The sequence below is a fragment of the Symphodus melops genome (genome assembly GCF_947650265.1).
Source record: "Symphodus melops genome assembly, chromosome: 5".
Classification (NCBI taxonomy): domain Eukaryota; kingdom Metazoa; phylum Chordata; class Actinopteri; order Labriformes; family Labridae; genus Symphodus; species Symphodus melops.
Window position 1 is genome coordinate 3,642,242 of NC_136695.1, and position 62,427 is coordinate 3,704,668.

The 62,427-nt window shown below is 44.7% G+C and overlaps 4 protein-coding genes and 2 long non-coding RNA genes across 6 annotated transcripts in view; 3 read left to right on the forward strand and 3 right to left on the reverse strand.

Annotated features, from left to right (window-relative positions):
• The window catches only part of dyrk1b (dual-specificity tyrosine-(Y)-phosphorylation regulated kinase 1B), a 20,205-nt gene extending 17,164 nt beyond the window's left edge, over window positions 1-3,041 (reverse strand). Inside the window, 1 exon segment of the mRNA XM_079344279.1 lies at window positions 726-3,041. Within this exon segment, the coding sequence (XP_079200405.1) occupies window positions 726-831 (106 nt within the window). The 5' untranslated portion in view covers window positions 832-3,041.
• Window positions 3,042-18,985: 15,944 nt separating this feature from the next.
• Window positions 18,986-28,718, reverse strand: fbl (fibrillarin). Its single transcript, XM_079344746.1, has 10 exons — window positions 28,688-28,718; window positions 27,074-27,250; window positions 25,669-25,797; window positions 25,443-25,586; window positions 25,079-25,173; window positions 24,451-24,621; window positions 24,166-24,298; window positions 23,778-23,890; window positions 22,331-22,476; window positions 18,986-19,719 (listed from the first exon to the last, which is right to left on the reverse strand). Exons 1-10 carry the CDS (start codon window positions 28,689-28,691, stop codon window positions 19,695-19,697), a joined length of 1,137 nt encoding a protein of 378 aa, XP_079200872.1. The 5' UTR covers window positions 28,692-28,718; the 3' UTR covers window positions 18,986-19,694.
• On the forward strand, window positions 19,726-21,031 carry LOC306824574. The gene is made up of 2 exons (XR_013779158.1): window positions 19,726-20,747; window positions 20,783-21,031. It is a non-coding gene; the product is annotated as an uncharacterized lncRNA (long non-coding RNA).
• LOC306824566 (phosphatidylinositol-3-phosphatase SAC1-B) lies at window positions 27,944-41,893 on the forward strand. Its single transcript, XM_079344744.1, has 20 exons — window positions 27,944-28,053; window positions 29,301-29,398; window positions 30,796-30,870; window positions 30,957-31,084; window positions 31,282-31,431; window positions 32,635-32,694; window positions 33,223-33,256; window positions 33,485-33,586; window positions 35,103-35,188; window positions 35,294-35,380; window positions 35,600-35,668; window positions 36,920-36,999; window positions 37,099-37,197; window positions 37,302-37,440; window positions 38,164-38,233; window positions 38,374-38,446; window positions 38,673-38,766; window positions 39,383-39,475; window positions 39,560-39,617; window positions 40,020-41,893. The coding sequence occupies exons 1-20, from the start codon at window positions 28,025-28,027 to the stop codon at window positions 40,154-40,156; spliced, it is 1,761 nt and encodes a 586-aa protein (XP_079200870.1). The 5' UTR covers window positions 27,944-28,024; the 3' UTR covers window positions 40,157-41,893.
• A 10,779-nt stretch (window positions 41,894-52,672) lies between these two features.
• Window positions 52,673-56,319, reverse strand: lyplal1 (lysophospholipase like 1). Its single transcript, XM_079343405.1, has 5 exons — window positions 56,187-56,319; window positions 55,888-55,987; window positions 55,574-55,743; window positions 53,031-53,146; window positions 52,673-52,944 (listed from the first exon to the last, which is right to left on the reverse strand). The coding sequence occupies exons 1-5, from the start codon at window positions 56,269-56,271 to the stop codon at window positions 52,702-52,704; spliced, it is 714 nt and encodes a 237-aa protein (XP_079199531.1). The 5' UTR covers window positions 56,272-56,319; the 3' UTR covers window positions 52,673-52,701.
• On the forward strand, window positions 55,918-56,288 carry LOC306823676. The gene is made up of 2 exons (XR_013779035.1): window positions 55,918-56,009; window positions 56,160-56,288. It is a non-coding gene; the product is annotated as an uncharacterized lncRNA (long non-coding RNA).
• Window positions 56,320-62,427: the final 6,108 nt, after the last annotated feature.

Sequence of the window (62,427 nt, forward strand, 5' to 3'; positions counted from 1 at the left end):
GAACGAGCTGAGCTAAAGTTGTTAGCCGCGGCCGAGCTCATCCCTTCCTGATGTGCTGTGTCCGTCTTTAGAGGGTTACCTTTAATAAAACTTCACTTTTAATGTTTTTTTCCCAGATTCCCAGCTCTGCTTTTGTCAGAAAAGTGTGGGAAAACGTCGCTCATTTCTGACCTCCTGTGTCCAACCGACGAGCCTTTTGAGAAACACGTCAAACTGTGTGTTCAGTGTTTTTCTGTTTTTTAATAACCAGGTGAGTTTGTTTTTTTCTCAGCTGAAACCTCAAGAACGAAAACTGAACCAAGCGTCGCCTAAACACTGAGCTAATGTCGTTAGCAGCAGCTGAGCTAACGTCCTTCTGAATGGTTTCTGATGTTTGACTTTATTCAGAGCTTTTAACAGCTCAATCAAATCTTTACTAAAGTTAATAACCATAACAAATGTAGGATAAACTTTTCTAACAAATAAACAAGCCTCCCTGGTTTCTTTCATCTTCTCTCGTTATCAGGATACTCGTCAAACTTTCTCTTCAAAATCCAAACGCACCAACAAGAGTTAAAAACGTCGACATGAGTGCGTTCACGCCGTCATCACACACGTTCATCTGTGCCCCAAACAAACCTCTGACAACACGCATTGACCAGCATGCTGGCAGACTCAAACACACACCTGTGGCTGCACGGTGAGGAAAGTGAGAGGTGTGTGTGTGTGTGTGTGTGTGTACTGACTCTTATTCTTGCGCAGCAGGGCTGTGCTGATCCACGGTTCTGTTTGGACCATCCTGCACGCAGGCACAGGCTTGTCCTCCACGGATGACGACGACGTGATCACCATGGAAACGCTTGGCAATGGTTCGATCCAGCAGGGAAAACGGTGTCAGTCAGAGCTGCTGTGACAGGCGTGTGTGTGTGTGCGCGTGTGCAGGTGTGTGTGTGTTCAGGTAACTGTCATCAGACGCACGTTTTCGTTTCCCAGAGTCCAACACTTCAGTACATCCAACTCAATCAACGAATCTTGTTATGGTGGGAAACCAAACCGACCAATCAAAAGGCACCGTCTTCTCTGGCTTGTTTTTTTTTTGTTGTTGTTTTTTTTGTGACTGTGGTTTCTAAGGCAACCAACCGGTGTACAGGCAGCTCGACTCTCTGAAGTAAAAATATAAAGGATGTAATCTCTGCTTTGTGTGGAGTTACACTATAGATATAGATCTCTACATATATATTCTGTTCTCTGGGGCTTATACAATATTTGGTTAATCAGGTTTTTAGCTTTTTGTTACGTTGGCAGTTTCATGCATTCTTTCTGTGCTGGAGACGCTCCAGATCGCTGGTGGCGGATATTAAACTAGTAAAAATTAAACCTTCGCTGACACGATACGTTAACTAGTGGCACTCTACTTGCTTATTATTCTAGTTGCACTTTGTCCAGAGCAAGTTCAACAGCGCTTTGTGGCTCTTCAAACATCTTAATCCAGGACGGGGTCTTGTGGTTCCAGTGCGGCCTGAACCAGAGGAACACAGTACGAGTACGACTCCCGGTTCACTCAGATCCAGAACTTCCGAGAGCGCGACGAGTTCATCCAAATGTTTGTTATTTCACACTTCTTTAACCAGGTGCAAGTCCAGTCTTTCGCTAACCAGGCTCGCCCAGCATGCTGCCAGGTGGGCTGAGCGAGGTGGAGTGACAGAGGGGGGAGGTGGAGGGGAGTTGGGTTTCCAGCTGTCTGCTTTTACCCCATCCCTTCTGCTAAATATAGCTCCAATTACTGGTGCTTTCTGGGGGGAGGGGGGGTTAGAGGAGGGGGGGGGGGACTCTTTAGTGGACAGAGCAGGGGCAATGTGGAGTGATGTTATCACTCAGATTAATCCAGTGACACACACACACACACACACACAAACACGGGCCTCCACTGGCAATGTCACAGAGCCTGAACAGCCGGAGATCCACGCAGACTCAGCTCCCCTTCACCCGCCCACAGCAGGAGGTGGCTGGCCTCTGCCAGGGTGAAAAGGAGCCCCTTTAAAGAGCCAGATCACCACACCGTAAATCCCCCATACACTGTGCAGAGTCACCGTGACACAAACACCTGTAAACACACAGTGATCAGAGCAGCTCCACAGACAGGAGAGGATATATCCACACCCACAGGTGATCAACAGGAACAAAGTGACAGATAAGACGGGTACCCCTGTACAGGGAGCTGAAGTTTTAGATCCAGTATCTGAGGAGGAGGAGGAGGGGAGGGGGGGGGGGTTACATGCAGAGGGTTTCCCCGGGCTGAAGACGACCGCCGGCCTGCATTGTATTGTACTTTCCCAAACTCTCTCCGGTCCGCTTGTTTACCAAACAAAAAATCCAGGAGGAAGTAATCTCACCAAAGTCCAATCAAAAACATCGTCTGAAGTGCACGGAAACCAAAACTGGTGTCGAAGTAAAGAAACCAGATCCACAGAAGTTCCTGAGCTCGCTGCTGCTGTCAGACGCCTTTTGACCGCTTCCCTGACGCGCCTCTTCTTCCGCTCTGCAAACTCTTTGTATCCTTCCTTTTTCTCTCGTCCTTTCTTTAAACCACGGGGGAGATTTTTTTCGTTTCTTTCTTTCTTTTTTTTTTTTTTTTTTAAAGTCCTTCAAGATGGAAACCTTCACAAGGGCGATTTCAGCTCATGTTTCTCTCCCGTTTCCCTCTCCGTGCTTCTCCCGTCAGACGGAATCTGTGCTGCGCTCCCACACCGCTCCCCCACCCTGACGCACGGACCGTACCAACTCAGAGAGGGGGAGGGGGAGGGGGGTTGGTCTGGCGCAGACTCACTCACAATTACAGAAACCAGGGCAGATACACGTACAGGGCCAAAACATGACAATAGAGAAATGTCTCATTAAGACGACCTGAAGAGGCGGGCTAATTTTACTAAACTTTTCCCACGATTAGCGTTAGATGGCCGGACAGTAGCCTTCCCTTTGACCGCGGTAGTCTGGTCCGAGCAGACCTCTCCTGCCTGTCCATTTATAGTAACAGCAGGATATATATACTGGAACTTTATATACACACATGCACACACAACCTTTACTTAAACTCTTAATACAAGTTTGTAGATATAATTTAGTTTGTTAGATACTTATTAAAACCAAATAATAAGACAGTCATGGTGGGAAAAAGTCTGAAAGTTTAAGTCTCAAACTTGTTTTAACAAGTTTTCCAAAATACTCTATTTTCTAAAGGTGTGCAAAAAAATTAAAGGTATGATTGGAGGGAAATTAGATTCTTAAAAGTGCACAGACACAGAGGTATGTTGGTATTAATGTAATGTTTGGGGGGGGCGGCTTGTGTTGAGTTGAGAAATGTCATGATAAATGTGCATGTTTCTCATTAATACATTTGTCTTGACTCAAATAAAAGTATTATAATAACAGCTGAACAGTAATTTAAGACAGAAAGTGTTATTATATCCAGTGGAAAGGTTGACAGACAACAGGCTGAGAGATAGATTATGAAACCTTTGAAAGTGACTCATGTAATTAAAAAATAAACTATAACATGAAGACACCTAATATAAGTTATGTGTAACATATTAAAGCTGTTTTTGTTCATTCAGTGTGTGTTCCTGTAAACGCTGCCTCCTCCTCCTCCTCTACCCTCACTCAGCAGGCTCCCCTCTACGGGCTCTGTTGCTACCCGACGCTACGGCAGCTGCAACGCCATTGGCTGCTTCAAGTCCCTCCCTCGGCTCTCATTGGATAGCGGACGCGCATGTGGGCGGAGCTTTCGGCTTAGTTTTCCCAGTGTCTCTTCAAACGGCGCGAGGCAGGAATGACGCGGAAATAGTTTGAAGATGTCAGGTAGAAATGGAAAGAGAGGGAGGAGGAGGAGGAGGAGGAGGAGGGGGAGGAGAGAGAGGGGGCAAAAAGGCCTCCATGAGCACATGGTCACTGAGTGACTCCCTGCAGCCGAGATGTGTGTGACTTCTCCTCCTCAGCCTGAGCTAAAAGTTGTTTCTGTTGCTATCCGAGCATTCCGGCTAAATCAGGCACAATGCTGCCTGGGAACAGCTCAGCACACAAACAGTGTCATGAACCAGCTGACGGCTTCTTAAAGGAAGATTCACCCTCAAATACACTCTGCACCCCACTTCACTTTGGAGCCCTGTGTCATGTGTCCTCTCAGCCTCTGAGCTCTGTACATTAATAATAACAATAATGCATTTGTTTTATGTGGCGCTTTTCTAAATACCCAAAGATGCTTTGACAAAAAAAAAAACAAGAAACAAAACATAAACTATTAATGTAAAAAAAAATGCTGAAAAGTCCCCTAAAGCAAAAAAAAAAAAAAAAAGCAACACCAACAATGTTGGCCTCTCTAAAGTCTGTCATTAACACGTCACTATGCTGAAATGTTCGTTTGCTAAATGTAAGTCAAAGTTGTGCACATATTGGCTCCTTGTATTTTACATTTAAACCAAGTTATCTACTCCAGATACAGAACCTTGGTTCAGAGCTCTGCACTCCCACACGGTGAAAAAAAAGCTGACCAGTCGCAGCTAAAATAAGACATCACGGCCTAATAACACACTATAATTATAGAGCGTGCATTAAAATGATCTTTCTTCGAGATGAACGGGGAGGTGGAGGAAGAAGCGTGTTACGGTGGCGATGCAGCACGGGAGCGCTGCTATGCTAACATGGTAATCAGATGCAGATGTGTCACTACAGGTGACGTGCTTCAAAGGTGGCCTAATGGCCCGCTCGGGGTGAGTGGGTCCGTCTGGGCTGAGGGGGGAGATCCTCAGGTAGATTTTGCAGAGGGGTGGGGGGGAACGATGGTTTGTATCCTGAACCACACACAAAGACACGATCGAGAGCGAGGACTTTTATTCCTCTAAAATCATATCTCCTGTCCATCTTATTCAAAAACAATCACGGTTTTTTCTGTAGGTATCTTTTCACTGTACAAATTACTATTATGTTTATATTCAATCACAATGTTCCTTTTTATTGTGTGACACCTCGTCAAGCCTTAAAAAATGTAAAATCTTGCTGACACAGTAAGTGAGACTAAATGGTGGAAAAACGTGATAATAAGCAACAAAATGTGGTAAGAAATATCACAAACAAAGGAAACAAACTGGATACACTAAACGTGTTTCAAGGGACATAGAACGACCTAAGAGATGCACTCCTAACGAGTTGCAGATATCAGAAAATAAATATATGTTCCAACTAAATCAGTGCAGACTTTGCATGTGAAGACAGCAGGGCATCAAACCCTGTGCCATTTTTTTTTAAATTTCATGGCGTACTTTTGTGCACAGGCAGGCATGCAACGCTGGATGCTGAAAGGAGGCCGGGCACACAGATGAAGAGAAAGACAAGAAAACTGAGCCCTTCTACACTCCCAGTCCTGTTCATACTGTGTGCATAGATGTGTTTGTACTGGGCAGAAAACATTTCTACTCTCATCATGCAACGCAAAACCCCTCACTTATCTCTGCTCCACAATTAAGACCGATGAGCAACAGGTGAGAGAATGTGTGTGTGTGTGTGTGTGTGTTTACGTATGCTGGGAATGACAGGGCATTCATATGATGCAAACACACAACCTCTCCCAACTCCTTTTAAGTAGGTTTCTTCTTTAAAGAGATTGTAAAAATAGAAACACCATAAAGAAACTGAGGGTGACAATTATACAGTTCATATTTTATTTAGCAAATACTTTGTACTTATTAAAACACATTTAGCCTACATGTTGACTCAATCTAATACAAAAAATAACATTTTGACAACATAAAACAATAAACATCTGACACAACTCGCAGGATTATTTAAAAAGGGACACGTTTTAAGATGTAATTTAAAGTTATATTTACATTAACATGTTAAACCAAGGGTTCAATTTGCAGTTCTAGATAAAATCTCGCTCTTTTTGCATATGAAACAGATTTGTTTGTAAACAGAAATAGAGATAATTATTTCCCTTTCTTTTGCATTTTATTTGTCACCTCAAATATTATTTGGCACTTTTATAGTGTTGTTATTATATATCTTTAATTTTCTTTGTGTGGAAAATAGCCCACATTGATGGCTTGTTTAACCTCATTATGCCTTTGTTAGGCAGTGATGCAGCATATTGCACTGGTAGGAAGAAAAGCAGCTTCAGAAATTAGACGCAGCCGCTTCCTGCCGCGCGCGCGCTCTCTCTCTCTCCCTCTCTCTCTCTCTCTCTCCCTCTGTGTTGTTGACGCTAAAGAGACGCACTGCTCCGGCTTTATTACTGAACATGTGAGTAAAGGTTAGTAATAATAATGTTAATAATTCCCTTCTCTGAGCTACGAGGAGGCTTTCACTAAATCACGTTCAGCTGTACTAAACGACCAGACAGCGGAGATTACAACAGCAGCGCGAGGAGGCAAGCAGACTCTGAGACTCACGTGCCTTGCAGCAAAATTCCACCCGGCAACTATACGCTGTACCATGGCAACAGCCCTGCCATTGGTCCCCGGTGCGTTTTCAAATGACCAATGGGATGGCCAGCCGCGGGTGATGCTTGTTGCTAGGTAAACATGATGCAGAGGAAAGATAGAGGAGCAGAATTACCATGCTGCTACTGCAGGGTGCTTTTCAGAGAGGAGTGGAGGAGCTCTTCACACTCGGAGATACCCTTCTCACTTGGCGGTGCCAGAGAGACAAAAAAAAGCGAAACGAAGCAGGAATGACACAGGCAAAGAGGAACAACGTGGAATAAACCGGGGCTGTTAAATACAGCAACATCGCCTTTTAATGCACCGTCAAAGAAATAAAGTAGTCTCAACATTAAAAAAAAACAAAAAAACAGTGTTATTAGGCACTCATGAAACTCAGTTTAAACTACTACAAATACCCTACCTCTTACCTATCAATTTATAGTTAAAAATAAAAACATTAATTCAAATTAATACACAAAAAATGCCATCAATGGAGCAAAATAATTCACTAATTAAATAGATTGTATCAGTGAGCAGCTTTGACAATAATGTAAGTATGACATTACTGCCCTGTATGTATGTAATGTTGATTCAGTTAATTTAAAGTCGCTGTCTGTCTTTAGATAATAACATTATTCTGGATTTAAAGACCACAATCATTTAAGTATCTAATCTGCAGCCGAGGTCACAGTTTCTCAGCTTGAACTGCCCGTGACCTCATTTCACGATCCTACATTTCCCATGACTCCTGCAATGAATTGTCAAGTTGTCGTATTAATTTGTGTATGCCGGATATTAAAAATGCAATTCCTAGATGTTGGTTGTCTAAATTATATATATGTGTGTGTGTTTGGTGTGGCCCCACTGACACTTCCTGTGTCACATGTAACACACACACACACATACACTGAATAATCATACAGGGTCACACACTGAACAGCCTCAGTGATCGATGAGAATCAGAGACTCCAAATTGATCCGAGCGAATGTGTTTCCATCTGCAGGAGCAGCGAGGAGCAAACTGGGAGGACTGGGACCAGTGCTACAACCAGTACACCCAGAACACAGGGACTGAAAGGCTGCACACGGTATTTACTCCTGAGTAGCATTTTTATTTAACAAATTTCGATATGTTTCAAGAAAAAAACCCAATTTGTTGCTGTTTTGATATCAAATGTTTGATTCTTTGTCAGTGTAATTTCATCAGTGCGTTCCCTCTTTCTCTCAGCTTTATTTGTCCCGTTACTTTTTGATACTGTAGATGAGCGTTTCTCAACTCGTGGGTCTGGACCCAAAAATGGGTTGCGAATCAGCTTTCAGTGTGTTACGATTGTGTCAAGTCTATTTGGCACTTTTCAAAAGTGTGTCCTGTTGCATTTCTTTGTTCTGTCACTTTGTTATCGCCTTCACAAAGTCTCATTAAATAAATCTGATCGGTGAAAAATATGTGGGTCAAGATTTCTGATGAAGGAGTTTGTGGGGGAGCTCAGTCTAGACCAGTTGAGATCCACTGCTACAGATCATTTAAAAACCGAGATATCATTTTAAAGCGTGGCGTTTAAAAGTATCGCCGTATTCGTGCGTTTGTAAACTTTCCTTGAATAGAAGTCAAAAAGCTTCAGCAGCAGTCTACACTCAAAGTTGTCAAAACGTGAATTATTGACATGCTTCATCACAAAATGTCTTTTTTTACTTTTAAGTAAAAAATGTTTGAGTGTGAAACTTTGTCTTATAATGGGCGTATGCTAACGTCTTCTTTTCGCCACTTTTTTTTTGGATAATATTGATGAAATACAAATAGATGTTTGTTTGTTTTTGCTAAATGTGTAATGAAGACATTGTGTGCGGGAGTTTGTACGCAAGCTTTGGTGGATTCATTTCTCTCCCAAGAACTTGCCTTTTAAATATTAAGTTAATTAAAATCCTCAGACTATTCTAAACTTTAAACGTACAATATGTAGAATTTAATTTAAGGCCGCTGCACGAGGAAGCGTGAGCTGCTACTGAAAGCTACCATACTCTTGCTGTGTGCGCCGCTGTGATAAAAACGTCTCATTAATTATACTCAGACTGTAAACTGTTCTCTTCTTCAGGTCCGTTCGTCTTGACTACGGTCAACAAAGTTTGTTTTCATCAGAGGAGGGGGGAGGGGGGGTGGTGATTCCCCGCTAGCCTAAACGTCCTCTTTTGTTTTTTTTTATTGAGCGCCCCCTGGTGGCTGAATCTACATACTGTGCGTTTACAGCATTAAAATAATTAAGTGCGTCTAGTTTTAAAATGTTGTATCGACAGTATGATCGAATGAAAATGTCGACGACGTCACCCAATAGCATAACTTGATTCTTAATAAAAAGTTAACATGTTCAATCGTTTTAAAATCACCTTCATTTTCTGCAATAATATCCACTAAGTGATTTTCTTTTCTACATATAAAACCTGGTCTCTGTTACGAGATATTTTGGCGTCTGAAGGACGTTCGGTGAATGGGCAGACAGTGACTCGTCGCAGCAGTGAAACAGTCTGTAACGGCTGCTTTTAAAATCTTTGAAGCATCAAAGTCCAAAAAAAGTTTTCTTTTTTTTTTTGTTTCTGTCACTGACGGGCTCAGATTGTGATTTTAAGAGTGTGACGACATTAAAGACAGGATCCCTACAGAGATGCTGTTACATCTCTCTCTCTGAGACTCCATTGACAAAAACAGGTATTTTACCTCACAGGCCGCTGGTCTGCTGCTGCCTTCATGTGTCTATGTGTTCATGAGATTTTTGAAAAAACCTGTTTGGATTCAAGACATCAACGTAACGAATCATGATGCAGGTAAGACTGTGAAGACAAACATTTTTAAAAAGCTGGATTTTTCATGTTTCAGATACAACCTCTGGAGAATCTCAAAGTGTGACGGCATCGTCGTCGCTCATGATCAATAAAGATAAATCTTTATAATTTAAATGAATTCAACGTCTCAAAACATAAAATAAAACTCTAAGAAAGCACGCAAAAAAAAAGCATTTTCACCTTTTGTCTATTTGTGAGAATAGTGTTTGGATGAGTCTGCCCGAGTGTGTCGGAGCGCGCTCGTATCAAAGTGCAGCTCGTCTTTAAGCCTTCCCTATGGCGTGACACATCGGACTAAAGACTTAGACCACGTTTTTTTTCAGTTTAAAGTCTATACTGGATGAAGTGGGGCTGACACTCACTATACCAGGGTTTAAAACGATGCTACTCAAATCATATCGATGCCTCAAAATCCAAGAAAAACTAAAACGACATTGATAACGTTGGACACTACGGCAACAAGACTGAAAGTCCTGGACGCTCACCCTCGTGTTGGACAACAAGTATGGAATTAAAGTTTCAGATTCTGGTCTTCTTACAACTTTTCTATGGAGGTGTGTCTCAACTTCAAAACATCAACAAACAGCTACCAAACCAATTCAACGTCAGGGCATGATGGGAAAAAACCCCCCCAGTTCATCTCAGACCAATAACATGTCACATTCATTACAGCTGTAACCCGATGCTAACGTTAGCTTCTTCCCTCTTTTAGCTAAAGTGTTCATTCGGGTCAGTCTCCACCGCTCCATATGAGTCTATGCAGCTTTTGGTACGGCTGTAGTCAGGACCGGAATAACACACACACACAAAAACACACCGCGTGCATACATTTATATATATACAGGCTCTGTTGCCAGGCGAGACATAGTCAAGTTCAGTGTGAGACCCAGAAATAGAGTCCCAGTAAGGACAGGTGGAGGGGCCTCTTCCTCCGCGCACACACACACACACACACACACACACACACACACAGAGCGGCCGGTCACGTGACCGACAAGGCTGACTGTGTGTGGAGTTTTTTTAGGTTCAGGATGTCTGAACTTTCTGAAACATGTTTATGAGACAAGAAACAGATATGAACATCAATATAGAGTGTCAGAGCATGAATCATCAGAGTGTGTGTGTGTGTGTGTGTGTGTGTGTTTATGAGGTTATGTCATTGGTCACATTCAGGGACTAATAATAGACTGAACACACTTGTTGACTGGAGACATTTTGTCTAATTTTGTATGAATTACTGCTCAGTATCACGGCTCTTAATTGAGCGTAGCTTCAGATTAAGGGTGCAGTTATCTTGTCTTTATGCGTCGTCGTTCATTTTCATCAGTTAATGACAGTTACCGAAAGTTCGTCTTTTCAGAGACAATTAACCACGAGAGGGAACGGCGTGTTCACAAAAAGGTCCTGTGTTGTTCGTTTGGACGTCTGAGTGGTGCGACCATAGATTGAGAGTTCACGTGAACGACGACTGAGTGACGTCATTTGTCAGTTAAAAAAAGAAAGAAAGAAAAAGCGCCGTTTGAAGACTGCCCACGGCTTCTCCATTCATGACGTCTCGTCTCGGACTAACTTTCAGTCAACCTGACAAACTGACCTTCAGTCAGGTCATCCATGCACCTCATCGTGAATAAGGAATAATATAATATAATGAATCATTTATCCTTCATGAAATCAAAACGGTTTGACTTGGTTAGCAGAGATCACGACAGCTCAAATGTTTCTTCTGTCAGTCGTTGTTACTCGTGTTTCACGTCAAACTGAGTAAGGTCGTTTCTTTAATATTTTTAGATAACATGTTTAATAACAACTCGATCTCTCAGTTTAATGACTGAATCAAAAAGTCCTCTTCCACCCCGAGCCAAACACAGAGACCACCATCACAATTTAAGCTATGACCCCGTATTTGCTGCTTTGGACCCGACTGGCAAACACCACAAACTCCATCACAGCGTTCGTTAAAAAGTTACTAAAATAAGAGAAGACGGCGTCGCGGCTGTAGCGGGGAATCATGGGAGTTCTCTCTGCACCAGGAGTGAAAGCTACGAATCACGCGTCCAAGTGCAGCAACAGTATAGCAGCTTTCAGCAGCAGCTCCTGCTTCCTCGGTGTTTCCACAGCAACAATAAACCTTTCGTCTGTCACAGCGACACGCCAAGAGACATAATTACAACTATAAAAATGCAGACTTCTCTGGCTTTGCTGTTTGAATTATTTGAGGTAAGTAGCCAACAAATAAAGAAAATCATCATCATGAAAAGCATCTTTCCAATCAAAAAAAAACTAAGACCCTAAACTGTGTGTCTCAGGTGTTTGAGGGTCTGACTAATACCTGGAACGATCATTAACGTCCAATAATGCTCTGAGGTTCTCGGAGGTGCAGCGCCATCTGAGACGCTGAGCCGCTGTAAGATAAATGTTGGACATAAATTCCACCATACATGAAGACAGTGTGACGGGAGGTTCATGTAATGTACTGTTGTGAAGGTGCGTGGGAACCATCCTATCAATGAATGGACATACTGTAGTTCTCTGTTTGACAGGTTGGAAACGTGTGAACAGCAGGGTCTGAAGTTTCTCTCTAACAGGTCGCTCAACGTTTCTACACTCTGTTTATCGTCTTAAATCTATGTAGAGTAAGTATGATAGTAACGTTTGGGTGAAGAGGATTTTTCTAGAAGGGTTACCTGGGATTGAATCTTTTAAGTGCTATCCAAGTCAAAATCAAACATTATGGATATATGTTCCCAAACGACAGCAACAAAAACAAAAGTCCTAGGTCAACCAAGATTTGGTCATTTGGAGTGGAGCAAACAAACGTTATTTTACCGCCTGAAACTTGAGATCCACATTTGACTTTCACTCAGCAGCTACAGGTTTTGAAAATGTCAGAGACCACACACACATCGTCTTTGTCCTAGATAAAACTATTTTGTTCCAACAGTATGACGTGTGGAGGACAATAAAACACCAACAGGTTCCTCTCATCAACAACCGGAGAAAAACTGGAATCTCTAGCAGTGAAATGCAACTTTATAAAAAACAAACATGGTGGACGACGAGCAGAAAGGATTTGGGATGGTTTGGAGACTATTTAAATTGCAAATTCACACGTAAAGTTTAACGCTGGCTTAAGATGTGAAGACGGGCTGTTCACCTGCACCGTCACTGAAACAGACAAGATTTGTTCACATGAAACTTTTTTTGTTCTTTCACCACAAAGGTTTACACTGTTCTCAGGTGAAGCGAGCTTGTGAGGAGGCGAGGTTGCCCGTGCGTCTCTCTGAGCTGCATGGACGCAGGACAGGTGTGTGATCGTCCAGGTGTCCGTCTGTGCAGAGGAGGAAGGACCAGGATGTAGAAGGCAGCAGAAACTCGGGGATGAGGAAGATTTAACGATCACGATGACGGTCGGATCTCGCGGCGGGAATCACGGTGTGACTCGTGATGCAATACAGCGACACCTGTCTGTAAGAAGCCTCATTCGATACATTGGCGATGTATTGGCGATAAACTAGAGACACAGGAAGTCAAAATTGCGAGGGGAATCTTCAAAGACTGCGATATTTGGCACCAAGATGACGATATATTTCCACATCAGTCATCGTCCTACTCTTAATAAGAAGGTCCAACATTAAAGACACAAACAGTAAACGGAGTCATGATGAGACACAGAGCAGCGGCGTCCTCCAGCTCCTCCAGGTGAAGCTACCTGTGGCTTCGGATCAGGCCGCTTGTGCACACCGCTTAAAACAGACGTATTATTTTATGAATAAGCCGGTCCTGATCCACCCGTTCGCTGGAGAAACGACGACTCTCAGCTTTAAGTTTTGGTCGATTGCGAGCGAGCATCCCCGTCCTCCGCTAAATAAAACCACGTGGGCACCGTGAGCCAGCCGTCACGAAAGAAGAACCCACTAAAGAAAGTGAACAGCTACACAATGCAATGTCATCCCTAAGTTTACCTAGCAACAGATGATGAAGCCTTTTATCAGCACCGCCTGGTTTTGAGAGGGCATTTTTGCAGAGAGCCTCGGTGCAGAGTTTATCTCATGTGCTCAACAGGAGCTTTCTCACATTCAAATAAACATTTATGAACAGAACAAATTCCCTTCATTGACTCAATAATTTTTTTAATGAATGAATGAAAATGTTTTTTTCTGCAGCACACATTCAGATAAAGGTTTTTAGTAAGTGGCACAGGTGGGTCTTCAGTCTAAGCGATTGCTCGAGCCTGGTGACGTACGAACGCTCTCAGTTTGTGCTCGTCACGTCAGATGAGCCAAAGAAAACATGAAGGACGAGGAAGATGTTCACATACAAAGGTTAAAGAGTTTTTTAAGGAAGAAAAAAAACAATCCCATGTCAAATTTTGCAGATTATTTTTTTTTTAAACCCTCTTGAATGCATTTTTCAACACACTCAATAAAGGCGACGTTTTCAGAGAGCCTCAATCACACTCTTCTTTAATCACTTTAAATGCAACCTGACGTGATTTCTCTTTTTATCAGAGTTTTCAATCCTTTTTGAAAAGTCAAACGGAGGAGACTGAATAAGACGTGATTAAAAACAAACTCAAGCAGCTTTGTTTGTACATCAATGTTTGTCGGGGAAACCATGATCATGATGTAAGGTTTCAGTCTTTAGACCAATCAGAGGGCAGTATGAGGCGTTCACCCTTTCACACACTGGAGGTTTATAGATCTGGGGTTCAGTAGCCAATGAATACTAGGTATGTAATTTTTTTTTTTTTTTTTTTAAATCATACGGAGTGATAACCACTTAAAGAGAATCTGGAATTTTTGAGCACCGATGTCGTTGACGTCTCCCCGTCAGATAATCGTGGTATGGAGACTTGGGTCATGAAGACGTCTTGACGATCGATCACCAGTCCTCTTAACATCAGTGTTGGTGAAAGAGAAGAGCACAGTTAACGTTGGTCAGGTGACGTCCGACTCGGGTCGTTGTGTCTTGTGTCGTGATAAGGTGCTCGAGCAGTACACTTGAACGTCCCCTTTAAGCACAACTACGGTAAAAACACAATGAAGCCAATGTGGAAGAGCAACATCCTGCAGTTCCTCGAGTGTCCACTTGAGGCTCCAGGAACAACAACAGGAAGTCACAAACACCACCGGCAAAAAAAATGGATTTTAGCGCATACGAAAAATGTTTTACATCACGGTACAAAAAACGATGAGGTCTGATTGGTCATCGTCATCACTGGCACACACTGTATGTGAAACGAATTTTTAGAAACGGCTCCATTTTGATTTTGAAAACACAACGTGTTATCCATAGTGAGGTGCGTAGCTGACATGATTGACAGGTGGGCGTGACGCTAAAAACCCGCCTGAGCTCTTAACCTGTCGTTAGGTTGACTGAAAGTTAGAGTGAGACAGCATTTCCAGCATGGTGGCTGCTGCCGATGAGCCTCCAGCGCCCCCTGCAGGCACACATGGGTGACGTCACTCAGACTTCAAATGTTCATATTGGGACAGGAGCGAGTATCAGATAAAGAACAAAGCGTGACACTGGAGTTCTTGGTTGTTTGATCAGATCCGAGGTTGATCAGCTGTTGAGCTGTCAATCAGGGAACGAGCCTTAAATCGGCTGTTTGTATTTTAAACTTCGATACAAAACGGAAATCGATACCATTTCAAAAATCAACACTTCTGTGTAATTTAGACGGCGTTCACTCGTAACACCAACATCGTGTATAAAGACCCACTTTTAAAACCCTCACGAGCGACCCAGTTCAACCAGCCTGTGATTTTAAAGGACCACCGCTCTCTCTCTCTCTCTCGCTCGCTCTCTCACTGTCGGCAGCTTTGGGTTTTAACAATGAGTAAATACCATTCATCAGTAAAATGACGGTGTACCACCAGTAGTGCACAATCATTCATGACTGAAGAATATTTTTGTGCCGTTACTTTTTAAACTTTCTGAGCAGATGGTCTCTTTGTATACTACAGAACACACATTTCTTACCTTTGCAATATGTCTTTCTTTTTTGCAAAGCTCATGTTTCACTCTGCAATAAAAAAAATTATCTGTTGTTTTTCTTTTCATTGTGTCTTTATTGGAGAGACAGGACAGTGAAAGTCAGAAATCAGGGACAGAGAGAGAGAGCGGGGAATGACATGGGGGGAGAGGAGCCATAAGGCGGACTCGGACCCGAGTCGCCCTCCTGGAGGACTTACCCTCCATACATTGGGTGTACGCACTAAGCACTGGGCTGAATATCTTGAAATAAACACGGCCCCTCTTCTCTTGCTGATGAAGGCCTGTTTGTCTGTGCACTTTGAGGTGAAGCCTTTCTTATGACAATAAAAGCATGCCGTTCTATTTTGAAACATGTGGTATCAAAAAGGATCCACGTTGACAACGTAAAGCTTCTTCATGCAGTCCTGAACATGTGCGAGGGGTCTGACACTCTCCCAGTGCTCCCAGTCTGACATCCAGCTCCCAAGATTTAACTCCATCTTACAATCTCTTCACGAGTGATTGGAGCTGAGGATCATGCACGTTGTGGTGTGATCCTTAGCAGTGCTGCAAAGCTGCAGCTGGTGAATGTAATCACAGACAGCTCGCATGCACGGGTGGTGGCGGTGGTGATGGCGAGCGGTTGTGGCTCACTGACGGCGATATGGAAAGGGTCAAATCCTCTGACTGGTCACAGGTGCTTTTCACACTTCCACCTGCAGGTGTCTGACAGCCTTTAAGATGAACATGATGACCAGCCAGCACGCACACACACACACACACACACACACACACACACTGTTTAAGACACATCAAAGCAGATTCAGTCGCAGGTTTATTCGTTATCACCGACTGCTCTCGTTTACATCTTCAATAAACACAAGCAGCACGATGAAACAGCAACTATTCCACTGGCTCCTCTCAGCGAGCTGCACATCCTCGCACACACACTTTAACCTCAGGATACATTTGCCTCATCTAAAAGCTTCTCTTTTAGCCAATAAGTGGCCATAATGAAATCTAACGTTAAGTAAATGACGAGACAACCGAGCACACGAGCGAGCATTATCTGCAGAGAGAGATCACTAATAATGTAATACAGATTTTTTTTTTAAAAAGAGTATTTTGTGGAGAAATTTCCATTTTGAGTCCATCGCAAGAAAGACAGCGAGCTGAACTTCGGCGAGGTGTGACAAATCACAATCTGTGACAGATCTCCTCGCCAGGCCCCGATCCTCTCCTGCTCAAAGTGGACCACATAAGACCCCGCAGAGACAGACAGACAGAGAGGAGATGTCAAGTCATGGTTCCTCCCATCTGTTCATCATCAGCACCGGTCTCTTCTATGTCCTGTTCCCTCCCCAGGCAGGGGGGTGGGGTGGGGGGAGACATCTCCCGGCAGCAGAGCGCCTGTGTCCCTGGACTTCAGGGCAGGGTAGGGGCTGCTGCTGCTGCTGCTGCTGCTGCTGCTGCTGCTGCTGCGGTGGCTAAGCCAGCTGCTAGCGTTAGCTGCCACAGCAGATGAAATGCTGCAGATGTGCAGAGGACAGTCGGGGGTTGCTGGCTGCCTGCTTTCACACATATAAAGGCATCATATCAAAATAAAGCCTGGCTTCCTGATGTGTACCTGAGGATTCTCATCAACACGTTTTTATCATGTAGCAGCACTCCCATCCATCCATCCATCCATCCAGCTCCCTCCGGTCTCAGATGCAGACCAGGATGGGAGGGATGGATGGAGCCCGGCTGCTGAAACTTGCCCAGATACACACACACCGATGGCATCAATCATGAGCCCGGTTTATGGGCAGCTAAGCTGTGAGACAGGGCTCAAGTCACAGAGAGAAGCAGGAGGTACAGGGGCGGATCACGGCTCACCTGGAGGACATTACATGAAACATTAAGAGTCCATCATCATCATCATCATCATGATGATGCATGCATGCACGGATCTGCTACTGCTACTGTACATGCGACAACCTCACTGCACGATGCATTGTCCAGCAGGGACGGTAACACACCTTTTTTTTCACACCGAGACCAGGCTGCTCCTGTCCCCGGAGGAGCGGGGTGGGGGGGTGGGGGGGACACGGGGCCGGGGGGTGGGGAGACAGGAGGCCGGGGGCCGGGCGGTGAACGCAGGCTACCCGGCACCTCTCTCTCTCTCTCACACCTCATCCAAACAACCACACATGAATTAAAAAAAGACAGCTCGGAACTTACCTCAGGCGGTGTGTCGAACCGAGTCCCGCGGAGCAGCCATGTTCGGAACCCCCGTCTCCCTCCGTCCACACGAACCGAGCCCCCTCCCCCGGGTCAGCCGCCCCTCTTTCCACAGCACTAAATCCAGATACCGTGGTTTAAGGATTGATTAAAAAAATCCCGGTGAGAATATCCGGAACCTTTCGGAGTTGGTGTGGAGAGAGGGAGGGGGGGTTCGTCGATCGACCGGTGCAGCGCAGTTAGCCGAGCCGGAGGAGAGGAGGGGGCAGCCGGCCGCCTCAACCGTCGCGGACCCCTCAAGCTCGGTCCTCTTTTCCCCCCCTCAAAAAAACTTAAATCGATATTTATTGTCAGATACACACGAGTGCATCCAACAGACACAAAAAAGAAGACACCGGGCTTAACAGATTAAAACGCCCGTCAGTTTTTTTTTTTTAAATTAATTTAAAAGGCAAGAAGAAGCTAACATTAGCTAGCTAGCAATTAGCTAGCATGCTAGCCGTCTAATAAAACACTGCCATCGGGATCTGCAGGAAGACAGTCCGCTCTCTGCAGCCTGCTCGGCGGGTGACGGCCTGCCGGAGGGCCCCGCTGGACTATAGAGGCAGACGCTTTTTTGGGAGCCAAAAAAACCTAGGTGTAATAATTTAGCAGGCACAGCTACAGCTAGCTGCGTGCTGGCCAGCCCCTCCGTGATGGTAACATCGGTCAAAGGAGAGGGGCTGCATTGAGAGCGCGCTCCCGACGCCAGGCGAGCACGGCCCCGCGCGTTCCACAGACGTTTCCCACAAAATGGCTGCCAAAACAAATCCACATCTGAACAGTCACACAGCAAGCTTCATCTTAAGTGGACTTTAAAGGTGCCATATGTGGATTTTTTGGTAGTGATAGTTAAATAAACTTACATAAACTGGGAAACTGGAGGTAAAAGAGCAACCAGGAGAGTCAGTGTTTCACTTTAAGAGCAGTATTTAAATCTTCAAACAGTTACAGGGACCACAATTTCCTCTGAGGACAGAGTTTACAGTTAAAAACATTTAACAAATAATCTGTACATTTCTTTAACTACAGAGCACTAATAGGATTAGTTACTAATTAGGAATTAGAAAAAATACTTCAGGAGCGAAGTGAATAAGTTAACCGTTTAAAAAGACGTGGAAATGATCCATCTTCACAGATTAAAAGGTGCACTGTACTTCATAACTTTTTACACAAAATATCGTCAGAGGAAGATTGGATCCCCATAAACACTGATGATAAATTGCTAGACGAAAGGTCAAGGTAGGACCAGTAAAACCGTAACTCTCCTGGTATTTTTGGCTACAAAACTTTCAGGGAACTACATTTTTCCTTTACATTAAGTTTGTGCATTTAGTTAAAGAAATAAAGCAAAAACATTATTTCACCAGCAAATCTACGTAGTGCACCTTTAACCTAAATTATCACCTATGGAAATGTATGTAAACACTTGAGGTCAAAGACTGTAACCAATCATAAACAAGAATAATACACATTTTATTAAAACAAAGTTTTCCATCATGTCAAAAAAACAAACTTGTTTTTATGAATAAACTGTAATGGCGTACAACCATTTCTCTTCATAGAACAAAAAAAAAGTTCTAGTATCGCACTACTAGTCAAGTGGAAAAAGTCACCAGGATTATATTTGTCTGTACACGCACACCAAGGGTCACGATAACCACCTCGCCACCAATCGTCTGCTTTAAGGCTTCCTTACCTACACTGTGGGTTTCATTATACAGACAGTATTAATACAGACATGTACAAACGCTCTGACTCATAACGTGATGTGTGGAAACTATTAATACAGGATCAGAGAAAGCTGATTAAACTATCTAATTTCTTTCAAACTATAAACAAGGTTTTAAAAACGGCAACACAGAGAAGCTGCACATGTTGAAATGAAAATGGCGTGACTGAAGGAGAAATAAAGTGTTTGTCTCGTTTGTTTGAAACACTCCACTGTGTGTTTAAAATGATCCTCCAGCTGCGTGGTTCACAGGAGACGCAGCCAGAGAGAGAGGACGATGTTCCAGCAGCTGGTCGGCCTCGTGTCTCTCTGCAGAGACTATACAGAGGTGGAGCGGGACAGACAGGTGGAAGGCGTGCACAGATACAGACAGGACAAAAAGCAGGCCGAGGTTTGAAGGCGGTTATCCCGTCTCCTTGAACCGTCTGCTCGCCTCATTTCTTCGTCTTGGGTGGAGGTCTGTGGAGAGACAGACGGACATGTTTAACACAGTGAACAGAGCATGTTAGATTGAGATCTGGGAGAGTCGACATGTCGGGGTCCACCCGTCACCATGGTCTCTGATCTGGACCACACAAACCCAGTCAGTCACGGAGCAGAAGCACCGTGACCTCACATGTTTATCTATCGGATTAATTCTTCATGTTTTCAGACACTCAAAGTATAGCGACCTTATTTAGAAACGACAGAGCAAAGACCTACAGGATCACTACAACTCAGGCCTTCACGTCGTCGTATTTTGTCTCCTGCAGAGGAAAATAAAACTCAGTCGATACCTTATAAAGTATCGACTGTCCACCGTATGTTAAACCGACTTTAGATACATGCAAGGTTTCAGCTCGGAGCAGAACGTACAGGTGCAGCTCATCAGACTGATATCAGCCGGTGATTTCCTCGCCACAGACCGGGGGAAGATACTAACACCGCCGCACGTTAAATGTGCGACATCTGAGCGACTCGTCGTCCTCGTGTCAGCATGTGGTGACCAGTGAATCGCTTCTATCCTGCGTGGAACTTTTCATAGCGTTCACGCTCTCAGTTACCTCCTCCGTGTTTTGAAACAACTTATACTAAGATATAAGACAGATGCTAAATGTGACGAGGACACTTTGAGGTAGAAAACCCAGAGAGGAGGAGAGGGTGGAGTTTAAAGGCGTTTGACGCTCAACCGTCCCATTAAAGAGTTAAATTAAGAAAAACAGTTCCAACCTACGTGACTGGAGTGATCCGGTCATTTTAAAGAGATGGAAAATAATCACGCCTTCATCACGTCTCAGAATACAACTTGACTGCTGCAGGAGCTGGCCCGTTTGTTTTGGTCATTTAAAACAAAGAATTACTCTTTCATTTGTGTTGGTGTGAAAAAAGGCATCGATATTCAAGTTTAAAATCCTGTAGGTCAATAAAACAAAACTGAGGAGAAACATTTTGTGGAGCAGAAGAGCAGATTAACAGTGAGATGTATAATTACATTGTTTAGTTCACTCGTTAACTGAACTTTTCAAACTGAGTTTTGAAGAAGTCCCATCTGTTTTTACGACTGCTTTAACAATCTCAGCAGATTTATTGGACTGCATGTCTAAAATCACACCAGCTGTTTCAGGATCAACGGGAGAAAACAAACTGAGTTCCTCTTGTCATCACATCCTGAACATGTTCTCATACTTCACACATGCAGCTGGAAACTTCAGGAGTTTTGTGCAACCGAGGAAGACTAAACTCTAACTGTCCACCAGATGGAGCTGTTTCACACGGGTGATACTTAAAATAATTTAAAAAAAAGCTCCTTTCCAACCAAATAACTAATCTTGTGTTTTATCCAGCTCTAAAAGCTGTGGACAGAATCAAACTATTCCCACATTAAATACAGGTTTAAAAACCAGCAGCAGCAGAAACCCACGAGGTCGGGACAGGACAGTGAACAGAGACTAATCAGAGGGGCCGATTATATTAAAGTACAGGGAGCAACAATTACTGATGTGATTGTTGTGAACTGACAGTCGAACAAGAGCTGTGAGAAAGGTTACAAACTCGTTTCTGTTACCCTCGGATCAACCGAGAGAAATAACGTCTGAGGATAAATGTACAACATGAAGAAGAGGGTTCAGATCTGTTCAAGGTCTTTGTTCTGTTCGTGAACGTCACACTTTAAACTGGTCGGGTGAGGAACTGACATTTTTCAAACCAAGTCGACAGATAACATCTCACGAGGTTTGGAGTCTGGACCCCCTGCCGGGCTCACAGATCTGAAGAGGTCAATAAGAAGCTTCCACCAGATTAAAGAACCATTTAATTAACACAATCAAATCCACTTTATACTCGAGGTAATCAGTCTGAGGGACAAAACTTCACCTACAAGACAACCCGGCACATATTTTATTTAGGTCACGTTTACCAACCCTCGAATCACTCACAGCTAACAGTTATGAATAGTTTCTAGTTTTGACATTTCTGGGAACTTTTTTAACAATCCGTTTCTTTAAAAATCAGAAACTCAGATGACTTTTTTAAAGGTTTATTTTTGGTCTTTTTGTGCGTTTATTAAAGAGATCGTGGACAGTCAGATATCCGGGGAGACTGACTCGGTTAAACGAGTCACAGGTCAGATTCCAACAAACTTCACTTCAGCAAGTCGCACAGAAGAAAAGATTTCTGGGTCCTTATAATCCGGTTTGATGTGTGCAACAAAGAAGTGATCAAAATGTTTCTTCACACGTGACGTTGTGTGATGTGTTTCCAGGGAATATTTGAGTTTAAATATGAGCAGAGTGCCGTTTCCTACTTTGTCAAATGTCATCAAGATTAGCCTCTGTCGGTCAGCTTTAGCGCCACTTGGGGGGGTCAGACCTTCACTGTTTGCACGCTCGAGAGGACGGTCCGCCACCCAAAACGTAAACCCTCCTAACAGAGTCTGCAACAACGCTGTCAAAATGAACAAGTGCAGCACGGTTTTTTATTTCACCGTGGAAGACATCTATACGTTCAAGTTCTGCGTCACCGCTCGTTAAAACGTGCACGCTGTTGAAAGGAATAAAATGGCAGCCGGTGCTGGTTAGTGAGGTTGGTTTACCTGTAGATGCCGACCACCACGGCGTGGTCTCTCTCGTAGGGCTCCAGTGTGAGCTGCTCCTGTGGCTTCATGTTCTCAGAGCTCATCTTCTTCACCTCCGCGGCAAACACCGCCTCCGGGGCCGCCGTAGAGTCTATACAGTTAGCCTGCAAGGACACCAATACAGTTAGCCTGCAAGGACACCAATACAGTTAGCCTGCAAGGACACCAATACAGTTAGGCCTACAAGGACACCAATACAGTTAGCCTACAAGGACACCAATACAGTTAGGCCTACAAGGACACCAATACAGTTAGCCTACAAGGACACCAATACAGTTAGGCCTACAAGGACACCAATACAGTTAGGCCTACAAGGACACCAATACAGTTAGGCCTACAAGGACACCAATACAGTTAGCCTGCAAGGACACCAATACAGTTAGCCTACAAGGACACCAATACAGTTAGGCCTACAAGGACACCAATACAGTTAGGCCTACAAGGACACCAATACAGTTAGGCCTACAAGGACACCAATACAGTTAGGCCTACAAGGACACCAATACAGTTAGCCTGCAGGGACACCAATACAGTTAGGCCTGCAAGGACACCAATACAGTTAGCCTGCAAGGACACCAATACAGTTAGCCTGCAGGGACATCAATACAGTTAGCCTACAAGGACACCAATACAGTTAGCCTGCAAGGACACCAATACAGTTAGCCTGCAAGGACACCAATACAGTTAGCCTGCAAGGACACCAATACAGTTAGCCTACAAGGACACCAATACAGTTAGCCTGCAAGGACACCAATACAGTTAGCCTGCAAGGACACCAATACAGTTAGCCTGCAAGGACACCAATACAGTTAGGCCTGCAAGGACAATACAGTTAGCCTGCAAGGACAATACAGTTAGGCCTACAAGGACACCAATACAGTTAGGCCTGCAAGGACAATATAGTTAGCCTGCAGGGACACCAATACAGTTAGCCTGCAAGGACACCAATACAGTTAGCCTGCAAGGACAATAATACAGTTAGCCTGCAAGGACACCAATACAGTTAGCCTGCAAGGACACCAATACAGTTAGCCTGCAAGGACACCAATACAGTTAGCCTGCAAGGACACCAATACAGTTAGCCTGCAAGGACACCAATACAGTTAGCCTACAAGGACACCAATACAGTTAGCCTGCAAGGACACCAATACAGTTAGCCTGCAAGGACACCAATACAGTTAGCCTGCAAGGACACCAATACAGTTAGCCTGCAAGGACACCAATACAGTTAGGCCTACAAGGACACCAATACAGTTAGCCTGCAAGGACACCAATACAGTTAGCCTGCAAGGACACCAATACAGTTAGCCTACAGGGTGCAGCTGGCTTAAACCATACGTAATGAATCACATGATAACTGAGGTTAGTATTTATAAATCAGTGTTGGTGTGCGTCCTTGTCGTACCTTGATGGAGATGACGAAGTGTCCTCCGTTCTTCAGGAAGTTGTGAGCGTTCAAAGCAACGATTCTGGTCTGATCAGGCTGAGCAACATCAGCAAAGATCACGTCTACCATACCTGCACACACAAACACCTGTTTACACACTTGTGATGCACTTGGTAAAGAGCTTTTCTAGAAGCAGACGTTTCTGGACCGTAACCAGTTTTAATGTTTTTAAGTGTGCAGAAAAATGCTGTTAGTGGACACAGGCCCGATACATAATAGATCTATAATTGAATATTTATTAACTTCAAATGCAGGTTGAACTAGACTCTTCCTTTACTTGTTAGCTCAGGCGAGTATCAAAGTGGTTAAAAGTCAGTTGCACGACGTCTCTCTCAGGACTACTTACCAACCAGCATGCGGTATTTGTGTGGGTGTCTGGCATCTTCGATGATGGGAATGATGTTTGTGCGCTTCTTTGCCACATTTAGGAGATCACGACCTGATCGATGAGAAAACTCCACAGCATACACCAGACCTTCCTGTAACACACACACACACAAACAGTCCAAATCAAATCATCAGGACGGATCATTTCATTCTTTATGGATCAAAGCGTCAGCACCGACTTCGGATGCTCTGAGCTTCATTATCTGACATTTGGCTGGATGCTCTGAGCGCGTGCAGTACTGACCGGTCCAACGATGTCCGACACATGGGACACTGTGGTTCCTGAAGCAGCTCCCAGGTACATGACCTTTGTCCCCGGCTTGATGTGGATCTGGTCGACTCCTCCCAAGATGGCGGCTGCCAGCTTAGATCTGAATGGATTCCACGCTCTGTACTCCGTCTTCACTTCTCCTTCCTAAGAGACGGAAAAGACAAAATATTCAACAACGACGAGAGAGCGGGAGAACACAGGACCTGATGCAGAAACCTGTGAGAACAAGGACCTGAAAACCTTTTTTACAAGAACGTTTTCATAAAAATGCTCTTAGATCTTGTTTTCTGCTCAGGTTCTTAACTCTGCCTGATTTTAATTGTTTGACACTTGCTATTGTTTTAATGGTTTTATGGTAGACCTACTGTTAGCACCTTGAGATTTTCTCTTGAATGTAAGGTGCACCACAAGTAAAATTTATCATTATAGCAAAGAGAAATATTCTTTGAGGGACACTTTGGTATTTTTGAAGAGAGCTTGTATGAGGTAATCGTAGATACCGAGTGTATTAACCACTTTGGCCCCTCTGTTGAGACACTGCAGGTGTGCATGAACAGAAGCTAAGGCCGACACATTTTAACAAGACAACATCACTCTTTACCTCCACACTGATCCTCTTCTCTCCGTACACAGAATCTCCCACCACCATGTTCTTTGTCACCAGAGCGTCCTCCTTTCCTCTGCAGATAAACACACCTGAAACACACACACACACACACACACACACACAGTCAGTTACAAGTATACACTCAACATCAGTAAGTTAAAAGGACAATGAACTACTTTACACCTAAACTAGACAGGAAATCAGTTTAAGTCCACATGAAACAGAACTTCACGGGTATCTAATGGTCATCAAGCATTTCCAATGGAAGCAGGTTTGGACCAATCGCAAGATATATGATAGAAAAATAAACTTTTTTTAAGAAATGCTGAATGAAAACATAAAAAAAAGGAATAAAAACCTTCATGTCTGTGAGGCTCCACCATGACCTTCCTCCCTGCTCCAAAGCCTCCTCTTCCTCCCCTCCCTCTTGGACCTCCTCTTCCTCTGCCGCCGCCTCCCCTGCCTCGAAATCCTCCCCCATCTGGAGACCTGAACGACCCTCCTGAAAAAACAAAGACAAACGTTAGTAAGGCGGTCAGGTCTGTCTTATTAAACTGATGAATGTCTTAAAAATCAGGTCTCACCTCTTCCTCCTCTGAATCCTCCTCGACCCCGGTCACCGAATCCTCCTCTGTCACCGAATCCTCCTCGACCGCCGCCTCCTCTCCCTCCTCTGTCACCGAATCCTCCTCTTCCTCCACGAGGACTGAACCCTGAAACACAAACAGAACTCATCAGCATCTTACAAGACACTTTTTAAAACTCATTTTCCAAACCTGCTTTTATGTGATCTCTCCTTTTAAGATGTCTATTCATTTCTCCTTTCCCTCATTAATTTGATTGCGTTTACTTTCCAGCCCCCTGTCGTCTCATGTCGACCCACCCTCCCTCGGTTTCATTTCCTTTTAGCTCTCTCCTAGTTCACTTCAAACTAATCATTGTCTTTAACTGCATGTTGTATCTCTTATATTTTATCTGCTCATCAGTCTGTTAACCCCTGTCCCTTATTCCTCTATATGTTGATCTGTAAAGCACTTTGTAAACACTTTTTAAAAGGAGCTATATAAATAATAATTATTGATATTTCTGAACATTGCACCTCTGTTATTTTGTAAAGCTGTTGCTCCTGTGTTGACCAAACAATGAGATTCAACTTTAGGTTTCTGGGCTGAATGTTATGTTTTAAGGGGATTTAAGTGGGAGGAGCCTGAACCCTCTCACGAGGACAGATTCTCTACATGACAAGTTTTGATGTATAGTCCTCTCTTTACCCAACATGTGAACTACTTAGTGCGTAACTTATTTTACTTCATTGTTTGGTCACATATGATAATGTAATGTTCACAACAATAACATCTAAACTCACCGTATTTGACATGTTGACTAAATGACCAATCATGTAAAATGAGCCTCTATATGCATCTTTTATTACTTTTCTATGAAAAACCAAGTGTTAATCTATTTGTTAGGGAGTATTAGCCTTGCTCTTCCTGTATCGCCAGAACTGTTTATCTAACGGGCTGAACGCTGAGCTAACTACATGCTAACATGCTAACATGAACCACGTGGCAGGACGTAAAAACAAAAATACACCGATTAGACCAACATCTCCGAGGTGCCAGGTAAAATTAAAAGATAACTCAGTGTAACATTGACATCAGGTTCTGCTGGAGGAGTGCACGTGGTGAGCAGAAGAAGCTGCACACACGTGTTTGGTCTGCGCCGCGTGTGGATGCTATATCGTCTCGTGTAGCCTCAGCATTTATCACACTAACACATTTACATGATATAACAAGGTAACCTCGAGTATATTCAAAGCACACAGTGTTAACATGATGTGTAACTTTAAGAAGTTTGAAACCAGGTTACCTGTGCAGCATGGCGGCGTAGGCCAGCACGCGCTTTAACTCCACGCGCGCACACTCACGTAACACGTTAACAAAATAAACACGCACATTCAAACACTAAACACCGTTATATTTACTGTACCTGGTCTCATTTTGTCTCCTGTGTAAATTAAACTCGTGAGTCTCTTCTTTTTCCTTCTTCGGCGTGCGTCTCTCTGAGCGGACAGGCGCAGACTGAGCCCACGTGCAGCGTTCAGCTCTTCTTCGTTTTCTCTCGAGCGGCTGTATATTTCACACAGAGTGGGGGAAACGCCGCCACCTGCTGGACAGGAGTTTAAACGTGCTTTTTTAATAAACGAGAACGCGGAGATGTTTTACCCAGGTCGACACATTTGCTCTCACACACAATACGAAAGTATGATCTGTGGAAACACAGAAACAACCCACACTGAGTGAACCAGTCTCTCCTTTGTGTCTTCTTCAGGTCCTACAGTCCGTCCTCATCATAAACACTGAGGACTGTGCAAATTCTAGAGTCTTTTGGGGCCCTGCAACCAGTTTTCTTTTTTTTTTCTTTTTTTAAACTTTACAAAAAATGCCTGTCATGCCTAGAATTATTTAACTCAATTGTATTTTTTGTAATTGTAACATTTCTTACAAGAGCACAAAATGCAGCAAATATCATCATCATATTTTACAGAGCAGGACCATCCAGTCAATACCAGCACGCACAAATACAGAAATTAAATGACAGTGTCCTTAAAGTGCACTTAATGAGGTCTGAACTGAAGAAAAAGATGATAATAATAGTAATAAAAAAAGATAAATAATGAATTAAATATATAAGGGTGAGTCATGCGTCAGTTTTCTAAAAAAAAAAATGGAAGGGGTTTCAGAATATCGTATCCTGATTGTGCTATTTTACTTTTACATAATGTTAAGCACTTGAGACACAGCTTAAATTCATTTAAAAAAGTAAAAAGTGATGTGTTAAAGTGGCAACAGCGCCCTCTAGCGTCACAAGTCTGAACACGGAACCCGGAAGTAGCCGGCGTGTCACTGACACGTCACTGAGGTCAGACGGCAGGAAAAGATGGCGAGCACCTACGAGAGTTTTAACTTGTAAGTCTGTCTTGTTGAATATACGTTTGTGTTGTGACGTGACGTTATGTTATTCTCACGCGCGTGTTTACAATGAAATGAGTGTGTGCGGGGGGAGCTCGTGCTAACATGCTAACGTTTAAAAAGCTAATAACGGTTGGGTTTTTTTTCACGCTGCATCGAGTCACGGTAACCAAAGCTAACGTAACACCTCTCAGCACATTCAGATCATGATTCATCCTTTAAAACAAGCTGCACGTGTGAAGCTGCAGACGTTGTTTATTAGGTGTCAGTGTTTTTATATTTGTAAACAAACTGTCGGGATGTAAACAAACAATGAGAAATGATTCAGTTCTGTTTTTAATCACCATGAATTTAAACTGAAACGTTGCCGAGGTGTTTTTTTTTTGTTTTTTTTTGGCAGTTTGTACAATAACGCCTCCTCTTTGTAAACCGAAGATGAATCACTCTGATCCCAAGTCAAATATCACGATTGATCGAACATTTTACCATCCATTATACGATTATGATTGATCATAAGCGTGTTACGATTCATTTAACCCACGATGAGACTGTAGTTTATGGATCTCCCTCAATAAGTAGCTCGCCAAGAAAATCCCAAATATAAGAAAATAAAGCATAAAAGGAAACTCACTCATAACAGACTGTATCTACTTACTCTCGATCTATCTAACCAGATTACAATGAAATCCGTTAAGTGTATAACATTAATATGCCATGTAAAAACAAAAATAAGGGGAGTAGAAGTAGTTTGCGACTTGGTTATTTATTTAAAACTAGCTCTCATCCTAAAAAAGCTTAAAGACTTCTGATCTAAACTAATAATACGTAAAACAGATTCCTTAAGGAGGTGATAATCTGCTTGTTTGTCTCATGAAGAGGAGGTGATTGGAGCTTCTCTTTAAACACTGCATCATGTTGGTTGTGTCGTCCGTGTCGTTCTTCTTGTTACATCTGCACACAGTTTTTGTCTTCTCCTTTCATTTTTTCTGTCTTGAAATCAAAATGTTTCCTCACATCTGATTTAAAAGACGGTGGTTTGTCCGCAGCTTATAAATCTTTTCTCTACAGCTGCTCAACATATTATTCATTCAAAAGTGTGACTGAAGATTAGTTGTTTTTCACAGCTTTGGTATTTCTGATACAATCGAGTGAGAACGCTTGAAGCATTTTGACAACCTGACGGCTGAGGTGTTTCTTTCTGGGCGATCAAACTCTCTCTCTCTCTCTGGTTTCTTTCTCTGCAGGCGCACCACGCCCGAGAAGTTCTACATCGAGGCTTGTGATGACGGCTGTGACGACGTCCTGGCCATCGACAGAGTGTCGACCGAGATGATCCTCACAGGTAAAAGCTCAGGACAGGTGCACAGCTGCTCATCAGTGCATCACGGAGCTGAGAGGATCTCTTCACCTGCGTCGTTCTGTTTCATGAACAAAGTGCACGCAGCATCTCTCAGAGGACACCCGGACCGTTTTAAACGCTCCGTCTCCTTCAGCTCGCTCGCTGCGTGTCTGAGTGTCAGGGAGGGGAGGAGTTACAGTGAACACACAGGACAGGAATTCGTGGTCAGATGTGCTAATTATCCTCTCCTCTCTCCGGGCCGTCTGCTTCCAGGATTTACAGGCCTCTGTGCTGGTTTCTTATTCCCTCAGAGCAAACGTTCCTGACACCATTTCAGCTATTCTTATCCCCAAAGCAGTGATTCTCAACCTCAGGTTTGCGTGATCGTTCACGGGGCTCCGCACAGGGTCGTGGATATGAAATAAAAGCGTTTATTAATAATTACAGAAGAGATATTTGACGGGGTGTGTTTCTATACAGCGTCGTTTCTCTCTCTTTCAACAACGATCTGATTGATGTTTAAAGAGAGAGCACACAGGATGTGACCGAGCACTGAAACCATGAAGCTTCTTACAGCCAACATTTAAACATGGTTATTATTGAAAATGGTCCCAAAGACAAATCATTAACCCTCTAAATCCTGAAACAGCTGATATTTAGGAACTGAGATGTTTTGCAGAGCTTTTTTTTTTTGCCACATAGTGAAGTTTTTTTATATCACATTTAATAAATCAGGTGTTTTTGTCAATGATCTCAGAGGAACTGTTGTGTAGAAAATACCCAACATGTATGTTAAGATGGCTTTTCAGTCACCTGAATTTCCCTCGGGATCAATAAAGTATCTATATATCTATCTATCTATCTATCTATCTAATGAAATGAATTAAATCATGAAAATAGTGTGTTGGTATTGTGGCAGGCTTGATGTAGATTACATTACAAAAATGTAAAACAGCAAATAAATGAGAGAGTCGGACGTGAGTGTGCAGCTGGCAGTCTGTTAGTGAGAACACATGACAGACGTCTGCTGGCTCCTCTTAGAGACGGTCAGCGAGACGTACTCTGTCCACGCGTCCTTCGTCTCGCCCGAGGTCGGGTGGCGGCGGTCAACTCAGAGTCCCTTCTGGACAGAGACGTTTTGCAGCAGACGAGTAGTGGGCGCTGGACAAGAAAATACACGAGACAGAAGGAAGACGAGGTCTGCACGACTCAGTAAACATTTGATGGAAGCGATGACCTCGTGTGTGATGTTTGAGGCGCTGCAGCCCGTCATCACACATCGCCATCAAGCGTATTTGAGCTCACGTTCAAAGTCATCATTTCCTAACGTCCTGATTGGTTGCAGCTCTGGTTCAGACGACTCTCTAACGCTTTGGTCATTTCTCCGCTCTGGTCCTCAGCGAGGAGGGACGTCCCCGCCTCCGCCGACAGCCGGCCGATCAGTGGACTGATGGGGACGATCCGCCTGGTGGCAGGTACGTACTGCACGCTTGTGTTCCAGGTGAAGAGGAGAGTCCTGCTCCTGATTCTCCCTCTTGACCCCGCCTGGTCTCTGTGTCAGGTATGTACCTGGTGGTCATCACCAAGAAGAAGAAGGTGGGAGACCTGCTGGGACACGCCGTGTGGAAAGCTCAGGAGTTCGACATCATCTCCTACAAGAAGACGATATTACACCTGACAGATAACCAGGTAACAGCTGAGTTTCTGCGACGAGGTCCTTAAAGGTCACCTCTAAGGTCACGTCTGAGTCCATCCGTCAACTGGAAACTTTGAAGGACACGAATGAAAATAAAATCTGTCCAAAGGTTCCTTTGACATTTGTGATACAGCCAGCATTAAAACAACATGGAGTTGGAGCTGATGTGTCTCTGGGTTTTGATTTTCAGATGCAGGACAACAAGACGTTCCTGTCCATGATCAACCACGTGCTGCACACAGACGGCTTCTACTTTGCGACGGACTACGACCTGACGCACACGCTGCAGCGACTGGCCAACACCAGCCCCGAGTTCCAGGAGATGAGCCTCCTGGAGAGGGTGCGTTAACCCCCGTCACATGCAGCCACGCAGGGTTGTTTGTTTGTGTCCCCCGGTCTAGGGGAACCTGGACACAACATAAAAGTGGCCCCCACTCTTCCCACTCCCAACAAGAACCAGCAGCCCAGGCCACTTTAGTTAACCCACAGCTTGTTTATTTTCAAAGGAGAGAAAAATGTTCCCTCAAACTTACCGATCAAAAATAATTGGAAAATCAAAAACAATACTTCCCCTAACATCGACTAAAACAAAACGGGAGAAAACTCTTTAAACAAAAGTAGGGCTTCTCTCACGCTGGAGTTAAGAGGAAAAATAACACGTTCACAATTTACAACATCTTTCAACGTGTCTGGCCGAGTTGGAAATGGCAAGAGCAGAGAGGGGTGAGCAGGATGAATCCACGGCCTTTTATTCAGCTCCTCCAATCAGGAGACAGGAGGAGGAACAAATACAGCACAACACACAGGACCATAACAGTGGTCTCCAAAAAAAGAAAAAGGTTTCAACTGTCTTCCTGCCTGAAGATTTGAACATTTGGTTCCCAGCGTGCACGATCTGTGCAGGTGTAGCGCTCGTTTAGGGTGGTCCCGTGTCAAGGACCCCGGCCCTGGTCCAAAGTCTGTGAACACAAACGTTCTGTACTGGTACGTAGTCCTCGGGTACTGTGCCTGAGTCCGCTTGGAGAGGTGGTCTCGGGTACGCTCTGCTTCTTGATTCTTAACGTCTTCAGCGCGGGACGTGTGATCGTCCTCTGAGCGGCACGATATGAGGAGGGTCGTCGATGGCGTCTCAGAGATAACAAACATTCACAGTTATCAGGAGGAGGGACACGGCTCGCCGCTGGTTGCCATGGTTGCATTTTTACTTAGTTTTCTGTTATATTTCCGGTCTTCATCAGACATGAGGTTTAAGGACAGACTGGGAATGTTGGGAGGAGATGCTGGTCCACATGCAGCAAAGGGCCCAGGTCGGATTCAAACCCACATTGGACCTAAGTCTCTGTACATGGCGTGTGGAACATACCCGCTAGGCCCTCCGATGCCTCAGAGTCTCATTTTAGTCAGACTGCGCGTGGTCGGTGATGTCTCAGTACGTCTTACTGGGATCTCACCAGTATCTACCCACTTTGAAAGGTTCAGTCCAGAATATTCCAGCTGTTCTTCCTGTCTGTGTTCTCACCTGTGCTCTCGTCCTTGTCTGCAGGCAGATCAGCGGTTCGTGTGGAACGGTCACCTGTTGAGAGAGTTCATGACTCAGCCCGAGGTCAGTCTGCGTCACTATTTCCACGTCTCACTCAAATGTGTCCATGACGTGTTGAATTTCTCCGCTGGAAGGCTGCAACATGATCAAAGGGGGCGGGACTTCCCATAGCTACTCTGTCAACGTCACTGGCGTGGCGGAGGAACTAATCTGACTCGTTAAAGCAAAGAAAAAAACAGACCGTACACTCAGCCGACTTGTTACCTAGCAACAGTCAGCGTGAGGGAATAGAAATATAGGTTTGACCATTTCACAGACGCAGGCGTCATAAGAAGAAGATAAAATGTTCTCATCATGTCCTGGTGTTTTTGAAGAGAGTGATGTCACAGCTGTTCGTGGTTAACCACACGGTCTCTCTCTGGGATGATGTCACACACTTAGAAGAGTGTGAGTGTGTCAGTGACAGAGGACGCACTTCGATCCGTCCAGGATGGTGTTGCAGCTCCGGAGGCATTCAGACAGTTTCTGTAGCTGAAAAACGTTTATTTCTAATCAACCTCTTCATGTTCTTCTTCCTCTCTCCTCTTACAGCTGCACAAGTTTGTGTTTCCTGTGATCCACGGCTGTATCCTTCATCACGTGTCAAACAGTCTAAGTGAACCATCACGGTAGCGTAGCCTGAGAAATGTCTGAGCACGTTAAATCTACACGTGCCGTGTTTTATGAGCGAGCCGTCTGATGACAAACAGTTTCATCAGAGCGAACGGTTTTCTTGTCCCCGTGAGAGCAGACCGTGTCGGGCTCGCTCCTTTTCATCACTCGCGTTGGTTTCCTGAACACGGCTGCCGCTCAGTCATCGCTCTGAGGTCGAGCTGCATCAACGGGAAAGTGTTCGAGTGGAGCATCATCTCCAGGAGGAGCTGCTTCCGAGCCGGAGTCAGATACTACGTCAGAGGTGAGCCCGGCCTTCTTTAATGTGTCCCTTTTTCAATAATGAATAAAGACGAGAATGTCGAGATAGGAACAATCCAACGTTACATCGCCATCGGGTCTGATGTTGACGTATCAGATGTCGATCAGATGGTTGGGCGCTTTAATCATTCTCAGTCTCACTTTGAAGACGTTCAGACTGGACTGTAAGAGGTGTCCACAAATCGTCTCCATGACGACGTTCAGACTGGGCTGTAAGAAGTGTCCACAAATCGTCTCCATGACGACGTTCAGACTGGACTGTAAGAGGTGTCCACAAATCGTCTCCATGACGACGTTCAGACTGGGCTGTAAGAAGTGTCCACAAATCGTCTCCATGACGACGTTCAGACTGGGCTGTAAGAAGTGTCCACAAATCGTCTCCATGACGACGTTCAGACTGGACTGTAAGAAGTGTCCACAAATCGTCTCCATGACGACGTTCAGACTGGGCTGTAAGAAGTGTCCACAAATCGTCTCCATGACGACGTTCAGACTGGACTGTAAGAAGTGTCCACGAATCGTCTCCATGACGACGTTCGGACTGGACTGTAAGAAGTGTCCACAAATCGTCTCCATGACGACATTCAGACTGGACTGTAAGAAGTGTCCACGAATCGTCTCCATGACGACGTTCGGACTGGACTGTAAGAAGTGTCCACGAATCGTCTCCATGACGACGTTCAGACGAAGAGGAACAGCTCCTTCTATAAGAGCAAGTTGATTTTTTTAATATTGATTCGGGGTGGTCAGTGCTCGTGCCCCCCTGCACAGAGGCGGTGGTCCAAGCCGGGCAGCCCGGGTTTGAATCCGACCTGTGGCTCCTGTCCTGCACGTCACTCCCCGCTCTCTCTCTCTCTCTCTCTCTCTCTCTCTCTCCTTCGATACAAACTGTCCCGTCTCTCCAATAAGGGAACAAAACGCCCAAAAATAACTCTTTAAAAAAAAAAGATTTAATTTGAAAAACATACAGATGCTGCTGCTTCCTGTTTGTATATGCAGCCAACACTGTGCTGAGTTTACGACAGATTCCTGTTGTAATACCGACAACACCACGTTTAGTTCTGATCTAAAAATATCTGAATCAGTATCAGAACTTAAAGTGGATTGGTGCATCTCTGGGAAAAAAAGTGCTTGAACCTCGTTACAATGTCCCGACACGAGCGCACACGCCGGTCGATGTTTCCTGCTGTTCTTCTAAACGACAGAAAGATGGAGATCTTGTGCCACTAAAACCTCCATCTGCTATCTCCACACACTTCATCCACTCAGAATGATCATGCATGTTGTAACATGACCATCTGTCCTTTCAAAATAAAATTGGAATTTTGCATTCAGGAAGTTTTTCCTGTTTTAAGTCGTTCCAGAGGCTGACTTCTGTGAAGCGCTACGCCCCCTAGTGGACACAAAGAAGAAGTATTTCATTGTTTCTGCATCCTGGTCTCTAACTGAAGTGTCTCCTGTGTGTGTGTGTGTGTGTGTGTGCGTGTGCGTGTGCGTAGGCATCGACACAGAGGGTCACGCCGCTAACTACGTGGAAACAGAGCAGGTGGTGCAGTTCAACAGCGCCAAGGCTTCGTATGTTCAGGTGAGACAGAAGCCGCGAGGCCGCAGGTTCAGCTTGTGTGTGTGTGTGTGTTCTTTGGATGTGAAGCTTTGACGTCACGTCATGTTGATGTTCTCTCCTCCACAGACCAGAGGCTCCATCCCCTTCTTCTGGTCCCAGAGACCAAACCTCAAGTACAAACCAAAACCACAGATCAGCAAAACTGTCAACCACGTGAGTTCACCGCACGCCCACGCCGCGCCGCGCTTCATGTATGATTCCAAACAGTCAACATTACCGATACTGATTCTCCCTTTAGGGGGGTCGTGGAGGTCTGGAGCATGTTTACATTCCCTCTATTAAAACATGTGGATGTGGTTTGGTCACTGTTCAGTTTGAACTCTGTAAAATGTGTGTGTGTGTGTGTGTGTCTTCTTCTGTTCTCCGCTGCAGCTGGACGGCTTCCAGAGACACTTTGACTCTCAGATTATTCTCTACGGAAGACAAGTCATCCTCAACCTGGTGAGATCCAAACCCGCCTCACGTAGAGATCAGACCCAGAACCCCCCCCCCCCTTTTGGTTCCTGGATGACTGTTTCGGAGCATCGAGCGAAGCTTACTTGATCGTCGCCATGTTTGCGTTCAGACACCGTGTTTAGACGAGGGAAGAGCTGAAGGAGGCGAGCGGGGGTTTGGATTACTGATTTTGACGAGCTAAAAAAAAAAAAAAAAAGAGTCCTTTGTAATTAAAAGGACTTCCTCCTCTGAGATTCTCTAAGTGCAACCAAACAGTAAACCAAACATACATCAGGTTCATTATATGGTAGCTTCCCCTGCTTTAGCACCTGTGTCCATTAAAACAGTTCAGTGTCAGCTAGAGTTCGTCTCTGCACGTGCAGCTCTCTCAGTTTAAACACCGCCTCACATGTCCATGTCTCCCTCCTTGACCAATTAAAATCAAAACCATTTTTCAGATTTATTTTTAGGCTAGAGAGAGAGAGAGAGAGAGAGAGAGAGAGGTGCAGGAAAAGAGTCAGAGACCATAGTTGAACTCGGGCTTGTAGGTCTAAAGAGTCGCTTCATGTGTCTCAATCTAACCTGTTTAATCTGCAACCTGAGGAGGGATGTGACTTCTGATCTTTACTCTGTCAGTGACGACGGGGAAGGACAAAAAAACAGTTTTAATTAGAAGGTCTCGAGATGCTACTGTTTGACTTTGTTTTCAAGTTTTTTGGTGACTTTTAATTAAATAAAAGAATCAAAATATCAACTTGAAACAACTTACAACAGGTCTTACAATCAGTGCAGAGCGAAGCTGGAATTTCTTAAGCCAACTTTCACCTAGCAACAGGAAATGTCGGGGAGAAGTGCGAGCGCTGCCAGTGACCGACTAAACACGGCGCTCAACTGACTTATCTCCAGGAGAAAACGCAGCGCAAAGAGAAAAAACCTGAGGACACGAATGATAAAATAAAAACAGGAAATCACAAGTTAGCAACAACAAACTGAACAAGATTAAAACACGACGAGAGAGGTTAAGACCACGAACTCAGGAGGAACACGTTTACTGAGGGAAGACATAAACTGAGCTGTAGGAACATTTTCTCACAGACTATCGCCCCCTGCTGGACACTAGAAAGAAAGGCAGGTAAAGCCCTTCCCGCAGTGGTTTTATTCATTCACTTACATCAGTTAAAGCCAGGTGTAAATGTTGCTATGAGCTTGAGTAGAAAGAAGATACGTTGACAAACTTTGGATGTTTCTTATCTTCAGATCAACCAGAAAGGCTCGGAGAAACCTCTGGAGCTGGCGTTCGATAAGCTGGTGAGCGGCCTGGGGAACGGTATGATCAAGTAAGATCCTCTCCTCCAGCTCTCGTCTTTATATTTACTCTCTGAAACGTTTGTCAGGATCACTCTGAGATGTTTACACGCCTCCTCCCCCACCTGCAGGTACATCGCCTTCGACTTCCACAAGGAGTGCAGTCGGATGAGGTGGCACCGCCTGCAGATCTTACTGGACTTGGTGGCTGAGATGCAGGAAGAGTTTGGGTCAGTGGAAGCTTTTCTATGTGTGTGTGCAGGTGGTAGATGTGTGTGTGCGTCAGGAGTAACCACGTGTGTGTGTGTGTGTGTGTGTGTGTGTGTGTGTTCAGGTACTTCCTGGTGGACGCAGACGGGAAGGTGCTGTTGAACCAGGACGGGACGTTTCGCAGTAACTGCATGGACTGTTTGGATCGAACCAACGTCATCCAGAGTCTGCTGGCTCGCCGCTCGCTGCAGTCTCAGCTCCGGGTACGACACGGTGACCACATGTCGGGAGGGGAGGGGTGAAAACATGTCGTGAACTGACTCTGGCATGAAGTGATTCAGCTGTAACTATTTAAAGCTGTGTGGGCGTTTACTGCTACTACACAGCAAGCTAACGCACGCTAGCACAAGCTAACTGACCAAAACATGGAGGAGTGTCGTCTGCAGACATATTAATTTATACAAGTCGATAGTTTGTTTTATTTAATTTTAAGGAAAGATCTAGTGACTCCATCTCTAATTGAGTAATGATAATTAATAACAGATCCTGCTGCAGCAGCTGGATGCTGTACATTTATTAAAAACATAATAAAAAATGATTTTAGCTGGTGTAAAAATAGTCAGACTGCGCCATCTGCTGGTGTGTCGTCACAGTACCCGAGTTTTAACCTCTTAAGACAGTTCTAGTCAAAAATAAAATGTTTACATTGCCATGGCAACAGAAGTCCTTATGTTTATATTATTTCACCAAGAAACACAGATGAAGTCCTGCTCACGCTCTAAACTGCACAAACACGTCGGCAACTGTTCAGTCCCGACATGTTGACAACGTGTTTGTGTGTCTTTGTAGCTTTTGGTTTCAAATCCGACTGAAAAGCTGTTTGTTTTTTTTTAAGACTATCACTCATTGAGTTTTACTGTGTGTGTGTGTGTGTGTGTGTGTGTGTGTGTGTGTGTGTGTGTGTGTGTGTGTGTGTGTGTGTGTAGAAAATGGGAGTCCTCCACACCGGTCAGCTGATTGAAGAGCAGGCCGACTTTGAGAAGATGTATAAGAACGGTGAGTTTCTCCCGCTGTATTTTTTTTAAATGTGTTAATTTCTGACTCGCACGGTCAACCTCACAGATGATAATCTGTCTCTGTGTGTGTGTGTGTGTGTGTGTGTGTGTGTGTGTGTGTGTGTGTGTGCTGATCTGCAGCGTGGGCAGACAACGCCGACGCCTGTGCCAAACAGTACGCAGGAACAGGAGCCCTGAAGACCGACTTCACCAGGTCAGCCCTCACACACCGAGCTAACACGTGCTAACGACAGAGAGATCAGTGTGTGTGTGTGTGTGTGTGTGTGTGTGTTCGGCATAGCGTGCAAGTGTTCAGATCCCGGGGACCTCATGCGGAGCTGAGCTGAAACTGAACTCCCTTCATTTCAAATCCTTGTGTGTGTGTGTGTGTGTGTGTCTCTGTCGGCTTGACGAGCATGTCCCACTGTGTGATCCTTCAGGACAGGGAAGAGGACTCAGTGGGGGCTCGTGATGGACGGCTGGAACTCCATGATCAGATATTACAAGAACAACTTCTCAGATGGATTCAGACAGGTGAGTCACACGATGTTCCATCAGCCAATCAGAATCAAGTATTTAACACAGCCCTGCCACGATTAAAGAAGCCTCCGAGCTCTGCTTTGGAAGAATGGAGTTACAGGAACTTAAACATTGCAGTCCGTGTTTTCTTAGACCTGTCGTGGGGTGCTGGTGGTCCAGTGGTTAGTCTGTGGTCCCATGTACAGAGAAAGCGGGCGTCCTGGGTTCGAACCCGACCTGTGGCTTCTTTCCTGCTCGTCATGACCGACGTTAATGAGCGTTCGACTTCTGTAGTAAAAATGATCATCACCTAGTTTTCGCCGTGGGTCCAGCTCCGTTGCTACCAGTTGGCTTTTTTTTTTTTTTTGTCGACTCCACATGATGAATCGGCGCCAGGCGTCACCGCCGCGTTTTGCGAGATGCATCTCTCTGATTGGCTGTTCAGATGAACAACTTAGTGCACGAGAAGAAAAAAAGGCAGACAACACCTGTGCCTTTTTTTTTTTTTTTACTTCTTATCAGATATTTTCGATTAGATATCGGCTTCCTGTCACGAGGCGTGAGCGGTTTATCTGCATCCTTCTTCCTCCTCTTCCAGTTTCACCCAAACACTTTGTCTGCTCTTTTGCAGGACTCCATCGATCTGTTCCTGGGGAACTACGCGGTGGAAGAAAGCGATTGGACGGCTCCTCTAAGAGACCCCAAAGACTGGAAGTTCCTCACGGTGAGAACGCGTCACGAGCAAAGAGGAGTCCGTTACTGTCTGAGGTTGTGCAGCTTGTGATGGTTGTTTTTCTTCTTCTCCTAGTTGCCGATCATCATGGTCGTAGCGTTCTCCATGTGCATCATCTGCCTGCTCATGGCCGGTAAGTCACACACACACACACACACACACACACACACACACACACACACACACACACACAGGAAGTAAGGAAGCATTTGCCTGTTCTTCCGTCTCCAGTAACTGCTTGTGATCAGATCTCACTTCCTGTCTTCATTTAAGCCCCGTTTCCACCAAGCGGTCCGGTTTGGATCAGTACAGTTTGGTGTGGATTGGTTCAGTAAAGCCAGTAGGACGGTATGGGTTGTAATCTGGGAATCTTTCCCGGCTTTAGCCGATGGAAACGGCAAAAAATATGTGACGCACCAAACTTTCACCGCTGGGTGAAAACGTGGCGTTGACCCTGCAGCGTCCTGACATGAATTATCAGATAGATTGAAATTGTCCTGACTGACTCGGTGTGACCTGCCGCCCCCCCCTTCAGGTGACACGTGGACCGAGACTCTGGCGTACGTCCTGTTCTGGGGCTCGTCGAGCGTGGTGACGGCCGGTCTGATCCTCTTTAACGGCCTGGACTTTGTCGACGCTCCGAAGCTGCTCCAGAAGGAGAAGCTGGACTGAATGTGTGCGTGTGGAAAGCAGCTTGGCCCCGGAGAGCTCACCACCTCTTCATCACTCTACGCCCCCCAACATCAACATCATCCTCAAGGCTGGAGCCTGTACTGAAGGATGGAGGGGGGGGGGGCACCGGGGCTGGCCTCCTGCACACTGACGAGGGAGAGACTGGGATGGTTAGTGCGGAGGCCGGCTGCTGTCCACACAGCAGCACGTACACGCGGACAGGACTGTCTGTCTGCTGCTTTTACTGGATGTCACGGGTCTGACGGCCGCCGTGGATCGTCCCGCCGCGCCGACGGATCAGATCAGCTGTTAATGAATTACTGTATGAACTCTTCATCTGACTTGTGGTTTTCTTTTTTGCCATGTTCAGCGTGTCTTTATGTTTTTTTGGTTCGGGTTCATCAGGGTCCAGAAAAGCTGAGAGGAAGCCTTCCTTCTTCTTCTACAGCTCACACGGGACAGTCCGTCTCTGGACGTCCTCAGCGTCCCAAATATCTTCAAACAACTTGTTGAATGGTCCATTTATTTTATCTTTCTAGAATCAGGATTATATGTGGGAGAAGAAATCCTGGATTTGAATTCTTTGATTAGTTTTTGGGACGACATGACAAAGAAGGCGTCTTCAGTCTTTAGCCTGCAGCAGTGACGCAGGGTGACGTGACGTCAGCCTGGAGATTGTTGCTCTTAAGTGTCTTAAAGGTGACAGAAAGGATCCGAACAGAGAAGAGCTTTTTATTTCAAATCTGCTCCATCACTCACAGAGGCATCTTTAATAGAGCACCCTCAGGCCGTGTAACGCACGCCAGCCCGGAGTGTCCCGGCTGTATCTGACTCAAAATAAGCCGCACAGAAAAGAAGCTGTTGTTCTCCGATGTGTCGAGTGTTCGTCCCTTTTATTTAAGTCCGCCTGTCCTGTAAACGGAGCCACCTTCACCGTCACGTAAAGCCATGTGTTGTTTTTTTACGACATACTAAAGTTGTACCTGTTCGTCCTGAAGCAGCGGTGAGTGCAGGTCAGCGGGGGGGGCGGGGCTTAGTGTGAGCAACAAGTCAACTCAGAATGCTTCACAACAAGACGACGAAGAAGGGACACTTTGTCCCAGGTTTAAAAACACGGAGGTTCATTTTCTACGCGAGGAGAAAACTGTCAGTATTTTACAGAACAGAAAGGAAGCTCGCTAAGACTGAGGGACTTTTATAAGGCGGGTAAAGAACTCGTCACTGAGGTCACAGGTCACTTACTGCAGGTGAGCTTGAACACTTCATTCATATCGAGGTCTTGATGGGTTTTACATGAATCACATTTGTCCTTTCACACGTTTTAAAGACTTATTAAAGGGGTTTCATTCATGGACGGTCTGATCGAAGCGACGGCGTTATTTCATGGTTGACGTTGGATCGTTTCACAGATGTGTTCGATGGCCTCACATCCTGTTGGTATATCTCTGTTCAGGATGTTGTTTCTGTTTACTTGTGTCACGGAGGAGCTCTGCCAGTTTGTGCTCTTGATTTCGGAGACGGCTCGTGTTCAGTTTGATGAGCGGCTGAATCCATCAGCAGGTCTCTGGAACTTTTGTTCATACTTCATAAATCGGTCGTCGTGCAGAAACACATAGAAACACTATCTTTGTGAGAGAGGCATGTTCAGCTGATTCAAGAGAATGATTGATTATGCCTTAATCTGAATGAAACTGAATTTAAATATGATACAGAAATAAAATATATTACTGAAACTGAGTTTGACATCACTGCCTTCATGTTTTACCTCATCGATCATTTTTAGAACCAAAAAACATGTTTTCAGTTCGTCACTGGGATGGATGGATGCATGATGGATGGATCAATAGATGGATGCATGATGGATGGATATGATGGATGATCGATGGATGGATTATATGAATGGATGATGGATAGATGATTGGATGATGGATGATTGGATGGATAATTCAATGGCTGGATGGACAGATGGATGATGGAGGATTGATGATCATGGATGTTGGATGGATTATATGAATGGATGATGGGTGGATAATTGGATGATTGGATAGATAATTCAATGGATGGATAGTTGGATAGATAATTGGCTGATGGAGGATTGATGGATGGATGGAGGGATGGTCATGGATGTTGGATAGATAATTGGCAGATGGATGGATGATGGATGGATGGTCATGGATGTATAATGGATAGATGGATGATGGATGGTTGGTCTTATGGATGGATGATAGATAGATGGATGTTGGATGAATATTGACATAACAAAAAGCTGATGGTTTTGTTGTTTGTTAATAATTCCGGTTGATTGAAACTATAATGTGAACTTAAATGTTCACTTTAGTAATCGACTGATGAACTGATATTGAACATCACATTTTTAACAGATAACTAAACACTAAAACATGAACATCACAAAGAAACAAACATGGAGTTTAAACTTTGTGCTGCTCAGAGTGACATAATCACATTTTAAGTTCAATTCCCACAGAGACACTCAAACAGAAGACATGAGGTGTTATTAAAGTATAAATGCTTCTTCTATCTGTGGAATTTAAAGGTCAGCCTGCGAGCCTCCCACAGCACCATGATTCAGACCCACACACACACACACACACACACACACACACACACACTGATTTCAGAGGGAGATGAAGAACGTTTGAGCTTCAACATATTGAAGTAATAATAATCTCTAATGTGTTCCATCTCCCATAAAGAACTGTACCTGGAGCCACTCTGGCTGCCCCCTCTGCGTGCACACACACACACACACACACACACACACACACACACACACACACACACACACACACTGGTTATCAATCCTTTTAACGTGATAAAATGAAGAATTGGAGGTTTTTCAAAGAAAACAATCCTCTCTGCAGTTAGTATGACCTAAACAGTACCACACAGATATCATTTAAGTATCATATAAAAATCATACTGATATGATTTAACACACGTAACGCAGAGGAGCGGCATGCAGCAGATGGACTTTGTTCTCGATGTGTAATGCTCAATCAATCACAGTGCAGATGTTCCTTCTCTCACAGATGTTCCAGCTCGCTAAAATCTGCCGAACTTTCTGCCGAGTTCCCATAAACCTCACACTTCTCTTTTACTCATGAGATGAGATTATCTATTGTCCGCAGGGGGAGAGTGGCCAAGAACAAAAGTGAAGAGAAAACACACACAGCTCTGTTCATATGTACAATGAACGAGCCTAACACAAGACAGCAGGACCATGAAAAACGTCAAGTAAAGCAAAATAATTAAAAACACAATAATATCAATTTAAGATCCAAGGCTGAAATAGCGCTAAAAGGATTCAAAGAAGTTTAAAAACTAGGCATGGACGTGATATATTTGGTTTAAACTTGGTCAACGGTGTGACTGATGTTTAAAGGAAAGAAGGATAACTCATCTTCTCCTGCAGGCCAACAATCCTTCCATTGCAGTTTAAATAAATAAAGACCCCGAAACTCTCACGTACAGCAGGTCCCCTAAAAAGATCAAAACGGCCCTGTTTCCACCGAGTGACCCGGTTTAGTTCAGTACGGTCTGGTACGGTCAACCCTGATCTTCCTTACGTTTCCCCATCTAACTTCACCCTCACTTGGTAAGCAGGGTGTAATCCATGTAATAGTGTGACATCATAGTGTAGCCCTGAACAAGAACGCCACACAGTAAACAAAGGACGATGTCCAGTCTGAGAGAGACCTGAAGGTTTGAACTCAGGTTTTTTTTTCATGTCGCACTAAATATACTCGGTGTACAGAATCGTGACTGAGACACCGAGGTACGAACCAAACCACGACTTCTGTGTGTTCTTACACATCTTCTTAGTCATTACTTATAGAAACGATTTACAGACAAGATACATATGTTTGTTTTTCCACCAACCGGGACTGGCTGGTTATTCCACAATTATTCTTCAGGGAATTAAATTTCAGGGCCCCCTAATCTGCAGTGACTCAGCCGCCCTGTCTGTGAGACACACACACACACACACACACACTAACAACGTTGTGGCCTCTGCACACTGACGTCAGAGTCTGATGGTTGGACAGAAAGAAGTCAGGCCTCTCAGAATGGACGACCACAAAACACACACTGGTTATTCCAGAAACAAAGAACATAAACAAACACTGACTGAAATGTTTTTAGCACTTTATTTAACTTTGGGTGTTTTTAGACATGAGATGGCTTTAAATGTCTGTTTCTTAGTGTTGGTTTTTAACCAGATTTATTTGACCTCATGTTACTCTAGGATTTCATATTGAAGGTGACGTTTTTTGTGTTTATTTGTGAGAGTCTGTTGTTAACAGAAACAGAAGGACAGACTCAAAAATGCACGCTCACGCACACAGGCAGAGTTTGATAAAAAAAAAGTAGAGTTTCACTGCTCGTTTGTGCAAGCGTCAAATTACGACACATATTTACGTTGTAAAGGGCAAGCGACCTCTCGCGGACGTATAAATAACTTGGATCCGGTGAATTTGTGTTCGCCATTGAATGATGTTTGACCCCTAACCCTAACCCAAGTCCAAGCTAGCTAACTTAATAGTTAATTAGCACTTACCTTGGTAAGCGCGTCAAGCAGTGTGACGGTGCTCCGGTTCTCCGTTCGCCGGTCGGGGCGCTAATATAGGAAACGCTCCTATGTATAGTCTGGTATAGTAATGACGTATTTTTGTAGGCAAACCAGAAAAAATGGCGCCGGTGGTTCCTACGTAAATTTGTCTATGGGATTTTTGCATTGGATTTTGGATCATTGCAGAAAATAAGCTCTGTGTCAAACACACGTTTCTGATATGTAGCTGTTTTGTTCAGCGGGATAATCTTTACAGATAAACATCATTTATATGAAGTCTGAAGAGTTAATGCAGCCGAGAGAAGTAAAAAGCTAACGTTATGCACTAGCGAACTACACCGCCGTCGGTTTATTATGACGTCACGACCGTTATGCTTCATCGATCTAATCAGTGGATTTGACAAGATAGCTAAACGTTAGCTTAATAAGTTGTTTATTAACCTAATACTCACAAGGGCTCTGAAAAACATGACTAGAGGCTGTAAGGAGGATTAGGGAGAGTTCCCGGCGTGATGACGTTTAATGTCTCCATGACAACCACTGTAGTTTCAGTTAGCTACTCGTTAGCAACCGCCGTTTAAAGTTCGCGTAAAAACTTTAAAATTCACAAGTGGAGGTCTTAGCTAACGTAGTTTATCTTACCTAACAAAACGTCATCATATCTTCAGCTTGTTTTAACCACTGACCTTATTTCAGGCGTCTAAACACAAACCCATTCAAAATCCTCATTGACTTTTAGAGGTTAGAACCACAGCGCTAAAATGCTAACTCACTTCCTGGTTTTAGGACTCAAAACTACACCAGTCTATTACGTGACAGACGACCTCTACGGTCGTATGGTCGATTGGAGGACCTTTTGACAAATCCGGACAGGGAGCAGGCAATGGCATAAAAAATAAAAAAAACAGTCGATGGACTCACACTAGAAAACGTAGAGAAATAACGAGGGAACACATGAGTGAGGACACACATACACAGAATACCAGGACATAATGAGACGCAGGTGAACACAATCAGGGCCAGGGAGCACAAGGTGGGAAAACCAAAGGAGCAGGATCTGAACGACAGACACAATAAATACAAAATAAAACACACAAATACTAAAGTAAATTAACAGAAGATAGAGACAGGGGGGGGGGGGGGTCGCAAGATGAGAATATATATACAAAAAAGTAGTTCCATTTTAAATGACTCATTTAGTGGTAAAAACATTTTTTTGTAAAAACCATTAAAATGTAAGTTTGTACATGACGGCAACAAAGCATCTGCTCCTATTTACACATAAACAGCTGTGTCTGTTTAGAGAAACGCTACACACACACACACACACACACACACACACACACACACACACACACAGGCTTATCCACACACACGCACAAACAGGATGTGTGCGTGCACTTATGGAAGGTTGTCGGGGCACATGAAGGAGCAGCAGAGCAGGTGGACTCAGACCAGACCTTCCTCCAGGCTCGGTCCGCAGTGGTGCTTGAACCGACAACCCTCCAGACCCAGCGACACCCAGTCACTGCAGACTGAGCTGCTGCTGCTGCCCAACACAAATTATGAAGAATAATTAAAATCTTAAAGTCAAATAACTTAAGTGGCCTCCTGAGTTCATTTAATTATCTGTATATGCTTATATGATGGGGCCACTTTAGGGAGGCCAAGGACGCCAGTTGGCTCTGAAATTGGTTCACATCTGAGAGTCTGTTTAACCAATGTGAAAAACACAAACATTCCCACAGGACGGGCGCCTGGCGTTCCTTTAATCTTTAAGGGTCAAATTTAAAAGACAGAAAAGAGTTCAACTTTCAATATTTACACACGTCCTCATCTTCGTCACCCGTGTCTGTCTGCTCTGTGTTTGTCTGAACCGTGGGTCTGTTCTGCATCATGACGTCCTGCTGGGGTTTCTGAGGGCTGATGACACTTTGTCCACAAAGGTCAGGGGTGTGTGTGTGTGTGTGTGTGTGTGTGTGTAGGTGTGTGTGTGTGTGTGTGTGAACCAAAACCCCATTTCTATTTCTGTGAAGCAGACAGAAGTCCTGATGACTCTTCACCGCCTCTTCTCTTTACGTGTCGCTGTGGCTTCTGTGTTCAGCGTCACGAAACCACGTAACATGCACACATGAAGAACACACCCGCCCTCACTCTGCAGCTACACACACACACACACACACACACACACAAAGACCTTCAGACAAACGTGGAAAAGAAAACAAGGGTCCAGTCAGGAGGAGGTTTTGGTTTCTGACAGAAAGGGTGAGAGGAACCACCTCGTCCTCTGCAGCCGAATGCTGACTGACACTTCAAGGCTTGATATTTACCCCCCTGTGACCTCGCCTCCTGTACGAAGGTCAACGAGTGACCAAGTCGTCTCACCTCTGTGCTGCGGCCAGAGGCGTTACAGTGGGGAACACTGTGAAGCTATTTTCTCACATCAAGTCTGAAAATGTCCGGCCAGCTTATCCTAAAATCCTCCTGGGGTTGGTTGTTCACAGATGCACCTTCTCGTGGGGAGACAGAATAAATCTGTGGGACCGGATGGGGGGGGGTCTAAGGAGGCAAGACAGGAAGTTGAAAGAATAATGAAGAGTCTGATTTCCACAAAGGCCCATTGTGTTTTATGTTGAAATTGAAGTTGGTGATGGACGACAATTTATTTTATTTATCTATATTTCATGTGGCGTGACCAAAGACTGTAGTTTATTAAGAGGATAAAAGAGCGTCAAAGGACTTACTGGCGGACAGAAGAGAAACACGTGCATGGAGGTCGCACCAATCGAACAGCGTGCAGTCTTTAGTCATGTGCTGGTCACAGGAAACAAACCAGCTCACCCGACCCCATGCAGAGAGAGAAAACGTGCAGAAGGCCGATAGGAGAAATAATGAACAAATCCAGCACGTCCTGAAAATCTAAAGCAAGCTGTCTGCAGCTTTGTGTGTGTGTGTGTGTGTGTGTGTGTGTGTGTGTGTGTGTGTGTGTGTGTGGAGCCCCTGCTGCTTCTTCACACGTCATGCTTGCATGCTTGGTACATCAATATTACACCATTGTGAGTCAATATGAGAGGACAAAGTTATTATCCCAGTGGAGCTGTTGTGGAGTCGTAAACTCTGCAAGAGCGACCCCCCCCCCCCCCACACACACACACACACACACACACAGACCCCCCCCCCACACACACACACACACACACAGACCCCCCCCCTGAAGGATTGAGGGAGTCGAGTGTGAGGTCCTCTTAGGTCACACGGTGATGAGTTCATCATAACACACGTTACATAAAGAAATGCTTTGAACGCTCTTCTCTTTGTCAAGATGCAAAGAAGGGTTTGTGTCGCTCTCATTAACTCTCTCTCTCTCTCTCACACAGGAGGAAAAAAAAGAGTATAAAATAATAAAACATAGAAAAGTGATGAAAACTTAACAAACCAGGTAGAAGCTCATGTGCTGTGTCAAACGTCTGAGTTTGATGCAGCAGATCATAAAAGAAAACGTGACGTTAGCTTCATGATGTGTCTCTGCTCTGATTGGCTGCTGAGTCCAGAAACTTTAATGAGAACTTCCAGATTCATTCATATTCATGGGACGTTTGGGTTCTTACTGTAAAAGAGTTGAGTTGAGTGTAAACTGAGGATCTCTGTTCTCTCACAGCACAGAGGAGCCACTGTCTCTGCAGTAAGAAAGTTACAATAATATGTTTGTTGGATCGGGGCCCGCTCTCTCACTCAGGGCAGTTGTATAAACTTCTGAGGACTTCAGAGTCTCTAAAAAAAAAAGTCCAAATTAAATCATCGTAATGGACAAGAAGACAGATTAGGAACAATGAGATTCATGAAATTAGATTTGGTGCAGTGATCAGGTTCCACATTCAGACGTTTGTGATTTAAAGAGAGAGAGGGGGGGGGGGTGCGCTCAGTTCCTTCCTGATCCGATCTGTCTTCCAAATGGTAAAAGAGTCAATCTGAATGTGTTCCTTCTTCAGTATGGGGTGTGTGTGTGTGTGTGTGTGTGTGTGTGTGTGTGTGATTGGAGGGGGTTCGTTGCTTTTTCAGCGTTCGGCCTCCGTTTTCTCTGGCAGCTGTGATCCAAAGCAGCTCACACAGAGGAGCGCACGGTTCGAGAAACTGAGAGAGTTTCTGTCACCGTCCAGCAGCCAAAACCCCCAACACAGCAAAAGAAAACATGCCCCCACACACACACACACACACACACACACAGGACCTCAACTCAAAGGAAAACATGGCCGCCCCCGCAGGACCCCGAGTCAACAGCCTTCTTCCTCCAGCAGCTGCTTTTCCAATCACAGGAAATAAGATCAGCAGAAAACTGTGAGCTTCTCACTTTACGACACAAACTACATTTAAATATCTACACACACACACACACACACACACACACACACACACACACAGACCTGCTCTTTAAGTGAAGGTGATTGGGATTACGTTAACCTAACTTCATGACTGTTTGCAGTAACTAGTGATTCAACAACAGTGTTACAGTAGAACAGTAAAAGCACTCTTTTCATTCGGTGAACTAGCCGACAGCGACATGAGTTTGAGGTTCATTGACATCAATTTGTCGGGCGAGGTTACGCTAAAGTCACACACACACACACACACACACACACACACACACACACACACACACACACACACACTGAGAAGATGATTCAGCCGTTCACTTTCTGCCTTGACATTATGTTTCCTTCCTTGAGGTAAAGGAAAAGAATATAGTGGTGACTTGTCGTCTGTGTGCACAAAGGAAAGATGAGGCGTCGGTAGTTCTGCTGCTCACTGTGAGGGATGAAGGCTGACAGTCTGAGAGCGCACTCACACTGACGAAGCTGACCTGCACCGTGCTTAAAGGCAGGGTCGGTCATTTTGGAAAACTAGCATCCCCTCAGTGCTCCCTCTAAAGCCACGCCCCCTCACTTACACGCACACGCGCCATTGGTCCAAAATGCTTTGAGCGTGGGCTCATGCATGCATGGGGTAGAGAGCGAGCAGGGTAACATAGATATTGGTCGAAGTTTTTCCGCTTCTTTTTCAGAGAACATGGGTTATTAATTACCGTCAGGACCTAAAGACAATTTAAACCAGAAACTTAAAAAGTGCATCTGGAGAAAATGACTTAGCATACATAGCTTTATGTGATTATAAAGTGTGTCAGGTTTAAGACAGGCAGACTCGAGGAAATGAAAAAGACAAACAAAGTGACGTGCTGCAAACAAAGTGGACTTCAGGGGTGAAGTTTGCTTGGACATGAAACAGACTTCCTGGTGTTTGTGCGTCTTTAGAGGACACATCCGTGCTCCAAACCAACATGACAGGCCCTCTAATTTCATAAGAGGAAGCTGTCATTAAAACATGGGTCTGAAGGGAGGTTATGCTTATCAGATGCTGTTTGTGTTCTCCCCCCCCCCCCCCCCCCCCCCCCCCCCCCCCAAGGCTGAAAGGTTTTTCATGTCTTCATGAATTTGATGCTTTTTTGGAAAGCATCGCGGAGAAAAAGTGAAAATAAGAAGTTTCTCTTTGAACGTCGGGGTGGTCCAGGACTCGCACATCCTTCGTCAGACTTGATGCTTTCAGATCCTGAGTGATTCCTGCAGAGCTGCTGGACGACGCTCCATGTGACAGACGGTGGGAGAGGAGAAAAAGATCACGGGCCAGATTCACAGATACTTTCCCATGTTTTTTTTTTTTATTCGGTCTTAAGAGGATCCTGCAAAAATGATTAGGCAGCTTCATGAAGCTGTTCGAAGAGTTGTTCTTACCTTTGGTTTTAAACTGATGCAGCATGTCCTCAAAAAAAAAAAAAATCGACTTTTTCAAAGAGGGTAAATGCCCCTGCAATGACCTTGTTTTTGTCCTCGTCAGAATAAAAGGGGCCGAGGGAGATCTTGAATATCGGAGGTAGATGTCACTTCCTCTCAGAGCCGGGATCATGGCATTTTTAAAGTACTCAAAGACTCACAGAGTCTACATTGCAGCTTTTATCATCCTCTCAAAGATTTAAAATGACTGATCTGGTTCCAGGAAGCTAGGTTGGATCCAGATTCTGAAGATTTGGTTTGATGTGGTTTTTAGGGGGGGGGTTTGGTTCTCTAGGTTCAGATGGCCTGGTTTGAAGGAATTATATTGATGTGGATGCAGGAGGAGGCTTTATTCAGATCTGGATTCTTGATGTTTGGATCCTGGATCTGCTGGTTCCCTCGGCTGGGAGTTCCTCTGCAGCCGGTCTCTTTGGAGCCGCTCCACATGGAAAACTCTGCAAGTGGAAACTCTGCCCTCCACGACTCGTCCAGATTAACATTCCTTCCCACTGACACATCATCACACACGAGCACTTCCCCTTTCTGACCAACAGGGGGGGTCACTGCCTGCTGGGGGAGAGGGGAAAGGTTCACAGCCCCTCAGACCAGGATCCACTGGAACTGTGTCATCTGTAGGGTTTGTCTCACCTGAGATCACAGCCCCTCCCCCCCATAAACTCCATACGTCCCTTCATTGATTCATGAAACACTAGCCTGCCTGGGGGGGAGGAGGGGGAGGGAGGGGGGGTCTGAGAGGAGTGTGGGGGTTTCTGCTGAGTTGGGGGGTTCTGCTGGCGGATGAACAGTAGCGTTCTTTCACACGAAGCTGGAAGTAATCAGAAACTCTGAGCTCCTTCTGTTTGCTTTGGCTGCACCTCCCTCCTCTCCTCCCCCCTCCTCATGCAAATGCTACATTCGAGCCCCCCCCCTCATCCATCCATCAACATCAGCCCTCTTCATAGGATCTGAAGACCGCTGCCTCGTCCGGAGAGAGAGAGCGTCCGTCAGGTTTGGTCTCAGCAGAGGAAATGACGAGGAAAGAAAAGAGTAGAATCAGGAGAAACTGGAGCTGGATGTTTAAATATGTGTGTTTATATTTCTGAGCAGAGTGGATCAGTCACAGTCACACTGTGTGATAAAAAGCCTTCTGTTAGAGGACAGGTCGATAAGAACCTGCTCACTAGACTTACTACACGTCTACTAGAAAGACTAAGCCATATGAGTACAGCTGTGTAATAACCATAGACTGTATAAATATGGACGTGGTATCAGTGATGTCACACATTGGTTACTGATGCACACCATTCAAGCCCATTGTTAGTGGACGCCATATTAGAAATGCACAAACTTTTAATCAAATGTAAAAATGCAAAAAGTGGATCTGAAGTGAGAAGAGCTTCAAAACAACAACATGTAAAGATTCAGTTTGAGTTTCAGACAGACAGACGTGCGTTTGTTGACAATCAGAGAGGCGTCGACTGACGAGGAAGGCCTACAGTAGTGCTAGCGCTAACAGCGCTAACGTGACTCTGCTGGCGTTTTCAGCCCGCTGTAGAGACGACTTCTGGTGGATTTATTTATTTGGAAGAAAAACTTGGGCCTAACTTGAGTTTGTTGATAATATATCTAATATTTCAAACTCAATATATTGTGGTAAAGAAGACTCAGCTGTGTCGTCACGTCGTTGTTTTTACATCAGGAGCAGCCTGAATGAAATGAGTGCTGAAATGTAAAAGACTTAACTTTCTCAGTTTTTCATTTGAGATAATTGATAAAAAGTTCAAGCTGGTAAAAAAATACTCAACAAATTTTATCCATCCTTTTTTTTTAGTCAGCAGAGGGAAAAAATATACAACTTTTCAATTTGGTTTGTTTTCATTCCCAGTTTGGCCACAAGAAGCAGTGTCACACCTGTGAGTGTACGCTCTGACCCCTCGAGGACAGGAAGTGAAAACTACACAAGAAAAGGTCACACAAACACGCATCCAGAACACACACACACACACACACGCTTCAACACGAAGAAAAAAAAACTGAACACAAGAAACTTATTAGAAAGATTTTTATTCACTAATTGAAAAACTGTGAGGAGGTGGGGTCAGGTGAGGGGGAGGGGTCAGGAGGGGGAGGGGTCAGGAGGGGGAGGGGTCTGTGGGGAGTCTGGACAGGATCCAGTCTTTCAGCAGCTCCAGCTCCGGCCGGCTCAGCTGGTGGTTCAGACCTGAGAACGAGTGGAAGGAGGAAGACATGCCGCTCTTCGTCAGCAGCTCGGACGTATCGGCGCCCCACCGATGAAGAACCAGCTCGTCCTCGTCGCCGTGACACTGCAGCAGCGGAGGGAGGGGGAGGCCTGCTCGGTGACGCTCCTCGACCGCCTGCAGTCGACAAAGACAAAGACACACAGACAAACAAATATTTGTTTATTCTCCTCTCTGATTGGTCAAAAAATCTGCTGGTTTACCTTAAAAGCAACCGAATCTTTGTTGAGAAAACTGGACAGAGCAAAAACTCCGCCCACGTCCGGATGGCGCCGACACACCAGATGTAGAGCCATGGCCCCGCCCATCGAAAACCCACCTGTCAATCAAAGAGCACACGATGATCAGCTGTGAGCTTCTGTTGTGTAACAAGAACATTAAGAGTGAAAAGCTTCAGCAGCACACGTTAAAAAAAAAAGAGTGGTCAGTTCCACATCGTCAGCTGGTTATGAATACTTGGAGGACGTTCGGAGTCTTAATCTCGCACATCTGGGTACATCTGGGCACAGCGTGTGCGTCTGGGAAAGTGTGCAAATACCCATCATCCTGTCAGAGAGGCGAAGAGCCAGGCGGGGGGGGAAAATGGAGAGACGGGGAAGAACAGCAGAAGAAGGAACGAAGGAGGAATTCACACGTTGAGTCGCAGAGATGTGAACGTGAACGCCGACCAGCTCACAGCTTGAACGATCTACGCCGACTAACCAGCCAATAGAAATGCAGCACGACGCGAGAGCTACTCCACACGCAGAAATGACGGTCCGGTAAACTGGTACCAGTTGAAATCCTTTTCGTGTGTCGTTGAAGAAATAATTTATCTCGGGAGTGAGTTATTCCGACAACGCGTCGCCGTGACGATGGAGCTGCAATAAAAATACGATTTAGGTGAAGTCATCCGGATGCAAACATTAAAAAGTAATAATCGGATAATTCATGATTTCACAGTCTCAAAATCTTCGGATTGAAACGACGTGATGGACAACAGACGTTTGGAGCTTTTTTAACGCCACGCTGGGCGCCGGTTTCTCCTCCGTTTGACGTCATTGTGCGACTTTTGTTTGTTTAGCGTGATGGCGGACGTTACCAAACTAAGAGAAATGAAATGGTCATTGCAGAGGAATGGCGAGAACATTTTCTCGTGTCAATGCCATCGTGGTTGACTCAGGAGAGTCGGATCAGTGCGTTAGGCGTTAAGTGTGTGGGGACGGGATTATTTTTTGAAACGTAAAATGACTCGCTTCGATGCGGATTAGGCCTCCGGGTGTTCTTCAGTCAGGGAGCCGAAAGGTTTCCACACATGAAAGGTCACGAAGAAGAACACGTGCACAGAAACGAGTCGTTATCAGCACGACTCGCAGCGTTCGTTTCCTCCTCAACACGTCAGAGAGTTTCCCTGCCTGTGACTGAAACACTCCGCAGCAGCAGCACTCACAACCTAAAACCTTTTCCATGGAAACTTGTGGTGCTGATGAGGTGCATTGTGGGTAAACGGTGCAGTTGAGTGACTGCACAGAGTATTTATAGTTAATGACCAAATGTTATGATTTAGTGAGATAATATTTCAGCAGTTTCCCAGGACCATGTGTTTTTATACTCACTTTGTCCCAGTCACACACACACACACACACACACACACTCACACACACACACACACACACACAGTTTAACTCTTTCCTCCCCGCTCCCCTGCTGTCATTAAACCGTTCGCCTCTCCCCTCAGATTTTATTGTTCATATGTTTAATAACTCGGTCATTTTATGAAATCATCCTGTTGTGATGATTGTGATGTCATAACGTGACGGACCTCATCCTGAGATCCTGATTGGTCGTTTTTAACGTTTAAACGTTTTATCCTGTATTTGGGTTTTTTTTTCTTCACTTTATCAGATAAAGATATGAAGCAGGAAGCTTTTTAAAGAATCTCCTGAAACCTTTTATATTCTCTGCTGGCAGAACATTAAACAGTGTGTGTGTGTGTGTGTGTGTGTGTGTGTGTGTGTGTGTGTGTAAAATGAGACGTTCCAGTAAAAGAGATAAAAGCTGGCAGTTAAACTCTGAGACAGAAAATAATAAAACTTTTATAAAAGGTTAACATGAAGAAACCTAAGAAGTCCTGAGTGTGCAGACCAACACACACACACACACACACACACACACACACACACTCTGAGTGCTGGTTCTCATCCTGATAGAGTTGCTAACTCACTTCCTGAGAGCGGCTGCGGTGTACGTGATAAAAACGACTTAATCTCAGCGTACACTGATCACATGACTGTCGAAAATACCAAGTGGAACAGCAGCTCAACACACTAAAATCATAACAAATATCCCCATCACCAATCAAGGGACTTGCAGTCATTGGACGGGGAAGGAAGCAGGCGTAACTGCCGTTGCCATGGCGACTGGGGACACTGCTTGTCAGTTTGTGGTGGCTCTCCTCCCTCAGAGTGTGCGCAGTCAAACAGCCAAAATATCAAACAGCCTACATCGCAGATCACACCTCACCACGAGAACGAGATCAGAGTGAGAACTGGGTCTGACTACCCCCCCTTCAGTCCAGTTCACTTCCACAAAGCGGTCCGGTCCGGTCCACATTTATTGGTGTTATCAGGAAGGGACAACTTTGCCGTGAGTGAGAGAGTGCGCCCTCGTCTGTCTCTGAGGCTCCCTCGCTCTGACATCTCTCCATGAATCCTGTTTGTGCATACGTGTGTCAAACGTGTTCAAGCGTTCTGGAGCAGATCCCTACCAATGATGATCCGGTGTTTGGGGATCCCCGCCCTGACCTGGTCCTGGATCACAGACTCTAACGTGTCACACATGTGGTCTATGGACTCCAGGTGTTCAGGACTGTCCCGTGAGATCTTGTGGCGGTCGAACCAGACGTTAGACAGAGCCCCTCTCATGGGCGTGTACGGCCTGAGGAGGTCGAGCAGAGAGTTGGACTTTAAGAACTTCAATGATTTTGATATTTTGACGGATAAATAAAAAAAACATTAAAAGGGTTTATATGAAAAAGAAAGATTTGGTTCATAACAACCTGATGAGACACCTGCAGCCTACCTGGGAGGAGCTGTGGGGTAGATCACTTTAATGTGACTGAAGACCAGATCTGGAACCAGAACATCTCTGACCCATGACCTCAGACCAGAACCAGTATCTCCTGAACACACAGTCACAATAAAGTCAGTGTGACTTTAACAAAGTACACACAAGATGACATAAAGACATAAAAAGCTTCTTCATCCAGGTGAGCGCTGTTTGGACCCTCTTATATGACGTCACACACACATGCGCGCGCACACACACACCTACACACACACACACACACAGAGTGCATAGACCCGCAGAGAGATCCGGACCTGATCCGTGCAGGAAGATGACCGAGGCGGAGTGTTTCGTCGTCGGAGAAACAGCACAGGTCTGAAGCTTCCTCAGCGCAGCCATGACAGCCTGACGTCAAATCACGCGAGACTGGCAGACCACACCGCCAAACATCGCGAGATTCAAATCTCAAACACATTAGGCAAATTTTAATATTAATTCTACTACTACTACTACTACTACTACTACTACTACTACTAATAATAATAATAATAATAATAATGATAATAATAATAATAATAATGATAATAATAATAATAATAATGAAAATAATAATAATGATAATAATAATAATAATAATAATAATAATAATAATAGTTTATTTTCTGTGACATTAAAAAATATTTAGATTTAAAAAAAACTAAATTTAGGAGTTTTAATTTTTGCAGTTTCTGCTTTTTTGAATATGTGTTAATGTTATGAAATAATTATAATATAGATTATTATAATATAGCAAAGCTATGTGTTTGTGATGCCTGTTTTACAGTTTCTGTTTTTCCTTCCCCTTCTGTAACCTGTATTTGTTTCTCCTCTGTTATTCTTTCTCTGTTTCTCCTTCCTCTCACTCATTTTGATGGATTTGTTTCTCCCCCTCTGTCTCTGCTCTCTGTCTGGCCCCGGTGTGAACTGCATTATTTTGTCCCTAAAAAACATGTCCTCTCATGAAGACGGGGACTTCCTTATTGACCTTTTTTTACTGGTTTGCCTGAACCAAATGTTGGGCTGCCACAAAACAAAACAACAAAACTACCAGGATACAAAGTTTGGACCTGGACCTGGATCAGGCCACTGGTCTGGAGTTCAGATTTCTTGTGTTTCATGTTCAGGAAAAAAATCAAAACTTCATGGTTTAGAGACAGGGCCGTGTTACTACCTATTATCAGGAGCTTTTCAGCATGTGTATAATTCTGCTATATGAAACTCCTCTTGATCTTGATATGGACCCCCCTTTTATTCTTTGACTCTTCAATCCTTCAGGTATAGCGTCACCTGCTGCCCGCGGTGACAGGAACAAAAAAAGACCAGAAACAGATTAGACCCATAGAACTGATCCACACCTGATACACCTTCAAGGAACCGCCCGGAGGTCACAGGGTCAAATCACAACAATATAGACGCCAAGAGGACGCAGACGGGATTACATTAAGGGATGAACTGCAACTGATTGATAAATAACAAAAAAACAGACTGTAAATTATTTCATGTTATTTAACGCATTAGTTCAACTGGTGGTCAGAACCTTTAAGGGGGGTCATGGAGCCGCTGTACGGGTCCCACGCCTCACTTTGGGAATCCCTTCCGGATGCTGAGACCTTCCACATGTGCTGCCAGCCGAAGAAGTTTGATTGGTGCACTGCTGCAAAGACACAATCAGCCAATCAGAGGATTGCATCAGTCGACCTCTGTGTCTGATTAAAGATGTACACAGAACATGAGGCACTCGTTCTGTCTGGACTCGGCCAGGTAATAGTCTGAAGAACACACACACACACACACACAGGCGCGCACACACACACACACACACACACACACACAGGCCCGAGAGACGAGGGTCTCGACAGTGTATAAAGTGTGTTTAGCACTGTTTGCACATTTAAGCTGTATAATAATCACAGTGTTGTGAAGCATGCTGGAAAATGAAAGTAATGCTTCACTGCAGTGATCTGAGTCTGTGATGTCACAACGTGAAAAAACAAGAGCCAATCAAAACAGAGATTTTATTTCCTATAAGTTTAATTACATGTTATTAAAATGTTCCCTCGTATTAATTATCTGTTTCATGATTTACAGTCTGTTATTACACCACTCCATCTAACACTTAATGACGTGTGTGTGTGAGTGTGTGTGTGTGTGTGTGTGAGTGTGAGTGTGTGCACGCGCATGTGTGTGTGTGTTGTGTGTGTGTATATGTGTGATGAACAGTAGCTCTCTCTCTCTCTGGTGTTACCTGAATGAACAGATCTCCTCTGTGCATTCAACCCCCCCCCCCGACACACACACACACACACACACACACACACACCCCGGTCTCTTTAGTAAAGTGTGTGTGTGTGTGTGTGTGTGTGTGTGTGTGTGTCACTGATGTAATCTGTGTTTAAATGGTTCAGGTCTGAGACCCTTTCTCTGAACACACACAGGTCGCTCTGTGAACACATGAATGAAGCCTAAACATGGGACTGATTGAACACACACCCCCACTCCACACACACACACACACACACACACACACACACACACACACACACACACATAAACAAACACAAACACACACACACTGGTTTAAAGCAGCTTAAGCACTAGCTTAAAGTTAGCCTAAAGGTTGTTTTAGAATCAGTCATCTTTATTGTTTACTCGCACATCAAACTCAGACTGTTGTTCGTACAAAGACGCCGCGGCGGGCGTCCCTGGTTCGACTCTGACCTGTGGCTCCTCTCCCATGTGATTCCTCCCTTCCTGTCTCCCCAGTTTCTGACTCTATCCACTGTCCCGTCCGAATAAAGAAGTGTGTAATTACATCCTGCGCTTACCCTCAGGTGGTGTTCACATTTTAAACACTTCAAAGCTTCAGGAGGAACTTTATTTCTGCACGTGTGAGAAATACAGAAGCAAGCACATTCTTCTTTTATGAGAAACAGTGTGTGTGTGTGTGTGTGTGTGTGTGTAGTAGGTAAGTGAGGGGTAAGTCAGACACTCACTACTTTTACATGATAGACTTAGACTTAGACTAAACTTTATTGATCCTTTGGGATGACTCCCTCAGGAAATTTAAGATGATGGCTCCATGATTTTTAAAGAGTGTATTTATTCTTTTAGTCAGTCTAACAGAGATAACAGTTGCGGGTTATCCACCTCCGGAAGTCGAACAGCATTCATGTGGAGCAGAAAGCCTGGAGGTATGAACGCGGCAGACTGCGACCCTCCTCCGCCCCTGCAGTCTCCTTTCACTCCTATCCTGCTGTCGGCCTCTCAGCATCAAGTCATCATGACGCATATTTCTCTTCTCCTGAACTGTTGAAAACATATTTTGAAACTTCCCTTTAAAGTCTCGCTTGCTTTAAATAAGGGTCAAATCTGCTCTACCTTAACTATGTCTATGGCCCTGTTAGCACCACGTAGACCTTTAGACGCATGCATTTATGTCGCTCTGCAATATTCTACCTAAAAATATGAGTTTGCAGTGCTCGTTTTTTTTGTTTGTTTGTAAATGTGATGGTACCCAGCGGTCCGGTCACAGCGCTGGCAGTCCGTGTTTCGATGCACAGTTGCACGTTGGGCTCTGCACGCAGGTTCAGGGGCTTCGTGAGCATACAGCACACACTTCACCTTCTGTAGAGGTGAAAGTTTTAATCTGTTTACGATGCATGAATGTGAAACTAAAAACAGATCGATTTCAGAGTTTTTCTTTCTGTCAGACAGAGCGGCTCTCGAGGTCTCTGCAGGATCAGATTAAACCAGGATCAGGTCCTAGCATGAGGTCTGCAGATCTGCTTTCATTCAGGTGTAACCACCGTGTAAACACACACACGCACACACACACACACACACACAAACACACACGCGTGCACACGGACACAATTATAATTATTTTTCTGACAGCTGCAGGATTCCTGAGCAGGTCTGAGCTCATGTTGGACTCGGTGACCCCTCTTCATCACCTCACTGTGACCCACATCATCATCCTCATCTTCATTTCCCTTCCTGTCCTTTCTCCCCCTCTCAATCACTCTCTCCTCCTCCTGCTCTTTGTTTCTTCCTCTTTGCAGACTTCCTCCTCTTCATCAGGTGTCAGATCTCATCATCCTCTTCCACTTTCCTCCATCCGTCCTTCCTCTCATTCTGTTTGTCCTTTATGATCTCTGCTCTTCCTCTGCCCCCCCCCCCCCCTCTTCCTCTTCATCAGGTGTCAGGTCTTATCAGTGTTTGATCATTTCGTTGTGTGATGAAGATTTTACATTGATGATGACTGAAAGCAGCAGAGCCCTGCAGCTCTGTGCTGTCCTCTCCGCTCACATCTTCATCGCACAGAAAAGCTCCACGAGGAAGAGGAGGAGGAGGAGGAGGAAGAGGAGCACACGTGAGAGTGAGGGAGGCTCAGGTGAATCCCCCTCAGGCAGCCGATCAGCAGGTGAGCAGGAGTTTATCTGCTGTGAGAGCAGCTGAGTGTTAAAGAGGAGCAGTAGATTTATTCTGAGTGAAATCTGAACGCTGATTTACCTGCAGACAGTCAGGAGCCGTTTAATAATGAAAAGGCTCCAGGTGTGAATAATAAGCAGGTTCACAGAGAGGTTGCACTTATTAAAGAGCTTCTTCATGGAGCAGAGTTTATTTTATTCAGGATCATTTCTCTCCTGACACAGCTCCGTCTCTCCACCTGAAGTCAGGAGCTCAGAAGAACCTCATAAACTTCCTGTCAACATTCATTGTTTTAATAATCAACAATAAATGAACCAGTGTCCACCCTGTATGTAATAATAAACATCTAACATCTCGTCTAACATGTTTTCAGATGACCTTTTGTTCTTCTTCGTGTCACTTTCCTGTTTTTAAAGGATAAATGTGCAAACGTGCAGTACCTTGATGAAACCAACTTTTTTATTAAATATTTTTTTATATTGTATATCCTGCTAAAATGACATTTCATACAGTGCAAATATTTATGTTACATCCTGCTATAGTACACATTTACATTTCATACTGTGCAATAACTAATCTGATATTTCTGTTATATCCATTCATATGTATTACGCTGGTAACTGTAAATGAGTCCTACAGTACCACACATATCCCACCTTACTTTAACTAAAGTCACTTTTTATATTCTTCTTGTTTTTAGCTGTGTGCTCTTTAAACCAAGTCATCTCGTTGTACAATCTGTATAATGACAATAAAAGGCATTTTATTCTTAAACACCGCCGTCATTCTGAATCCTCCACTTCCTCCAGCGTCTCACCTCCCGGAGGACTAAACTGACCTTTCCTGGTGCTGCAGGTACCAGGCTAATGTCAGCACACTTTGGTTAGCTCGTAGCTTCATATTGCACATACATTGACGCAGAGTAAGCGTGATCTAAAGACACTCAGTGACCTCTAAATAGTCTGTGAGTATGATCTTTTTCTTCTCTCTAGTCCTTGATAAAAACAGCTTTTATACACTGATACGTCCATGTCTGACAACAACTGTCACATGCAGGTTTACAGGCAGAAAACAGGGAGGAGGACCCAAACGCAGAAACAAAAAATATTTATTTTAACTAAAAGGCAGAAACACAAACAAAAACTTACTATTCAAAACATAATCCAAAATGAACCGACAAGAGGGAAAGAAAACACAGAGACTGAACAGACAGGTGGTAATCAGACTCAGGTGAGACTAATGAGACAGGTGAGGACAATCAGGGTCACTCTGAAATATAACATATACAAAAACAATATAGAAAAAATACATGAAATGAATCTTGTAACCATGTAATTGTCTGTCGCTTATGTTTGATTCCTCTGTGAGTGAACATGCACCTGTGGTTTACCTGTGACGCTCTCTCTGCTGTTTGTTGTTTGATACAAGGGAGACATTTGATGTCACAGTTGGTTCACAGGTCTGCATGTATGGGGACATAGAACAGGAAGAAAAAGATCATAAAGATCAGGAAGAAATGAAAAGTCAAAAGGCCAGTCAGCGTGGGAGCTTATGTCGTGCTTCAGTAGCTGAGGAAACAAATCTCTGGGTGGTGGTGAGAGGGTGAGAGGGGCCCCGGGTGGTGGTGAGAGGGTGAGAGGGGTCCTGGGTGGTGGTGAGGGAGTGAGAGGGGTCCTGGGTGGTGTGAGGGAGTGAGAGGGGTCCTGGGCGGGGGTGAGAGGGGTCCTGGGCGGTGGTGAGAGGGTGAGAGGGGTCCTGGGTGGTGTGAGGGAGTGAGAGGGGTCCTGGGTGGTGTGAGGGAGTGAGAGGGGTCCTGGGCGGGGGTGAGAGGGGTCCTGGGCGGTGGTGAGGGGGTGAGAGGGGTCCTGGGCGGTGGCGAGAGGGTGAGAGGGGTCCTGGGTGGTGGTGAGAGGGTCAGAGTGGTCCTGGGTGGTGGTGAGGGGGGTCCATCTTTGGGTCTACCCCCCCAATCCGGTCAGTGGGTTCAGGCTCTTTGATGGACAGGGACAGTCGGTTTCTTGGCTCAGAATCAAGGCCAGAGACACAACGCTCCATTCAATGAGGGGGGTCCCATTCCTGGGAGGG

Coding starts and splice junctions, on each gene's coding strand:
- LOC306824566 (XM_079344744.1), top strand. CDS start 28,025: ATGGCGAGCACCTACGAGAGTTTTAACTT. Junction 37,000..37,098: donor CTGGGGAACGGTATGATCAA/GTAAGATCCTCT, acceptor CCCCACCTGCAG/GTACATCGCCTTCGACTTCC. Junction 39,476..39,559: donor AAGACTGGAAGTTCCTCACG/GTGAGAACGCGT, acceptor TTCTTCTCCTAG/TTGCCGATCATCATGGTCGT.
- fbl (XM_079344746.1), bottom strand. Junction 24,622..25,078: donor AGAAGAGGATCAGTGTGGAG/GTAAAGAGTGAT, acceptor TCCGTCTCTTAG/GAAGGAGAAGTGAAGACGGA. Junction 19,720..22,330: donor GTGGTGGTCGGCATCTACAG/GTAAACCAACCT, acceptor GTCTCTCCACAG/ACCTCCACCCAAGACGAAGA.
- lyplal1 (XM_079343405.1), bottom strand. CDS start 56,271: ATGGCTGCGCTGAGGAAGCTTCAGACCTGTGCTGTTTCTCCGACGACG. Junction 55,988..56,186: donor CATCTTCCTGCACGGATCAG/GTCCGGATCTCT, acceptor CTGTGTGTTCAG/GAGATACTGGTTCTGGTCTG. Junction 53,147..55,573: donor CAAACACCGGATCATCATTG/GTAGGGATCTGC, acceptor TTTGATTGACAG/GTGGGTTTTCGATGGGCGGG.